Source organism: Eumetopias jubatus, unplaced genomic scaffold (genome assembly GCF_037043125.1).
Source record: "Eumetopias jubatus isolate StellerSeaLion01/CBP00866 unplaced genomic scaffold, mEumJub1_p1.0 scaffold_7, whole genome shotgun sequence".
NCBI lineage: Eukaryota > Metazoa > Chordata > Mammalia > Carnivora > Otariidae > Eumetopias > Eumetopias jubatus.
Window position 1 is genome coordinate 82,510,980 of NW_028274813.1, and position 68,051 is coordinate 82,579,030.

Below are 68,051 nucleotides of genomic sequence, written 5' to 3' on the forward strand. Positions count from 1 at the left end.
TTTTTTTTCTTTTTAAAGATTTTATTTATTTATTTTGACAGAGGGAGAGAGAGAGAGAGACAGTGAGAGAGGGAGCACCAGCAGGGGGAGTGGGAGAGGGAGAAGCAGGCTTCCCGCGGAGCAGGGAGCCCGATGCGGGGCTCGATCCTGGGACCCCGGGACCATGACCTGAGCCAAAGGCAGCTGCTCAACGACTGAGCCACCCAGGCACTCCTCCTTTTGAGATTCTGATCTGCCCTCTCCTCCCTCGTGTCCCCTATAACATCATGACAAGGCATAATGGCAAGAAGGGAAGATCATACAAAATGGTGCCCACCTTCTGCCCTCTCAGCCATCTGCTGCCACGGGCCTCTTCTCTGGGTCTGTCTACCCCCTGGCCATGCCCTGTCACCCTCTCTTCTTGCTCCCCCTGGTTGGCCCAGAGGCAGGGGCACTGTGGGGATGGAGGCATGGGGGGCTGCTAAGCCAGTTTCTCAAGGAATAATCCCTGTCTTCCCTCAAACTGCACTATGATCCCTTGACCTCCTCCCGGCTTCCCGTGCCCATTGGTATCCAGACAGGTTCTGCGACCGAGACTGGGCCCCTGGAAGGCCTTGGCATTCCCTCCTCCCTTTCGGGCAGCACTGGGCCTTCTGATCAAGGCCAGAGGGTCAGTGGCCAGGCAGCAAGCCTGCTAGCCAGCAGTAGTAGCTCCCTCTGGGCTTTTCCAATTTGCGTTCTTTGAGGAGAAATCCCTTAATCGGCAGCCCACAGGCATGCCTACGCCCATGGAGTCCCGGCAGAGAAAATTCCCTGCCACCAGCTGTCTTCCACGTGCCTTGCCCAGCCCCCAGGGCACCTCACTACCTGGGCTACCTGCCCCTACCCCCAGGATGGACGGAGGAGCAGGGCCAGAGAGAGGGCACCAAAGGGACCGAGCGCATCCCTATCTGACAGGGCCCTTAAGCTGCCTTCCCACTGAGGACTCCCCCAGGACTTGACCTTTACTTGACCACCTTCCCCTTTACTACCAACACCTTGGAGGGCGGGCAGAGATCCTGGAAACCTCTGCTTCCCGGACAGCCCACCTGCCATGAAGAAAGCCATTTGGGAAAATCTCTTGAAGGTGGGCCTCTGCCTCTGGTCTGGTTCTCCTGGAGGCCCAAGGTTCAGGGGCGCCTCTGAGGTGAGGCTGCCCCGGAGTGCAGGACACACGCGCTCATTAATCCAAGCCCTTCCTTTCCCGGTAGGGGATGAAGGTAGGATGGATCTGTCCCTCCCTTCCTGGCCCTGCAGTAGTGTGGTTGACAAGTGTAGGCAGGTGGAGACAGGCCCACACAGCCATTAGGAAGGTCTTCGTAAGGCTTCCTAGGTACACACGGCACAAGGGCAAGTGTGGGGAAGAACCTAAATATCTGGAAAAAATCGTCTGGTAAAAGGAATTCTTGCCACGGACTAGAACCCTCGATTTTGTTTCTGAAAGTTTTCATCCTCTGGGAAAACCTGGGAAGAATTCGTTTATCAAATGTTCGGACGTCACTGCTACGTGGCCTTTCTGAGCACGTCCCCACTGGTTTCCTTAAACCATGCAGCGGGACACTGTTGATGTCAGCAGTCATCCCATCTGCACCTGACTGAACCAAAATGAGGCACGTTACCTTTGAGGTTGTAAGTACATCTCCATTGTCAAGAACAAAAGAATAAAGTGGAAAACTGCTATGAAGAGATCGTAACGCCACCGTCTTGGCAGATTCGCCATGACTGGCACTCCCAGGGAGCCGAGACTGAAAGGCAGAAAGGCCTCCGGTGTGACACCACCACCTCTGCCTTTCACTGAATGACAGAGACATCACACACTCAGGGCCGGGCCAGAGTGGGCCTGTGTGGGCAGCAAAGGGAACCATCCGAGCCTGCGAGGAGGGAAAGAGAGTTCCAGTCATGACTCTGCCTCTCATTTCCTCTGCAGCTTTGCTGAGTCACTTAATCTCTCGGGGCTGCAGTTTTCACACCTGTAGAACTGGGGGGCGGGGGGGGGGGTGATTCTAGAGTCCCTTTCAACTCCGTGATTCACCCGTATTCTAAGTAAGGCTGGCCAGAGCACAGAACCTCTTCAGATGTTCATTCATTCCACTACATTTCCAGGAGCGTTTACTATGTGCCAAGCCCCATGCTGGCTTTCCTGCCCTGGGGAGCTCAGAGCCTGCTGGAACTAGCAGAAACATGACTCACCTGGGATAAAGGAGGGCAACAGGGCGCAGCCACTGGCCCAGGAACATCTGGGCATCTGCCCACCCGTCCCTGCCACAGGCAGTCAAGCTTGGTAGGGGGTCTTCCAATGGCTGGCAGGTCCTTCTGCCCTTTGTACAACCTCTGAAAGAAATGGATCTCGGTGGGCAGGTATTCTCACCAAATCAGTAAGTCACGCCACATGATGGAGCAGAGGAGTAGGTCTCCGTTTGGGCAGGCCATCAGTTGTCAGAAGCTCAGGAAATTAGGAAGAAAAGAATCAGCAATTACTGATTATCACGCTCAGGAATTGAAAATGAATAGAAAAAAAGAGCAAAGAGGCGCCTGGGTGGCTCAGTCATTAAGCGTCTGCCTTCGGCTCAGGTCACAATCCCGGGGTCCTGGGATCGAGCCCCGCATTGGGCTCCCTGCTTCTCGGGGAGTCTGCTTCCCCCTTTGCCTGCCACTGCCCCTGCTCTTATGCACACTCGTGCGCATGCTCTCTCTCTCTCTCTCTCTGGCAAATAAATAAATAAAATCTTTTTAAAAAAATAGCAAAGATGCTGTTTTGAGCATCAGCTGGTTTTTGGCCCCCAGCACCCGTTCCCCTCTCCTTCAATAACAGCACCCTACTTTTCTTCCCCACCTAATGTGTGGGAACAGGAGCACTGTGCCCAGGGTGCCCCCCACCCCGCATGTGACCTGAGCCTCTGCACGTGACCACTCCCTTGCTCTTGCAGTAGATGCAGATGTGCCCTTGGTGGGGCACGTGGTAGGGGCACCTTCCAGCCAGGTGCTGTCAATCCTGATGCCTGGAGCACTGGCTTCTCCCTTGGACTTACTTGATTCTCTAGGCTTCTCATCAGTGCTAGGATGTAGTTACCTGACAGCCATCAAAAAATTCCTTTCCTGCTCAGGATGGAGCTGGAATAGGTTTCCACGGCTGGTAGTTGGGGAACTTTGACTCTTCGAAATTTTTATGCTTAATGCCATGAAGTCCAGTATTGTGCAGTTCAGTCAAAGTGTCTATGTGTACAGCTTGAGATCTTAGCTCAGGAGGTGACTGAGGGGGTCATGGTTTTGGAAGGTGAAACTGCTGCCATTCGGTGGGTGGCTAAGGATGAGCAACACTCATCATAAGATTAATGTTTATTGAGCTCTCAGGATGAGCGGTCCATGTGCCAGGAGCTTTGTTCACTTAATTCCCACAGCCCACTGAGGCAGGTGAAATTATCCCCATTTTGTGGATGAGGAAATTGAGTTCAGCTGGTTAAATCACAGGCCAAAGGTCACTCGGCTGAGGACCAGCAGAGCTGGGATGTGGACTCCGGACTGGGAAAACTCAGAACCTGGGCTTTTAACCAGATGCCACAGTGCTTCACTATGGAAGATTTATGAGAGTTCTCAAAAATAATACGAGCAGCCCAGTGCCACCTTGGATATAGGGCCTAGGGCTGGGAAGAGCCCAGGAGGACAGTGGCCTCCATCCGGCTGTCAGCAACAGTGGGCGCTCGGAGCTGGGGCTGCCTCATCGGGGGTGGTGTCTGCTGCGGGGCAGCCAGACACAGGTTCTGTGGGAGCCTGTCCAGGTTGACGGTCAAAGCCACGGGGAAGATGGGGTCTCGGCGAGTGTGGTGAGAGAGGAGCAGGGCCCCAACACCGGGGGCCCCACACTTGGACGCTGGCAGGAGGAAAGGAGCTAGGGAAGGAGCCTGAGGGGCTCAGAAACCAGGAGGGCATTTTGGAAGGCCAGGCTCCACCTGGTGTATTCAGGGGGGCTGGCCTGTGGGCACCCAGAGGGGCTCAGGCCGCCGACCCACACATGCCCCTAGTTCTGAAGGGTCCGGCTGAGTGGCTGGCTTCTGGCCCCTGCCAACCCAGGAAGCTGGAGCCCATGCTGCCTAGCACCCACCGTGTGCCGCCCTCCCCGTGCCCTTCACGGCAACACCAGCTGAGACCCTGCAAGGGGAGTTTGGCCCAGCTGCGGCCAGGGCCAGCCAGTTCTGTGGTGTGGGGAGCCTGGGGGCTCGGGGGGGTGGGTCTGGCTTCTGCGGGCTGGGGGAGGCTTCCACTGAGCCTGGCAGGCAGCCCTTCCTTTCCCTCCCCCTCAGTCAAGGAAGGCAGGGAAAAACGTGTTTTTATAAATAGCTCCAGCCCCAGCTGATTTGTAAATTCAGTGGGTTTTTTGTGTCAATGACATCACCCTCCTCCCCATAGCAACCCCCGACGATATCAAAATTGCCAAGCAACGTTGGAGCAGCTCAGCGCCCCAAACGAGCAGGTCGTTGCCTGAGGATTTAATGGAGAAATCCCAAAGTGAGCCTGGGTGCGTGGTGGAGGAGGGGCACGCTGCGGCTGGGAAGGAAGCCCGAGGAGCTTGAGGAGCTCACGGTCCAGCCTGCCAGGCAGCCCCGGGCCAGCTGGCGCTCCCCGGCCAAGGCCACGCTCCCTTTGACAGCCCTGCTGTCGACAGCAGATGGGGGAGGGCACTGGCCTGATGTGCCAGGAGCTGGGAGCAGCCATCCAGGTGACTAAGCCGGCCCCCTGGCACTGACTCACCTGCTGGCCCTGAGATTTCTTCCTTCCCTTTCGCATCTGATTATTTTGGGAGCTGGAAACTCCGAGCTGCACCTGGGTCCCACCCCTTCTAGTTCTCCCCTCTCTACCTTGGGCTCCGAGGAAGATGGGACCTATCAGGAATCGGCTGCCACCCCCTAAGGATATGGAGGATGCTGTGGGGGCCCGAGGTTCCAGGAGAGAGATGCTGGCCGGCCAAGTGCAATAGCAGATATGGTGATCGGGCTGCCGTGTCCTCTGGACGTGTCAGGAGAGAAGGGGAGAGCGATCTGTGCTAACTGGAGTCCTCCCGGGCTGGCTTTGAACTCCCCTCCCGCAGGATACTGCTGCACATGAGTGGCTTCTAGGGTCAGAGTGGCATTCGGAGAGCAAGGCTGGATTGGCTTAGGCTGGCCTGGGCAGGTAGGTGGCTCCGTGCTGGGTGTGGCCCCACGTGTGTGTGTGTGTGTGTGTGTGTGTGTGTGTGTGTGAGCATGCCCCCCCCCCCCCCGAGGACAGAGGGCTGGGGACTGGGGACTTGGCAGCAGTTCATCCTAACTGATGCTGGGCCCACCCAGGCTCTGAGCTGGGCGCTGCAGAGAAGGGACACCAGGCACCCCGCCTCAACGGGGTGAGGAGCAGCTCCAGCTCAGACAGGCCCAGGCCCTCTCTGAGCCCACAGGACAGAGAGACGGGAGGAATTCGAAGTAGGGAATGGTCCAGAGGGGTAGGCCAAGGATGGAAGCCAACCTTGGGGTGGGGGGGCCAGACAGGGCCTCAGCTGTTCCCTCTTCTGACAGCCCCAGGGAACTAAGGAGACAGCCTCCTACCTAGAAATTGTGTCATTCGACCGTGTCGTGTCCTCTGCCCAGCCCACAGGACGCACTCCCCCGAGCGGGGTGCGGGTCGGGACATGGCTTTCCCATACTCAGGCCCCAGCTGGGGGCCACTGCCCGGCCCGGGGCCCAGGCCAGACCCCGCAGCCCCCCAGTGCCCACGGAGCATGCTCCAGTGTGTCAGGCAGAGGGGCGTGGGCCGCCTCCCCCGTGTAGCTGGCAGCCTCCCGGGCACAACGGTGAGTAAGCTGCCGGGGGGAGGAAGGCTGTGTGCCCACAGAGGCAGGACACCAACCAGGAGCCTTCAGGAGAAGCGGTTCCACGAGCGAAGCACTGAGGTTGTCTTCTTTTCCTTTTTCTCTTTTTCTGCCTGAAGGGAGTGCCTCTTCCTGGGCTAGAGACAAGCACCGGCCTGCAGTGAGGAGCTCAAGGCCCTACGGCCCCCTGAGGAGTGGCCGCGGTAAGGTCCCTGCAGCCCGAGGTGGATTCAGGCTCCCCAGGCGGGGCTGTGGGTGGGGGGCAAGCGTCAAGACTGCCCACCGCCCAGGACAGTGGCAGAGGCTGCGGGTTTCTAGGAGAAGGAGCCCCCACACCCCACCTGACCTGCCGCTGCTTTTCCAGGTTGATTTTGAAACAGCCCCGTGCAAGCTGGCTTCTGGCTTCCTGGCCGGAGGAAGAAATGCTTGTTTCTGCTCTTCCTGCCTTTACCTCCCCCTCCTGCCGGGCCAAGCTGGTGTGGTGCCACCGGGACGCCCCTCAGGGAGGCCCCTCTCACCCCACCACCTCTGGGACATTCCGCTCAACTACTCATCCCACAAATATTTATGGAGCAGTACTGGGACCCGGCTCCCAGTCACGCCCTGATGCAGAGTTTGACCTGGCAGAGATTCTGACTCTGAAACTTGGCATCAGGTCAGGTTTGGGGGGGAGGGGGCTTCCTGGCTAGGCACCATCCCTTCTCACAGGACTCAGCCTCCCCACTTCTGCTGTAGGGTTAAGGACCTGGTTGGTTCCAGGGGGTCACACCCACTGAGCTTGGGGTTTAAAGTGCTTGGGGACGCTTGCCCCCCACCCACAGCCCCCGCCGAGAAGCCAGACAAATCAGGGTACAGTTTGTTCTTTCCCTGGTGTCACAGAGCAAGGTTGGAGGATCCTGCTTGGGGGTCTTTCCCTGAGCTGGTTTTGGTGGGAACAGGGTTCCAGGAGTAGAGGATGGACTTGGGGCTGCCCGAGAGCCCCACAGAAGCTCATCTAGCTAGGAATAAGGCCTTTGGGCCAAGCAAGTGGTCCCCTCTGCAGCTTAGGAGTGCCAAACCTGGGAACCGTACTGACAGGCATGCCTAACCAGGAGGGGCTTGGCACTAGGAGCAAGGCTTCTGGAAACACCTGACTAGGGTGAAAAGCTCTGCACACCTGAGAATGGGCACAAGGTGGAGTGTGGGGGCCACACAGGCCTTTCAGTCCCTTCCAAAGACAGACTGATTCTTTGTGAGCTGAGCTCTCTGGGATGTACCAGGCACAGGGAAAGGGCAGGCCGGTCTGGGGTCTCTAGCCACAGCAAAGCTCACTCAGCACAATTCCCAAGGATGACCAAGAATGCCCTCAGTCCTGGAGGAGCACATGGGACTGGAGTCCAGATGAACTATATGTCTCCCATGCAATTAATCTCTATACCTGGCTCCAGTATGAGGAAAATGACCCAGCTGTGGGGACATTTGCCTCCTTGCAAAAGGTGACTCCAAGCCTAGGGGTCTCCCACGGGTGCAGAGCTGAGCAGCCGTTGGTACCCACCTGGGGGCAGAGTGGCAGAGGTTATGGAGTGCCGGACAAAGAGCAGACCAGCTGCCTAGGTGAGGAGGAAGCGGAGGATAGAGGGCAGGGCATAGGGGGCATAAGGGGCAGGCAGGAGGAGAAAAGTTTGCCGGGCTTTTAAGAGGGCTCAGGGAGGGCTCTGGATGGCTGGCTTTCTTATATCTGCCCACCTCTGTGGGAGGGGGGGCTGGGCAGGAAAGAGGTGGAGACACTAGGACACTGTGCTCCTTACCCAAACAGTCCCAGAGATGCCTCTTTTTTTTTTTAGATTTTATTTGAGAGAGAGAGAGAGAGAGCACACACAAGCCCGGGGAGGGGCTGAGGGAGAGGGAGAAGCAAATTCTCGCAGAGCAGGGACCCCGATGCGGGACTCCATCCCAGGACCCTGGGATCATGACCTGAGCTGAAGGCAGACGCTTAACGACTGAGCCACCCAGGCGCCCCCAGAGTTGCTTCTAACACACTGTGTCCTGGGTGCACTGTCCTGTGGCCTGAAGCAGAGCCCTTCCCGTAGGATACCCTCCACACAGGATTCAGGACTGACTTGGGCAGTAGGAAGGTTGCTAGCAAACCTCATAAACAGGCATAGCCAACAGGTTGGAATGGAGCATGGAAAATGGAAGCTTTGGAGGTGGAAAGAGCTCTCCACTTCCTGAAGCTGAGCTGGCCCTGCTGCCCCAGGGGAGCACGCTGACTGGATGCTGCCCCCTTCCGAGCTCTGCCTGAGGGCCCACTCAGGGCTAAGGTGAGACGCGAGATGTGAGATAAAGGGGGAGCTTGACTTGTCTGTTCTTGGCAAGACGTGGGTTCAAGGCAGGACGTGGAGATGGCAATTGGCACCTGGTCCTGGCTCACTGGCTTGCAGGGAACAGAGCTGCCTGACTACTAAGTACAAAACACAGGTGGCGGGGACAGGGAGGGAGGGAAAGTGCTGATAAAGGAAGGACCAAGCCCTTCTCCTGGGGAGCTAATAGCTCTTCAACAGAGGAGTGGAAAGGGAAGCTGAGCTTGGAGCCCACCCCACCAGAAACCAGCTGAGCTACAGAGCCTTGATTGGCCACAGGGTGGTGGCATTCTTTTGCCCACCCTGGGCCCCAGACTCGTGGCTGAAGCTGTCAGGCATGACCCATCCAGCCCAGATAATTTCTAAATTTCGACCAACACTGGGAGATGGATCTTAACATAGAACTTAACAAAGATGGGCAAAAACAGATTTGTTGAGAATGGAAGGCAACGGAAGAAGCAGTTTGAACAGCAGTGGGCAGAGGATGCGTGCTCAAGGAGATATACAAATGCAAGAGGGAGAACGCTGGGAAGCAATGTGGTACCAACTCCAGTTTTTCCTGAATAGCAAATTGTCTGTCACTGAGTTTCTCTAAGGAATGACTTGAGTCTGTGGAGAGTTTCCTTCTCCATATGGGGTCTAGTTTCAGGTCCTGAGGACTTAAAACAGGCATTAGACAGTGAAGGAATCAAGAGGCCTGGTCCCCTCTTTGAGTCTAGAATTTTGTCACATGGGGGCCCTGACTCGTTGAGGAACTATGTACTCATGAGCCCCATCTGAAGCACAAACTTGGAGGGGCTGCACGCAAGGGGCCAGACTGGAGACCAGAGGGGACTTCTTGATCACTCTGACAAGTGACTTAGAAATGCCCAGGAACCGTAAGGTGCAGATTCAGAGACTTTATGCTTTTTCTGCCAAAGTTATCTGTTCTATGGATTTGGGAAAGGTAATCCCAGGTTCTATTCACCTAAAAGAACAAGAACAAAGTATGTCCCAGAACATGACATACTTTCATATGCTGGGGGGAATTCGCATGCAAAAAATGGGTTCTGCGTCCCCCAAAACTGCATGGAGCACCATTAGCCCCAGCAAAGGAACATCCATGCTGGCCAGCGTTTTCTATAAAACCTCATTATAAGGCAGTACAGAGACCCAGGTCTTTACAGAGGGAAGACAATGATGGGGTTTTTTTTGGAACATCGGTGGGTTTTTCTGTGGCAACCTTTTCCCCTCGAAGTGCTGCCTCTGTCAGGAAATGCAGACGTTGTTCTGCTTGGCTCTGGTTTGCCCAAGTGTTAAAGCACTCAGGCCCGGGGCCACTGGCTAAGTGGGTGGAGGCAGATCTGTGTTCTCTTGCACACTCAGGCTGATCAGGACGTGGAGAGGGGGACCTCTGGGTGGTGGGGGAAGCAGGTCCCAAAAGCTCAGGTCAGGTAGTGAGTTGTTCTGCTCTCTGATTCCAGTGCAGGGACCCAGCCCAGTCTGCTACACACACACACACACACACACACACACACACACACACACACACACACACACACCACACACACACACACACCCAGGTCAGGTAGTGAGTTGTTCTGCTCTCTGATTCCAGTGCAGGGACCCAGCCCAGTCTGCTACACACACACACACACACACACACACACACACACACACACACACACACACACACACACACCACACACACACACACACACCCGCCCCGCGGCAAATAGCAACCAGCTATTTTTTTTTTTACTTTACTCAAGGTAAGTAAAGGTGCTGCTTGCCGGCCTGCCCCAGCTCCTATAGGCTGCAGGAGCAGCAGCAGGGTTAAAACTGGGAGGACTGGTTCTCTGCTTCAGCTTCCTGGCCTGGAGCCTCCAGCCTCCATTTTCTTTCTTTTAACTTCAGATGAGGAATTGCACAGGAAGGCATGGCGGGGGGGGGGGGGGGGACCATTTATTCCACAGCCTCACGGGCATCCAGAGTGCAGTCCGGGGTCAGTGAGGTGCGGTGCAGAGGAGGAAAGGACTGCCCCCGAAAGAAGCTCACCATCTTGGACGGCTGTAGCACATTCAAGCCAAAAGGAGTCCCTAAGAATGTTTAATCAAGCCCTATAATTGTATGGAGGGAAGCAGAGGCCCAGAGAAGGAAAGTGGGTCCTGAGATCACACAGCTAACTGGTGGCAAAGCCTTGGTTTCAGGCCTTGGGGGTCCCTACCTCCCAGTGCTGTACTCCCTCACTACCCAGGCTGCCTTTCTGTCGGCAGCAGCATCAAAGGTGACCCCCAAGCAGGGGCAAGCAAAACCTGATGGCTTGAGGACACAGCCTGGCCCAATACACTAAGAACCAGACAGGCCCTGATGCTCATCTGTCCCTCCTGCCTTAATAGGGGGCTGGCCCTGCCACACCCACCACCCCAGTCCCTCCCCACCCCTGCATCTTGCTCAGCATGCAGCCCCAGCTCAGCCCAAGTTCATTCCCCAGTGCCCCCCAAGGAGAGGCTTTGCCCCGCCCCGCCCCCGCCTTGGGATACTCTCTGATAAACAGATCCGGCTAATTCGTAAATGGATTGATTTAAGTTTTGTAAATGGATTGATTTAAGTTTCGTAAATGGATTGATTTAAGTTCTCCTTGTCCCGGAAAGCATTTTACCTTTTAACCATAAGGCTGGCGGCGTCTGAAGCCAGAGAAGAAAGTAATGATGAAGCTATCTAGGAATGAAAGAGTGATTCTGGGGCAGAAGTGAGAGGAGGCACACAGGAGACCCTTTATTTCTGGTGGTTTTTTCACCGGTATATACTCTGAGCCCAGGCAGGAAATTAAATGTCCAACGGCTACCACCAGAGTTTAGGTCCCAGAAGCAGGAGGCCTGCCGCCTGTCATCTGTCAGCCTGTCACCAGGCCCAAGCTGGACAAGAAGACTTTTATGTTCCACTATAGTGGGTCTTGCTGGAAGATGGTATGTTTGGGATTCAGATATGTGGGGTCCCATACACTGGGGAGGGACGAAGCCAGGCCCAGAGGCAAGAAGGCAAGGCCAGGAGTGAGCATGCATGCAGAGCTCCCGTGGAGGACAGGACGATCAGACAGGAAGAGCTGGCCCCACACGGTCCATCATCCCGGCAAAGGCCATTGTGCCAGCCACTGGAGAGGACCCCTGCCATGTCCGTGTTCACATAAAGTTCCCACAGGCACCATCCCTGGGGTAGTCAAGGCGTGGGCCAGAGGCTAAGGAAGGAAAGCCCCCACGATCGGATGGCAGTAGCTGCCTGGGCCCCTGCAGACCCCTCTAAAGAGGAGCCAGCCCAGCCAAGTGGCAGTTAGACAGGCCATGCCTTCCAACACCGACCCGGGGCAGATGCAGAAGGCAGAGTTCGGGGAGTACTATAGCCAGAATCAATGCTCCCAAGAGGCCACAGCCCAGAGTGTGTGAACTTTGTGCATTTAGAGCTAAGGTTTTGCCCCCCAGAGGGTTGTGGACCAGGCTTGGGCAACCAACAGCATGTTTCCTCAGACTCCTCCCTTCCCTGGGGCTCTGGTGTGGACCCTCACTGGGTCAGGCACAAGCCTTCTGCTCCCCCCACTCACCTGTCCTTCCCGAAAGCCAGGCCCTGACCCAGCCTTAGACCAGGGACAACTGCGAGAGGCTCAGAAGAGAGAGGAAAGGACAGTGAAGGGTTTCCATTCAAGCAGCTTCCAGCTGTTAGTTCTGCCAGCAAAAATGCCAGCCAGAGAGCGAAACTGCCAGCAACAGACGTTTGGATGGAACTTTGGAGCCCATTAAGAGCCAGGGCTGCAAAACGATCACAGTGAGAAGATGTTAAGTGAACTCATCATGTCTCTAAAATGAGTGTCCTTGGCACGTAGGTGGCCCTTTCTGTTTCCAGTCCTCCCCAGGGTAGCTCCTACCCCCATGAAACTGGGAAGGGTACCACAGCCAGCTCCATCCCTGCTTCGGTCCCTTGAGGCGGGTGGACAGTGGCCCCTCCATCTGAGAGCTTATCCACATCACCAGGTCAGGCAAGCTCAGCCTCCAGTGTCAGTTTGCATTTGGGGAGGACAGGCTTCTGTATTCCCAGTGGCATAGAAAATCTAGTACAGATGCAGAACTTGAGAAAAAGGCAGGCAGAGAGAGGCTGGAGGCTTCTGGGTATGGTTCACCTCCGCTAAGGTTCAGGATGGCACAAGGACACATCTGTCCAGCCGCTGGGCAGGTGAGTCCCATAGGCTTTTCCCAAACACCTAACTGGGCCCAGGCAGGGCTGCCACCTGGGGGTAGGGTTCTCTCTCTCTCTCTGTAGTGGATAGAGCGATTGGGTTGACCTAGTAGCAAGTTCTCCTGGAAGAACCTTGGAATTCTGCCCCTGCAGCACCACACTGGGCTCTATGGCTCCCTGTAGCAGCTGTGTGCATGCATGGCAAGGGGGAGGGGAGATTCCGCCTGGCTTCAGCAGCTATGAGGGTGAAGGTCAAGAACCCCTCTCACCCTGTCTGGGGGTGCAGGTCCTCGGGACTCCAGTACCCCCATGCTTTAGCCTTGTCATTCCATCCCCTTCCTAAGAGAGAGGGATGCTGTTTCCCCTGTTATACACATCAAGAAACTGAGACTAAGACATGTTGGAAGCCTAAAGAGACACAGGGCTCCAATCCTGCAAGAACCCATGGTCTCTGCAGCAAGACCCTCTACCTCTCTCCTGCCTAAGGGCCCCTCCATTCATACTCCCAGACCATCAGAGGTTTGCTCCTGCCTCTCAGGCCCATCAGCAGAAACAGATGGGTGGTCCTATCAGGTGAGGGGCACTGGCCCAGGCTGCCCCACGAGCAGGAAGGGACAGGTATTGGGCACCCCAGAGGAGACGGAGAGGAAGGGGTCTTTTCCCAAGTGTGCTTCTCTCTTGGGGCTGAGGGCTGCAGGGTGAGTGTGCAGCTACCCTTCCTGGGGCCCGGGCTCCAGGCTCCAGGAGCTCCTCCAGCCAAGTAGCAAGCAGGTATGCCAGTGCCCACTGGCCCAGCCAGTGCTGCATGTGGGCCCAAGAACACCAGGCCTAGTCTGGGTCTGTGAGGGACAGAGGGCTTGATGCAGGGACTTCAAGCAGGGTGCTGGTTCATGACAGGAAATCTAGCACCTGGCTCCTAGCCAGGGGACTCAGTGACAGGGTGGAAGAAACTGAGGCCCCCTCTGCCCCACATACCTACCGCCACGTGGGGGTCCTCATGCCCTTCTCAGAAATGGGGGAGGGATATTCCCCACATACACTCTGTGTCACGTGACTCACCCTTCCCAGGTGGTGGTCAGAGTTGGCAAGGAGGCCAATGTTCCCCCCAAACTGTTCCCTGGGACTTGACCCCACATGGTCAGGTCATACTCAACAGTCTTTGGAACCAGGGACCTCTAAGCAGCCCAGATAAGAGAACAAACCGGGGGCAGATACACTTGGGTTGAAATTCTGGCTCCGCCGCTCAGTGACTACAAGACCTTGAGCTAGTTCCTTAACCACTCGGCCTGTTTCCTCTCGCCTGTGAAGTGAGAATATAATAGTACAGTGCTTCTGTGCTGGGGCTGTTGTGAAGACTTGAGTGAGACAGGTGTAAATCTTCACCACCTGGCAGGCATTGCTATTTCTATTACTAGAGGAGGGCAGAGGCACCCAGAGGAAGGAGCCCTGGAAGGAGTAAGTGAGCCTGTCAGCAGTTTTCTTGATCCCCAGGAAGCTTCTCGAGTCACGGAGCAGAAAGGTACAGGGAAAGGATAATGTGTTTTTGTTTCTAAACCACAAGCAGATCTGTATCTTTCTTCTTTGGCCCTAACCTGGGCTCTCAGCCCTGGCTGTAGGTGCAGATGTTCCAACAGGCCCCAAGAGCCAAAGGCTAAGAGAGAGCTTGCTGGGCAGCACCCGCCCTGCTCCATGGGGCTGCCCCGCTGCCCTCTCAGACAGCTCTGCTGGCCAGTGCCCCGGAACTGGAGGAGCTCCAACGGCATTGCCCACGGTGAAATGTCAGTTGTCAGTGTCCCTGTACAGAGCTCCTGTCCGCTCCGTAGAATGGCAGTGCACGGACAAGCAGGAAGCCTGGGCCAGCCACCAGGGCTCTTCAAATAAGGCTGTGCCTGGTCCCTTTCCCCATGCTCAGCACTGCAACCTGGGAACAGGGCCAGAGGGAGGCACATGGCTGCTGGAGGAGACACTGTCCCCCAGACTATTCCTGCCACTGCCTGGGAAAGGCTGAGTCAGGCGTCGATCAGAGGAGGATGGGGGGTGTGGGGGGTGGGGGAGTTAATCACTCAGGACCCATTCTGCACATCCCAATTGTCCCATTTTGCAGAGGGTCATCCAACCCAGTGCAGCAGACCCACCTGTAGACGGGACTGGAAGTGCAGAAAGTTGAGGTTGGGATAGGCCCAAGAGGTCCCCTAGTCTTGTCTAGTATCCAGGATGGGAACTTTTTCTCTAGCATATCCACTGATAGTTATCTGGGTTCTTGAATACCTCCAGAGATGGGGGATTCATTACCTTCCAGGTCAGTTATATTGGGGAGTCTCTGCCACTCTTGAGGCCCCAAACCCCATCTCTGCTCCCAAAGGACCCCAGGGTTTCCTAGACTCACTCCTACAGGGTGAGGATGGGACTTGACTAGTAGCCTTTCTGGGACACCCAAGCCTGGATTCAAACCAAATTAAATACCAGTTCAACTGTGATAATATTAATGATCAGTCATGCTTTATCATAGTTCAACAGTTCAAAAGCACTGCTTGGAGCTCTGGTTTTGGTATATAAGTTATTTGTATTTTTTGTAAGTTATTTGTATTAAAAGAAAATAATTCATGTGTGCATTTGTTGAGTCAGTAAAAAATAATTTAGGGTGTTGATTCTAGGTTCAACAACGTCATGCCATTCCTTCTAGCTTAGTTCCTGGTTCATCTCAAATCCTCAACAACCAGTTTCCCGAACCCTCCCACCCAGCACAACCTGCTTCCGGTAGCCAGTTTTCAGCCAGTGTTCCCACATGGCTAGGTACCTACTCTGTGGGGAAAGCTGCCCCCTCCCTGCCACATGGCCCCCCTCAGCCTAGGCTCAGCAGGCAGCTTCCTGAGGGGCCACAGGAGGTCAGGGGTTGGCTCATGGGGTCAGGCCTCAGTGTTGCCCTGTCAGAGGAAAGAGAAGGAATCTTCTTGGGAAAGACACAAAGAGGAGGAGGGGAGGAAAGGAGCAGAGACTAAATGTAAGTATGAGTGCACGGAGGAGGGCGGCGGGGGTCCTGCAGTTAGCTGCCCAGCTTCCACACACTAACCCAGGGCTCACCAGGGACAGCATCTCCACCACATACCTTCCGTAGGGGTGGGGGGGCTGTGGTGTAGCCAGACAGGCTGCAGGTGTTCGGGGCTGGCGAATTCCCACTAGCCACCTTAGCTGGGCTTGGCAGGTGCCTACAGTAAATCATGCATAAGCAATAGAGCACATATGCAAATGCTTTATCTAGAAATTGCATTGATAGATCTAAAGAATCAGTGAATAAAGATGAGACATGGCAATAGCGAACTCAATAAGGAAAGTCTGAGGCACCCAACAGTGACAAAAATTCCAGCATTGTCCTCAGTCCCCTCTGTGACATTGGCAGCCATCCAGCCACTGCTTGGGGCAGCCACTCCAGGTCTAGATATACTGAATTTCCAAGCCAGAATCCCCCCAGCACTCCGTAGGATACAGCCCTCTCTGGGGGCCCAAGCCCAGGACAGCAAGGGTCTGCTCACTTCCTTGTTTAGGGAAGAGACAGACTGGTAGCCCTGCCTCTCCCCTACAACATAGCTACCCTCTAATTCAAAAGAAGCAGGGTAAAGGGCAGCCAGGAGGGAGCCACCACTCTGAATGGCCATCCCGCTCCTAGGCCAGGGCACTGCTGGGGACAACCAGGAGATGCCAGCTCTGGAACCAGGCCCATTCACTGGGAGTGCAGGCGCCCGGAAGGTCCCCCGGGGGCGGGGGGGGGAATCTTGAGGCAGAAGTTCTCAGAACTGGGCCGGGTCTGACAAGGGAATTGGAATCTCTTTAAATCTTGGCTTTCCTGCCGGCGTATGGGAACTACCTCAAAACAGTCTTAGGGCCTTGTCCAGATGGGACAGACAGGCCAAGATGCCAGGTTTGGGGACTGCGGCTGAGACTCCGCAGCGTATGTGGGTGGGTGCACTCGCCCCGCTGCACCTCTGGTATCCGGGAGGAGTCGGCCCGCGGCCTCCAGATGTGCATCTGCAATGCAAATTAATGAGTTAATTACACCGCGAGGCGCTCAGCCGATAATCCAGGTCAGGCCCCTGCGCGGCCGTCCAGGGGCCACGGGGCCACCGGCAGGTCGCAGGGGGCCCGCCCCGGATCAGGGCCCCAAAGCGAAGGGCCGACCAGAGCTGGAGCCGAGTGATTAGAGGAAAAGGGTTGAGCAGGGGGGACGCCCCTAGGGCGAAGAGCCTCCCGGCCGCGGCCCCGGCACCCCTCGGCGACTTTTCCCGGGCTTTGTGTTCGCCCTGTCCTACCTGAGGCCACACCCTGAAATCAAACTCGCGGCCAGGTGAAGCCTGCGCTGCGCAAACAAGTACGCGCGGCCTCTCTTCGCCGTTCCCGGCGCTGAGGTCCCTCCCGCGGAGGGCGGGCCCCGCTCCCGCGGCCTCCCAGAGCTCTCCAGGGACTTCCCGCTGGGCAGGTGGGTGCCCCGGCCACCCCGGGGGGCCGGCGACCCCTCCCCGGGCGGGGGCCGGGACGCGGGAACAGGACTCCCGCCCGCGCGGCCCCCTTTCCCCGGGTTTTCCGTCCCCAAAGTTCGGGGCTGGCCGGCGGCCCGTGCACCCAGGAGTGGCCGTGGGGAGGGCGCGGGGCGGAGGGGCCCCGAGCGCCGCGGGGACCGACAGCCGGCGCAGCCGGGAGCGGACCGACCTCCGCGTGTGCGCCGCCGCTTCCGGCCGGGCGGCTGGGGCGCCTGGGGCGCCTGAGGCGCGGGGTCGGGGGATTCGCGTCCCAGGGGGCGCCCCACTCGGGCCTGCGAGGTGGGGCCGGTGGCCGCGCTGAGTCGGAGCGCGGTGGGGTGGGGGGGACAGGGGCCCGAAGCGGTGCTGAGCCCACCGCCCCTCCTCCCCGTGCGCCGTGCGGGGAGCCCGCCACCTCCCCTCGTACCTGAGATGGTGGCTCTGTCGAGAGGCAGGCCTGGGGCGGTTCCGAATGCTCTGGATTCCGGCCAGTCGCAAAATCCACAGAGACACATGCTACATTTGTCACAACGAATTTCTGATCTGTTTCCACCCAGGCCTCGGAGGACTGGCCGGGGAAGGTCCTCAGTCTTCCCTCTCCTCGGTGCCTGAGAGCGCTGCCCACGAAAGGGTGAGGAGTCCGGAGGAAGAGGAGGCGAGGAAGGCGGCCAGGAGGTGAGTGAGGAACCTTCAGCCCCGTAAGGTATCCAGGAGCCTTCTCAAGACCTCCTTGAGGGACAGGCTGGAAGGGGCAGTGGGCAGGCAGGTGGCCCTCCTGGGATGTTCTTGGTACTGTTAGGCAGGGGCAGTGGTCCCTTCTAGGTGCCATTTCTCCAAACTTAGTGGATGTGCCTTGTAACTTCCACCAGCCCAGCCCCAGGCAGATGCCCTGCCTGCCCCTGGCCCAGCCTCCGCTGTCATCATGTGTGATGCCTGTCTGGGGCGAGACAGTGTCACCAAGGCTGGTGCACTGAATTCTTGCTTGGGAAAGAAGCTCCCAAACAGGAAGGTCAGTAGCCGGCCCAGTGTCTGTGCTGAGCAGGCCAGGAGGCAGCCCCAGGCAGAGGTGCTGTTCGGCCCATCCCAGCCTGCTAGCTCATTCCCCAGATCTCCAACCTGCTAAAATGGATCCAGCTTTTCCCACACCCGTGGATGATGAGTGGCATCCCATCTGGGATATAGATGCTGCTAGGAACACCAAGGGCTAAGACATGAAGAGCTCCTGGGGTGTGGGCTGAGTTTTCTGTATCTTGTCCTATTCTGGTGTGTTTTAGCCTCCCCTGACTTGTTTTTCTAGGTCGGAAAAAGAGGAGGGTCAAGTCTATGTCTGTGCTTGGGCCTTTTGGAACTGTTGCAGCATATACTGTAATACTGCGAGTTCTCCTCGGGCCGTGCATAGGACAGTAGCTGAGAACACATTTGGAATCAGAAAGAGCTGGGTTCAAATTCTGACTTTGCCTTCTATTCCTTAAGCAAGTTGTTTTACTTCTCTTCAAACTCAAATATCCTCACCTATAAAACGGGGCAATCAAGCCTGCCTCAGAGGATAGTTGTGAGAAGTCCCGGTGATAAATAATAAATGTCGAACAGCCCCTGTTGTGAGCCATCTCCCCAAGCCTCTAATTATTACTTAGGAAAGGTTAAACTACCCGAGCCCTGAGTTCTCCTGGAGAACTTTGAGAATGGTCTGGCTCTGTGGTAGGAGATTGTGGAGGGGTTAGAGCAAGCCATGGGAATAAAGGCAGAGGGTCCCTGGAGGGCAGGTAGTGAGGTGGCCCGGGGGAAGGGCTATTTCTGGAAGAGGGTCCAGCTTTGGAGGCAGAGACAGAAGCATGTTCTGTATGTGTCACATGGACTCACATGTCCATGGGATACCCTGGACACACTGTGGCCACAGGGCTGCCTCAGGCAGAAGGAGCCTCTGGCTTGAGGCTTCTAGTCCTAGCTCGGCCCTCAGCAGCTGTGTGATCCGGGGCAGGTCGTTTGACTTCTCTGGGCGCCAGGCATGTTAGAGAAGCTTAGAGACACTGGGTTTGAATACACTGGGTTCCACATTTACCATCTTAGACAGTCTTTCTCTCTGAGCCTCAGTTTCTTCACCTATAAAGCAGAGCTCATAATACCTAGCTTGTAGGGTTGTGGCTATTAAATGCACTCCAAAGAAGCACCTAGCACAGTGTCTGACACATGCTACGCACTTTATACCCGTATGTGTGCGTATTCCCTTTCTGGTCCCTTCCGTCCTCTCCCCAGCCACCTGTCATCTTTAAGATGCACCCAGTAAAGCAGGTTTGACCCATTTCGCAGTATTGTGAGCATAAAGCGAAGAGGGGAACAACACAGAGACATAGAAAATTAAGAGCTATTAAACATAATCTTTTTTTTTTTAAGATTTATTTGTTTATTTGACAGAGAGAGACAGCGAGAGAGGGAACACAAGCAGGGGGTGTGGGAGAGGGAGAAGCAGGCCTCCTGCTGAGCAGAGAGCTGATGCAGGGCTTGATCCCAGGACCCATGACCCTGGGATTATGACCTGAGCCGAAGGCAGACGCTTAACCATCTGAGCCACCCAGGCACCCCAAACATAATCTTTTTGTGTGATTAGGGGCCTTAAGCCTGTGACTAGGGACTCTAGCAGTTCTTTCCCACCAGCCTCTAAGTATTCTGTGATGGGGATTCAGACCTCTGCTGAAAATCGGGGAGAGTGACGAGTACTCGGCCTACAGCCCTTCCAGGAAGGCCTTTTTTACTCTTGCTTTGGCGATAACTCCGAACCCGGGAAAGCCCAACGCTGTGGCTTCTAAGCACAGTGAACAGTGGTCAGAGGGCTGCTCTGGCTTGAGCTGTTGCTGGACCACAGCACTGCATTAGTAGGCCGAGGCGGGCCTGAGTCAATATTGACCTTCCTGGCTGGCCAGCCTGGCTCTTTGGCCTCTCATTCAGCTGGAGTGTTGACACAAGAGATTGAACGAGCTTTATTATCATATTCTTTTCAACAACAGCCCCATTATCTCTCCCCTGGGGATTCGCTGGGACCTGTACTGTGGGAATGATGACAAGTGCATGGAACCCAGGCATTTGGGCTTATGTGCATAATGCCCTCTGCCCTGCACACTCAGCTTCTCTCTGGGCCTCTCCAGTGCGACAGCAAAACCTCAAGGTCTTGCTCAGCATCCTGGGGACCCTGCATGCTTTAGCACGGAGACCCTGGGCAGATCCTACGAAGCCCTCGAGCAATGGTGGGGAGGGGCCCAGCCTGGCTCTAGGACCCAGCCACCCTGCAGGTGACCGTTGGGTAGAAAAGCCCATGAAATTCTCTTCAGGCCCTCCCCCTTGATGAGACTTGGGGGTTAGGAAATGAGTCTCCTGACTCATGTCACATATGTGAAGAGAGGTAGACGGCAGACCCAGACCCCTGCTAGAGGCTGAGGGAGGACAGAGGGCAGGGGCCTCAGGAAGTGGGGGGAGCTCCCCATCACTGAATGTATTCTAGCAGGCCACAGACACGTCCCTGTCAGGATTGCCACTGAATGACTGAAAGCTGGCCAGGGACAGAGGAGAGGCCAGACCCCATGAGCAAGTCCCCAAGCATGTGCACCACCATCTCTTCTGGAAGGTGGTGCAGATCGGGGGCGGCGGGGGGGGGGGCATCTAGCAACATCTATTCGGAAAAGCAAGCCCAACTGCATGAGACCAAGAATTTTGTGTTATTCACCACAGTCCCTAGAACCCGGAGCAGAGTTGATGTACAATAATTGAATTTATCGAACCAATGAATGAATAACATACTTTTATATTTAAACAAACTCCAGAACGTAACATTTGAGAAAAATATTCCTGGCCAATAAGAACACTTCAGTGAAAGGCTAGCTTCTGTCCACGATATTCTCAACCGGGGCCAGGGAGGCCCATCCTTTTTCACAGCAGCCTGTGTTGGATGACAGTTCCCAAAGTGGGTTACCAAGAGGTCAGGCGACCCAGCTACAGATCTCTGGATGGAAGGGCCCAGCCCTGGAGATGACATGATCCTTTCTAGGCCACTCTGTGCCCAGATGGTGGCAGTCGTGGAGGTAACTTTCTAAGTGCTACAGAACTCTGGGGCTTGGCCGGGGGTGGGGGGTGCTGGGTGGCACAGTCGGCTAAGCATCCGCCTCTTGTTCTCGGCTCAGGTCTTGATCTCAGGGTTGTAAGTTCAAGCCCCACATTGGGCTCCATGCCATGGAGCCCACTTAAAAAAAAAAAGAACTGGGGGGCTTACCTACCTCAGCATCATGAGTCTAGAATAGTTCCTTTCCCAAGGCATCATGAATGGGTCTGAGAATGAGACGGGGTGGGGGTGGCGGCGGGTGACATCTGCCGGCAGCAGCATTCACATCAGGTCAGATGGATGCAGGTCTTCCTCTTCTTTGCTGCTTTACTTAGGCAAATGACTCGATCTCTGTGAACGTGGGTTTCCTCATGCATAATGGGTACAGTAGTAGTCCTTCCTTATAGGCTTGTGGGGAGGAGATCCTGTATGTGACATGATCAGCCCAGAGCACAGTGCCTACACTAAGAGAGTGATGATTGACTGAGTGGGTATTTACTACAAATGCCTAAAATTGCCCCCTGTTCTAGCTCCTCGTGTACCTGGGGAAGCTGGCAGAGGTGAATGGGTCCATTCCCTCATTGCCACTGGAAGTGCTACAGCCTACAAAGGAGGAAAGTAGGCCGAGGTCACAAGCAGAAACTCAGGAACCCCATTCTCTGGGGCCACCCCAAGCCAGCGCTCAGTTGAGATAAGCAGGTGCCGAGCCTCCCTCAGAGAAAGCCCATGTGTCCCTCCACTCTGACTTACTAGCACTTGGAGTGGGGCCCATGGTGCCTCTTTCCCAGTCACCCAGACAGGAGGGGAATCCCACCAGCTCATTCCTAAGAATTTACCAAGATCTCAGGACTGACACAACCAACCAAATCCTGCCACCCCCCCACCCCCCAGATTAGCGGCAAACTCCTCTGGACTCATTTTATGGAAGCCACCTCCCCAGCCAGCAGCCCTTTCTTGTGGATCCCTTCAGTGGGCTACACATCCTTCCTTTGAAAGGGATTTGATGTGGGGCAATAGCCAAACCCCACTCGAAGCTGGGCGTGGAAGGTAAGGTAGGTGACTCCGTTGGACACCACAACTGCTGGGGAAATAGCTTGGTGGCTCTGGCACTCCAGGCCCAGGCAGGTGGATGTCTCCTCCCCGCCAGGGGAGCAGTTTAAGAGGGTGATGCACCCACTGCGGTTCTTCTGCTTATTCCCACTGTGGACCCTAGACCAGACTCACCACAGAACCCTGCTCCAGGGGGCCGACACCCAGACCCCTTGGAGTCATGGAACAGTAGCGTCAGCCACAGAGCACTGCCCACCATTCCTTGAGCCAAGCCTGCAGGTTGCCTTCAGGCTGAGACCCCACCGAGGGGCCGTGGATCTGTGCTGGAGAGAATATACTCCTGCTGCTCCTACAGCTTTTCTCATATATGCCGGGCCCTGATGCCACAGCCATTAACATGAGCACTTTGGAACATTTTACCCACCCCTTGCAGGGCAAAAGCAAAACCTGATGCCAAACAAAGTAAGGGTCAGCCTATAAGTCAGGACAACCCTGATCTCCTCTGGCCTCTGACTCACAGATGAGCCCAGGAAAAAAAAACATGCAATCTTGATTGAGAGAGCTGGCCCTGGCCACCCCCTTCTGTTCACTCCCATGGGTCCACCCCGGCTGCTCAGCCCCACGGCTGTTCATGGAGACCCCCAGGAAAGAGATGAAGAACAGTCCAACTCCGTCAGAACGAGCATGGGGGACAGAGCAGGGGCTTAGGAACCACATGTAGGTTCAGACCCCCAACTCAGTCGTTTCCTGATTCTGTCCCTTTGGGCAAGTGTTTTAGGCTCTCTGAGCCTCATCTAGAATTGTGGGTAATGATAGTAATTCCTATCCCCCCCGGGGTTGGTGGGAAAATGAAATGAATTGATCCTTGGAAAGAGCCGAGCACATTCCCTTTGTGGCTTCTGCTTCTCGGACATGACAGCCATACCCATCAGTGACGCCAGGCCTGTGGCTCCCTGAACTCTCCCACCAGCTCCACCCTCGGGAGCTGGGCATGGCAGGATTTCCTCCAGAAAGCCTCTGCCAGGAACTGACAGGCTCCCCATCTGCCAGCCTCTGGCTCAAGGAAGCAGCCTGGGCAGGAGCTGTGCCTGGGGAGCTTCCTTCCCAAACTGGTTTGGGCAGGGCTCTCCCCCTCCCGGTCCTGAGCATCCCCCTCTGGTCCAGGCTGGGGCCAGATGACATCTGGCAGGTGACATCTGCGGCCATTCAGAAGAGGGAAGTTCAAAGCATTCCTCAATCACAAGGATGGATCCCAGCCTAAGAACCGGCATCTCCCTCCCCTGTGTTGGGACAGGAGGGGCTGGGGCAGTGGAGGGCACCCTGAGCCTGAGCTGGTGCTCTGCTTCTGGCTGTTTCTACTTCAGAGTGTCAGGTCCAGGTGATTTCTATCAGGCCAGGCAGAAGGAAAGGCAGGGACTGGCTCTCCGAGGGAAGATCATCTTCCTTCCTCCTTCCTCCTCCCTCCTCAGGGTATCTTCTTTGAGGAAAGCGCCTCTACTAGGTGAATTGAGTGTGCATGCAAAGAGATGGAGATACTGGGATGGCAACTTTAAGGGCTGGCACGGGCTGGTTTACCACTATGGCCTCATGGCTGATGCAGCAACCACCTTCCCTCGGCCCCTGAGCCCTTGGGCTTGGGTCAGAAGGTAGGAAATTGGGCTGGAAAATGGAGACCTAGAAATGGCAAATCGAGGCCTCTGTCTGGGCGGGTGGTGTGCTCCAAGGACACAGGCCCCGTTGCTGGAGAGATGCAGGATGTCTGCATCTCAGGGGTTTCACACCTAATGACTGGGCAACATTGGATACCTGAGCGGGTGAGTGTGTCTCTTAGAAACTCAGACCTCATGATCACTCTTTATTCTAAAATGTTTTGTATTCTTTATTTTTTTTTTTTAATTTTTAAAAGGATTTATTTATTTATTTATTTATTTATTTATTTATCTGACAGAGAGAGAGAGAGAGAGAGAGTGGAGAGAGAGTGAGTGCAAGCAAAAGCAGGTGGAGTGGCAGGCAGAGGGAGAGGGAGAAGCGGGCTCCCGCTGAACAGAGGGCCTGACATGGGGCTCGATCCCAGGACCCCAAGATCATGACCTGAGCTGAAGGCAGACACTTAGAAAGAAATTCTAGAGGGGCACCAGGGTGGCTTGGTCGGTTAAGCATCCAACTCTTGGTTTTAGCTCAGGTTCTGATCTCAGGGTCCTGAGATCAAGCCCCGTGTCGGGCTCTACACTCAGTGTGGAGCCTGCTTGTCCCTCTCACTCTGCTCCCCCCACCCCCCACCTCTAAAATAAATAAAATCTTGGAAGAAAGGAAGGAAGGAAGGAATCCTAGAAAGAATCCCCTACTCCTAACCTTTGCCATTGAGCATTCTGCTTTGGACAAAGAAAACCTTAGTAGTTTAATTTATCCCTGGGACCCATGGGTGTGGTGGTTTTGGCCCCAGCATGTGAAGGGTTCCAGGAGAGCCCACCAAACTTGGGCCCCCATGTAGTCACCCACACTGGACCTGGGGCAGGTGATGGCCAGACTGTGGGTTTCCCCCTCTCCCATCCCCCCATCACTGCCTCCAGCGTATTATTTTACCTTTCACATTTAGATCTGATTAATTAATTGGGGTATGGCATGAATTCATTTTTCAGGGTTCTTTTTTTTTCCATATGGATATCTAATTGTTTCAGCTACATTTTTTGAAAAGATCATCTGTTCCCTACAGTATTGCAATGTCAGCTTTGTCATAAATTAAGTGACCTTCTATGAATGGATCTATTTCTGGATTCTCTCTTCTGTTCCATTGGGCGATTTGTCAATCCTATGCCAGTTCCACACTATATCAATTATTGTACTGTTCTCATAAATTTTGATATCTAGTAGTGTCATCCTTCGACCTTGTTCTTCAAGATGGTCTCTAGTATTCCTGATTCTTTATGTTTCTCTGTACCTTTTGGAGTCAGTTTGTCAATTTCTACCAAAAGAAATATGCTGGGGTTTTGACTGAGATTGAAACAAATCTGTAGGTTAACTTGGAAATAATTGGTATCTTTGTATCATTGAGTCTTCCAATCTATGAACATTCTTTAATTTCTTTAATTATGTCTTCTACTTCTCAATGTAGGGACCTTGCACATCTTTGATTAGGTTTATTTCCAGGTATTTGACATTTTTATTTATTTTTTTTTAAATATTTTATTTATTTATTTGAGAGAGGGTGAGAGAGAGAGAGAACGAGAGGGGGGAGGGTCAGAGGGAGAAGCAGACTCTCTGCTGAGCAGGGAGCCCAACGTGGGACTCGATCCCAGGACCCTGGGATCATGACCTGAGCTGAAGGCAGGTGCTTGACCAACTGAGCCACCCAGGCATCCCTCCCTGGTAACACTTCTGACAGCAAATAAGAAGGGTTTCTTTCCTCCTGCTGCCAGTTCTCCAACTTTCAGACACCAGTTGGCTCTTCAACAATTCTGTTCAATTCTGGCACTACCTGGAGTCAGCACAGACCCCACAGGCTCATTGCATAGGCATGACTGATTAAAGCATTGGCCATTGATGATTAACTCAATCTCCAGCCCCACTCCCTCCCCAGAGGTGGGGCAGGGCCGAAAGTTGGAACATTCTTTCCATCTGGGATTGCAAGGGTGTTAGGAGTTGTATGCTAGGAACAGGAAACTAAGACCAGACATCTATTTCCCATTGTACCACAGAATATTTAAAAAAAAAAATTTTTTTTCCTATTTGTTTGTTGTTGGTATGAAGAAATACAACTGATTTTTTTCTGTATATTGACCTTGAATCAGGGACCTTCTAAATTCACTTATCTAATTCCAATAGTTTGTATGTAGATCTCTCTCGATTTTCTATGTACACAATCATGTTGTCCCAGGCAGTGTTAGTCTCACCACATTTTGGATGAGTCTTAGCAGCCAGCCTCTGTTTAGGTGGGGATTTCCCATTAGCTCTGATTTCTGGCCCTACTCCCCCCCTCCTCCAAAACCTGAGCTCAGTTCATTCCTTCCAGCAGCTCCCCACCCTCACTACCACAACCTAGGGTCCTAGGACTCTGTGGCGTCCTTCTTTTTCCTCAGACTTTTCCTACTGCCTCTGGGAAAAACTTGTTTTCAGGAGGGGGAATCCTAGAGCCATTTACCATTGGCTAACGATGCTGTGATGCTGTCCCCACACATTCCTGCAGAAAAAGCTGGGCACTCACTTGGGGCTGGGGAAGTCGGGGAGAGGGATGTTTGGGGATAAAAGTATTAGCCCACTCTTCTTCAGCTCTCAGGTACATCCCTACACCTGCAAAAGAGTTTGAGTTCACAGAACAAGTCAGGGAGGGTGAAACCATCAGTGAAGCTAATCTAGGGACAGAGGGTCTATCTGCGAGGCTATAAGCACAGGACTGCAGAATGAGGACTTTGGGAGCCAAAGGCTGAGAGGGAGGAGGGTGTTTTACCAAACCACAAAGCGTCTACATAATGGAGAGGTGGTGAGGTGCCCAGGTCCCCCAAATGAGGCATGGCCCCTTGAGCAGCAAATCTTGGAGGAAAGGTATTGGGCATCTCTCCTGGATTTGTATCTGCTCACGTCCCAATGAGCTTGGAAACAGGTGCACAGAGAGGTAACATGAAAAGAGAATCAGCCCCCATTCACTGGGGCTCTACTCACTTAAACCTCCCGAAGCCTTGTGAGGCAGCCTTTACTAACCCTGTTTTATAAATGAAGAGCCCTGAGGCACAAAATATTTAGGTAGCTTGCACAGAGCCTCCCCAAAATAGTGGGAGACTGCCCACAATTTGCCTGCAACTCAGCAGGTATATTTCATTCCAAAGGCCTTGGTCCTTGGGGCTCCTGCACATGTGGATTTGCCCACAGGGAGCATTTGGTAGACTGCCAGCGTCAAGGCCTCATAAGCGGCTGACATTCCAAGAGGTGTGATGTGGCTTCAGATTGATTCACACGTGCTGAATTCCTCGTGGGAAAGCTGTGGCCGTTCAAGGATCCCTGCCTTTCTGAGTGGGCACCAGCTGCCGCCCACATCTGTGACCTCCTCCAGAACCTGCTAAAGTGACCAGGAAAATGCTCTTTCCAGAACAGGAACCAAAGGAGAATGCCATGGCTCTGTCTGTATTCCAAATCTTTTGTTTTGTTTTGTTTTGGTTGTTTGTTTTATGTACAAGAACTTGTATTTATTACAAACAAGAACAAAACAACAAAAAAGAGAACAGTCAGAACCACACCACCAAATCTTTGGATAGATGAATGATCCAAGCATTCAATTCAAGAAAGAAACATGTCTGTTTCTTGAAACCTAGAAGTGATCTTTCCAGGTGACATTAGAGCCCATTGAGTATATTTACCATGATAAAGAAAAAATTAAAAACAAAAAAAACCATTGAGCTACTTTGAGCTGCTTCCGATACAAAAGCATTCAAGTGAGCACTCCCAACCAGTCTTCCATCCACATGCGGTCCTGGCGCGGGACTCCCTGAAGGCAAGCTGGAGTCCTCACTTTACCCTGGGTTTCCAGCCTCCGCATCTCAAATCTGCATGCCCATGTCACTAGTAGTTGTTGACGGTGCTCATAGGGCTTTAGGCAAAGCACAGATTAGCAAGGGATAGAGGTTTGGCTGCAAGTCATGTTTTGCACAGAGTTCTGAGACTCAAGGGAAAAGGGCCCAAAGTGGGGAGACTTAACCCTAGACAGCTGCCCTCACACAGCTGCCCTCACCAGATGTGCCCTTGACTCAGGACCCTTCTGGAACTAGCCAAACACTTGGTGACCAAGAGGGCCCTTTTGGGGGTTCCTGGTCCTATGATATGTGGTCCCAGACTGAACAACATGTTGGCTTTTTATGAATATGGCTTATCACATAAATAGGTTTTCTGTCGTTGAACCATCCTGGGACGGACGTGAGTTAAACAAAAAAACTGTAACATGCTGTTGGATTCAATTTATTAGTTTTGCTTAGGATCTTCACTTTTGTTCATAAGTGAGATTGGTTCAAATTTTCTTTTTCTTGTACTGTTCTTACCTGGTTTGAGAATCAAAGTTGTACTTCATAAAATGAATTTGCCAGCTTTCTTCCCTCTTTCCCTTTTTTCAATTATTTGACAATGGAATGATATTTGTAATGGGCTTTGGATCTTATAAAAACACACCCCCAGAGTCTGCCTGCTCGGCAGGAGATTTGGCACAGACAAGAAGACAGACACCTCTTTTCCTTGTTTATAGTCTGTGTTGGCTTATTTCTGGCACTTTTATTGTTTCTGGGACTGCTTTGCTGGGAGCTAGCCATATCCCTGAGGAAGTAGGGATGAGAGGTGAGGGGAAGCCCTGGGCTGGGGGGAGGGAGCCCTGAGTAGGGGGGGGGGGGCAGCACCCACTGCAGCCACCTCTGCTTGCTGGGGCCAGGCGCCCATGAAGTCCCTCACTGGAGCTCAGCCCGACTCTCCCCACGCAGGCACCATGTTCCGAAAGAAAAAGAAGAAACGCCCTGAGATCTCGGCCCCACAGAACTTCCAGCACCGTGTCCACACCTCCTTTGACCCCAAAGAAGGCAAGTTTGTGGGCCTCCCGCCACAATGGCAGAACATCCTGGACACACTGCGGCGACCCAAGCCTGTGGTGGACCCTTCTCGCATTACGAGGGTGCAGCTCCAGCCCATGAAGGTAAGGTGGGCGGCGAGGATGGTCGGGCTGAGTTTAGCCCTTCCCACTCCACAGATGACCATGCCTGGCAAGACCACAAAGGCACCTGGTAGGACCACCTCATTACCAGCTATCAATCAGCTGGCTGTTTTCATTGCCCACTCACGAGCCTCACCCAGGGTGAAGACTCCATTTCCAGGGAGGAGGAGCCTGGGGAGCCCCTCTCTGCAGGCTGGTAGGGTTGCCAGATTTAGCAAATAAAATTACAGGATGCCCAGTAAAATTTGAATTTCAGGTAACAACATGTAATCTTTTGGTATTAAGTGTGTCCCATGCAGTATTTGGACCCGCAGCCCCTGTGGGGCTGGGGCTCCCAGACCAGGGGGATTTTGTTGTGTGGGTCAAGAAGGGCAGGAGGGGTTGGAGTCAGGGGCCCATCAGAATATGCGGAAGAGAGCCCTGCACTGGTTGCTGCCTCCTCGGGGCGCTCTGTACATGTCCCATAAGGCCACAGATAGAGCTAGAGAATGACCCCACCCCCTGCCCCCTCAACTCCCCAAGCTCAGCTGCCCATACCATTTGAGGGGCTTACCCCCTGTCTGCCCTTGCTGGACTGCGAGCCCCATGACAATAGGCTTTCTCCTTGTATCTCTGCCCCCCGCATGGGCCTGACCTGCTGTGGGCCCCAGTGAGTGGCTGAAAAATTAAGATGACACAGCAAGCGAGGTCCTTAGGGGTGCCTCCCCATGACCCCCGTGGAGGCTCCCTGCCGTGAACAACAGGTTGCTCGCTCACACTCTTCTCCCTCCTCTACAGACCGTGGTGCGGGGCAGCTCGGTGCCCATGGATGGCTACATCTCAGGGCTGCTCAACGATATCCAGAAGTTGTCGGTCATCAGCTCCAACACCCTGCGTGGCCGCAGCCCCACCAGCCGGCGGCGGGCACAGTCCCTGGGGCTGCTGGGGGACGAGCACTGGGCCACGGACCCAGACATGTACCTGCAGAGCCCCCAGTCTGAGCGCACTGACCCCCATGGCCTCTACCTCAGCTGCAATGGGGGCACACCAGCAGGCCGCAGGCCGATGCCGTGGCCAGAGCCACAGAGCCCAAGGGTCCTCCCCAATGGGCTGGCCACCAAGGCACAGTCGCTAGGCCCCACGGAGTTCCAGGGCGCCACGCAGCGCTGCCTGCAGCTGGGCACCTGCCTGCAGAGCTCCCCACCCGGCTCCTCGCCCCCCGCAGCCTCCAGGAGGCGCGGGACCAAGGCTGCCAGGCACGGTTCCGAGGAGGCCCGGCCACAGTCCTGCCTGGTGGGCTCGGCGACAGGCAGGCCGGGCGGGGAGGGCAGCCCCAGCCCTAAGACCCAGGAGAACAGCCTCAAGCGCAGGCTGTTCCGAAGCATGTTCCTGTCTACTCCTGCCACAGCCCCTGCAAGTGGCAGCAAGCCGGGCCCTCCCTCCCAGAGCAAGGTAGGTGGGGCTGGGTCCACCCTCTGGGCCACTCTCAGCAGGGCAGGGAGCCGGGCCTTCCCCACTTACAGGGTCAGGCTAGGGAGAGCATAAGGGAACAGAATGATTGAGAGCCTCTGCTGAGGATTCTACCCTGAACCAGATGAGCTCTGCTCTTCCAGAGGCTTAGCACGGGTGAGTCAGAGGTTGCCGGCCAGCTCATTTTCTGGGGGGCCTCAGAGGGGCTTTCGGTATACCCCAAGTTACATTCCTGCCCTCTGCAGTGTGTCTAGGTGGACCACACTGGGAGGCAGTCACCTTTAACCATAAGCGCAGACCTTCCCCTACCCCTGGAGCCCAGCGACCCCCAGCCAGGCCCCAGCAGAGATAGGTGCTCCAGTGCTGGGCAGGGGCAAGGGCTCGGTCTCCCTCTTCTAAGAGCTTCTTTCCACCTCCGCCCCTCACTTGCCCCAGTGCTCTCCTGAAGTCGAGCACAGGCTCCCTGGACTGCTTCTCCCTCAGGAGTCAGAGATGTTCATGTGAACCCCTTCTCCAGTGAGGAGGATTCTTCCCTTCCTACCCTGACCCCGCCTTTTTTTCTTTTTTAAGATTTATTTATTTATTTTAGAGAGAGAGTGCGGAGGGAGAGAGAAATTTTAGCAGACTCCTAGCTGAGCTTAGAGACCGATGTAGGGCTCGATCCCATGACCCTGAGATGATGACCTGAGCCAAAACCAAGAGTCCGACGCTTAACCGACTGAACCCCCAGGCGCCCTCCTCCCCTTTTCTTGAGTGGTTGTTTGGTTTACCATTTCTGTAATGATTTGTTCTGCAGTTTGTGTGCCATGTGAAAAGCTGGAGGATTGAGTTAGCCTAGGCCCGGGAGCAGCAGGAAAGCCAACTTTTGGCATGCGCCACAGCCTCAAATGCACAGATTTTTCTTGGGAAATAGGAAATAGCGAAGGGACATTTCTTGGCAGGCAGAGGAGAATGTTCTTGCTTCTTCCATGCCCTATGATGTCCTGTCCCTGGTGACAGCACCATCCTTTCTCATTTGGCAGATGAGAAGGTGGGCTCAGAGAGGGTCGGACGAGCCCCAGGTGTGGAGACTGAGTCAAGGAAGGCAGCAGTGAGAGGGCCTCTGGGCTTGCGCCTCTTACTCACCAAGGCTTTCTGATCATGGCATCTCTAGCTCCTTCATGAGGGGCAGGCAGAAATGAGCTTACCCGCTGCAGCGCAAGGGTGGGAAGTCAGACCTAAGAAACAACTGGTGACAGTGACCCGAATGACAGAGCTCCCCTCCCCCGGAAGGCTTTCAGAGCAAGCCTGGCGCCTCCCTGGCGGCAGCGGCACATGAGCATGCTCCAGCCAGAACTTGGGTGGACAGTTTGGGGAGCGGCCTGGACCCTCAACCTTTCTAAGTCACTGCCAGCCCAAGGCACCCAGGGAAGGTTCTGGGCTTTGTGCACTTGCTGGGATGAAGGATGCAGGTTGGGCTCCCTCGTGGAGTGGGGGGGGGGGGGGTAGAGGGCCAAACAAGTGAGATGTGGTGTGGTGTGTCTGTGAGCTAGGAGGTCTCTGGAAGGCCATGCTCCCGGAGAGACACTTCCTTGAAAAGGCAGGTGGGAGCATGTGCACACTGCCCAGGAGGTGAGAACTGGAACTTGATTGCTTGCTGGCCTCTTGGGAATCCTGTGGCAGGGCTTCAGGGGGGAAAGGGGGTGTCAACATGACCTGCATGTTTCTGAGCTCCTGACAGCTCCCCACAGTGGGGAACAGGCTGTCCAGCCAGCCTCGGTCAGCCTGCCCATCCTCCATGTTACCAAGGATCTACCATAGACCACTGCAGCTGGGTGTGCCGTGGAAGCACGGGGTCGTCATCTGGGGCTGGGAGACACCACAGTTCCAAACCCAGGGCAGTGGCTTCCTTCCCGGCACTTGGGGCATACGTTTCTAGAGAAATATTTCCAAGCCAGGCCTCTAAAAGGCAGGGCTGAGACTTCCTCCGAGCTGCTCTGGGCCAGGGCTCCTCAACCCCTGCCCTATTGACATTTGGATCCTATAATCCTTGGTCGTAGGGGCTGTCCTGTGCATTGTAGGATATTTAAGAGCATCTCTGGCCTCTACCCACTAGATGCTGGTATCCCCTCTCAGCTGGGACAACCAGAAGTCCCCCCAGACATTGTCAAGTGTCCTTTGGGGGGATAAAATCAGCCCCAGCTGAGAACCACTGTCCAGCTTCCTACTCCTACCCCCTACAGCCCCAGGAACCCCAAACTAAAGCAGCAGTCCACCTCTGCCCCTCAGCACGCCCCAGGGCTTGGCTCAGGACCCTCACAGCAGCAACTGCAGCAGCTGTCCGTGCACTGGGGCCCTAGAAGGTCAAGCCACCAGCTGCCACAGCGGGCCAGCAGAGGCTACAGAACGGTGTGTGGCTCTGGGGCTTTGTACTCAGCCCCAGGAAGCTTGGCCTGTAGTCACTCACTTTGGCTAAACAGCAAAAGACCTCGAGCCCTGACTGGGGGCAGGGAGGCCAAAGCGCTGTAAGACCGGAACTGGGGGCATTTAGAAGTGGTTCCACTTAGAGGCAGAAAGGCTAAATCAGAAGACGTCAACAATCAGCAAACCTTGGTTAAACACCTACTGTATACCCTGTACTCTTGTTATACGCCAAGGACCTCTAACAGGACCACAGCTTAGGGGTGAGGGTTCCGGCGGACCAGCCTTGCGCCTTACTACTTAGTGCCTCTGGGCAAATTACTTAACCTCTCTGAGCCTGTTTCCTTTTCGACAAATACAGACAATAATAGCACCCATGGAATGATAAAACAACCCAAAGGTCATGAGAATTAGATGAGATTATGCATTTAAGGCCCTTGTCAAAGTGGTACACCCTCAATAAATGGCTTTATTATTTTTAGAACATTAGAACATGGCCTTTGCCTCTGAGGCACTTAGATTACAGCCCCCCCAAGAGCCCACGGCTGGAGAGCCTGGCCCTGTCGCCAAGGCCCAGGAAGGGGAGATGAGGCATCATTGTAACTGCATGCCTGGCTCTTCCGGTGGCTTCCCGCCCACGAAGATGTCTCAGTTTCACAAGGAACTCCAGAGCCTGTAACAACTAATTCCATCTTTTGTCCCCCTTTCTCTTTCTTGGTATGGCTTAAGAGGTTTCCTCTGGCCTTTTCTTGTGGTGACATTCAGTAAAAGCTCCCTTCTTGTGGAGACCGGCAGCAAGGCCAACAAAGGGACGCCGGAGACCAGAACCTGCTGAGGTGAAGACGGGGCCCAGCCCGACTACCTCGCATCCCATGTCCTAGGCCACACTGGAGCTGGGCTCTCGGCTGGATCCCTGCCCTTTGCCGCTTCCATCCATCCACCCACCCACCCACCCACCGCACCCTTGGCCCTTGAGTTCAGCAAGCACCTGTAGCAGTGTCTCCACAGGGCCTTGACAGTGGAGGGGGAGCGAATCCCCTCCTTGGCCCCTCGGCATGGCCTGTGCTCACCTGCCCCACCTCCACCGCCCAAGCCAACTCAACCAGAGAGCAGAGACAGCCTGTGTAGGGGGACCGAGAGGCCAGCAGGTGAAGGGAATCATTTCACAGCCTGCCTTCGACATCCAGGTGGAGAGAGGTCAAGGACTGATTAGAGCAACCTCAAGAGCAGCTCTAGATGCTTCTAGGTCCCCACATTCTGTCCAGCCCGACCCAGATGCTCAGAGAGCATGTTTTCTGTGAGCCGCGCCTTGCAGGCCAGCAGGCAACCTCTTTTAAGGGCCTTGGGGACTGCCTCGGTGACCGCATGAGGAAGTGAGCTGTGTAGGGTGCTGCCCTATGAAGCCTCTGCTCCCAGGACGTGGCCTTCCAGCCTCAGGAGTGGCCGTGCTCTCTGCACCCCCAGTCCCCAGGCCTCCCACAACCTTCCTGAGGCCATGGAATCACAGAGCCCATTTGTCCAAAGCTGCTCCCAGTGTGGTCCACGGTCCAACAGCATCAGAGCCCAGGGGCCTCGTTAAAATGCAGAGTCACTGTTCTAGGGACTTACTGAAGCAGGAATCTGTATGTTATCCAGCTTCTCAGATCACTGTGCATTGATAGGCGAGACGGGCTCAGAGAGGGTGAGCGGCCTGAGCTTCATCGCTGGTCAGAGCCTGAGCACTACTGGAATCTAGGTCGTGACCCCCACTCCAGAGGTCCCACTGCTCCACTACACAGAGTGGGGTCTATGGGTGAGGGGCAGGTGCTGGTGAAGACGTGGGCAGGTCTCTTTACTGTCCAGATGTGCTCACCGGGCAGGATAGAGTCGTCCCGGCAGTGCTGGGAGGCTCTCCTGGCTTCTTCACTGTGAAGGCTGAGCCCGAGCCAGGCAGTATGCCAGAGGCTGGTGCACACTTTGGGGTGTGCAGGCGGGGTGGGGGTGGCAGAGTCTGCCACAGCTCAGCTCTCTTCTGGCAGGGGCACTCGCATACATGTTCCCCTCTAGGCAAGATCAGGCACTGCGTAAGGTGGGGTGGGCACCCTGAAGCCTGGGGAGAGGGTGCTGAAGACGTTGACAAGGTTCTAGGGTGTCCTTGGGGTGTCCTCTGCTGAAGCCTGGTAGGGTCCAAGGCCCAGACTTGGGGTCCCTCAGCCCAAGCTGAGCGCTTGAGGAGAGTTCTTGGAGGTCGATGCAGTTCTGGGGATCTGGACCAGGACCCACTGGGCAACTAGACAAGTGCCATATGATGGGTTCTGAGATGTTCTGGAAAGTTCTCTGCAGCCCCTGAAGTGTCCCTTGTTAGGTTATTTATGGCCCTTTCCAGGTGCCCCTTTTAAAATCATATAATCCCTGGGAAGAGTCATGTTGCACATTGCCAGCTCTTGGAGAGAACCCAAGGAGGGGACCCTTTCCTGCCAGGGTGGCAGGAGGGCTTGGGCCCTGAAAGGCAAGGAGCCTCAGACGCTTCAGGGCTGGGCCTTGGGCTCACTGAGGCCCAGTCTGCCACTCAGTTTCACCTTCCCTCCCTCTCCATCAGAGGCCATAAAGATAGCCCTCCTCCCTACCTTCCCTTCCATGTGAGGGTCATCAGCCAGGGGTCATGCTCGGGAGCAAGTACAGAGGCTACTCCGGGGAGCCCCTAGGAAACCTCCCTACCCCTGGCCCCGGGGCTTGAGTTAGGCTGGACCTACTCTCCTAATTCCAGATGTCTCTGGCACCAGATCCCTAGCCCAGGAGACATACCTGCGAACGCCCCAGAGGGTAACACGGTCTCTGGTCCTCTGCTGGGGACATGCTCTCACAGCATAGACATGTAGACTCCCTGCTGTCAGGCACGAGTGGGGCTATCAGATAGGGGGATAGGTCCAGCCTAACCCAAGCCCTGTGCTGGGAAGCAGTCCCAGCTGCCTTGCTGTCCACCCCCCGCCACCCCACTGCCCAGGGCCTCTTCTGCCCACATGGGCCCTTGGGTGCGAGCGCCCCAGGAATGAAGAATGCCTCTGACCCAGATTCCCCAGCCACAGCCCGGCAGTACAGAGGGAAGACGGCCTCTCGGTGGCCTCCCTGGGGTCTGGCTGTCAATTACCCAGGAAGAAATACCCAGCAGAGGACACCCCAGGGACTCTGCTTTCTTCAGCTTCCCAGGCACGGCAGAGCGGATGTAAAGAGCTGCCGTTCGGACTGCTCACCTGGGAAAACGCTGGGGGCTGGGTTCCCGAGCAGGAACTTTGGCTTCAGCTCCATTTGACAGTCCTTGCCCACAGCACCTCCCCTATCTGGTCCGAAGCCCTGTGTCAGACCTGCCCCTGTCCAGAGGTCACCCCCTGCTGCTGGGAAGGTCTCTGCAAACACTGCCACAGCCAAACCCTTCTCTGTTTCTCTTTCCCTCCCTGCAGCCTAACTCCTCTTTCCGACCACTGCAGAAAGACCCCCCACCAAGCCTGGTGTCCAAGGCCCAGTCCTTGCCCTCGGACCAGCCCATGGGGACCTTCAGCCCTCTGACCACCTCAGATACCAGCAGCCCCCAGAGGTCCCTCCGCACAGCGCCCGCTGCCGGCCCACCCCCAGGCCGGTCCTCCCCCGCAGGCTCCCCACGCACCAGGCAAGCCCAGATCAGCACCAGCAACCTGTACCTGCCCCAGGACCCCGCGGTGGCCAAGGGCGCCCTGGCTGGCGAGGACACAGGTGTTGTGACACATGAGCAATTCAAGGCTGCACTCAGGATGGTGGTGGACCAGGGTGACCCCCGGATGCTGCTGGACAGCTACGTAAAGATCGGCGAGGGCTCCACGGGCATCGTCTGTCTGGCCCGGGAGAAGCACTCAGGCCGCCAGGTGGCCGTCAAGATGATGGACCTCAGGAAGCAGCAGCGCAGGGAGCTGCTCTTTAATGAGGTGGGAGGAGAGGGCGGGACGTGGTGGGGCGCTTAGGGTGAACATCTGGGAGCAGGGCCGTGGGGACTGGGCCTGGCACTCAGGCACCCCCGTCTGCCCCCCAGGTGGTGATCATGCGAGACTACCAGCACCTCAACGTGGTGGAGATGTACAAGAGCTACCTGGTGGGCGAGGAGCTGTGGGTGCTTATGGAGTTCCTACAGGGCGGGGCTCTCACGGACATCGTCTCCCAAGTCAGGTGGGCAACGGGGGGCCTGGGCTCTGAGAGCTGGCTGCCCCCACCATTGTCCCGGCAGGGGGATTGGGCAGCCTCAGGCCAGGAAAACTTGGGGTGCCTGTCACATCACTGTGAGCCACCCCCTGTCCATCTGGGTTAACAGACCCAGGAGGGTTCAGGGCAGTGGGGTGGGGTCTCCAGCCTAGGTCCAGGCCCATTTCCACCAAGGCTCTGGCGTGACTGGACCCCTACATGTATTGCCCAGGAGCTGTGGGGCCCGGTCCCAGGGGCACCTAATCTGCCCAGTCCGGCTGCCCTGCAGCCCTGCCAAACTCACATTTTCTTCTGTCTGCGGCCTGGCCTTCCCTGTCCAGGCTGAACGAGGAGCAGATCGCCACTGTGTGCGAGGCCGTGCTGCAGGCCCTGGCTTACCTGCATGCCCAGGGTGTCATCCACCGGGACATCAAGAGTGACTCCATCCTCCTGACCCTCGATGGCAGGGTAGGGCCCTCCCCAGCCTGGCGCACCTGTGCCCCTCCCCCTGCGTCTGTGCTCCCAGCTCAGCTCCTGCCCTAGCTCACCACTCCCTGTCCCCCCACCCCCATCTCAACCACAGGTGAAACTCTCGGACTTCGGATTCTGTGCTCAGATCAGCAAAGATGTCCCTAAGAGGAAGTCCCTGGTAGGAACCCCCTACTGGATGGCTCCCGAAGTGATCTCTAGGTCTCTGTATGCGACTGAGGTAACCGGCCCTTCCATGCCTCCCCCGTCCTCCCAGAAGTTCCTATTGGGAACAAACAGCTCATGTGACCCCTGTAGAGACACCCCTCCCCCAAATAGCCCTGGTTTTCAGATTCCCACTTAGTCAATACCCTATCCCCCTTCCCTTTGCCCGCCCCCCCACCGCCTGCTCCCGCCCGCTCTTGGATGGGTCTGCCCTCGCTTGTGCCTTTGCTGCCACAAACTCTTCCCTGAAATGCTCCTCGTGCGGCTCGTGGGCAGGGTGGGGTATGGCCAGGCTTCCCCACATCTGATGGCCATTCTCCTAGGATGGCTGACGGCTCTGTCCCTACAGTCATTGGGCACTCCTGCAGGAAGTAACTGGCCATAGGGCAGGTGGCCAGGAAGGCCAACTCACCAACGACAGCTGGGACCAGCTGCTCCTGTCCCCTTGCCATACCCTGCTACCAAGGGGCCCTACTCTGGCCAGTGGTGTCAAGGACATTCTCTTCCTACAGGTGGATATCTGGTCCCTGGGCATCATGGTGATTGAGATGGTGGACGGGGAGCCACCCTACTTCAGTGACTCCCCAGTGCAGGCCATGAAGAGGCTCCGGGACAGCCCCCCACCCAGGCTGAAAAACTCTCACAAGGTCAGTCAGTGCTCAGGGTGGACCCTGATGATCACATTCTTCCTGAGGCTGAGGGGACCAGAGCCTGGGCTCCCAGACCCACAATCTCCCTTCCACAGAAGCCAGAGTCTCCCAGAAAAGGCTCCGCCTTCTCCACACAAAACCTGCAGCAAACTCCTGTGGCCACTCGGACAAGTTTCCACCTGCAGGCAATTGACAGGAGCCTGAGAGAAGGGAAAGCAAGGCTGCCAGGAAACCCTGATGTCCTGGGGAGGAATCTAGAGAAGCTAACTGAGCAGGAGCCCCTCCACTCCCTCTGTCCGGGGAGCCGTACCATGGCACGGTGTTCCAGTCTAGCTCAGCAAATTGGCTTGTCCTCCATCCTGACCACATCTGAGCCACGGGTTTTCCCTTAAAACCAGTGTGTGTGTGCACATTTAACCCTTTTCTGCCAAATCCACCCAAACCCACAGGTCTTACCAGTGGACAGCCCCTGCTGGTGGCCTGGTAGAACAGGGCGGCTAATGGCACTGCCATCTGGTGGCCAGAGTGAGAAATGTCCCAGAGGGTTGAAACGCAGTCCCTAAATGATAAAATACTTCTGGGGCCCCAACACAGCCGGATAGGACGACAGTCAGGAAGCACCTTCCCAGACAACTGGTCCTTGGAGCCTGCACTGCCAACCCCAGGACCAACACATAGGGGAGATTTCCAATTGGCTAATTCCCCAGAGGAGGTAGCCTTCTGCAACAGCCCAAGACTTAGACTTATCCCAAGATACTGGCTCAGAATGAACCAAGATAAGCCCTTGACTTAGACTCCAAGGCTTAGAGCATTAAAGAAATCTCCCTTGTCAGGTCTCACTTTGCTCTTTTCTATTTTTCAAGACACTTCATCCCTGGCCTCTTTTTTGATCTTCACTAAAGACAGGGCAAGCACATTTTATCATTAGCCCATTGGGCAGATAAGAAAACTGAGGTCTAGAGAAAATTGCAACTTGTCAAAGATCAGGGATAGACCTAGGACTGGATTGCTAATACCAATCCCATGCCCCTTCCACAGAGCCACAGAGCCTGAAGGCTGAGAGCCTCTGGCAGCAGGGTGGGGAATGGGCTGTGTATTTGCAGCCGGGCTCTCCAGCAGCAGCCCCTAGAGGTGAGCTAGCCACTTTTCCTGGACTGATGCCAAGTTTCTTTACTTACCTGATAATCTGAAAAGTCCTGAGCCTGGGAGCTGCCAGGAAGTAAGAAACAAGAGAATTCAAGACCTTCAAAAGATGGTGGGGCCTGGCAGAAGAGTCACCCCAAAGTGACTGCATGCGGTGGCTTCCACTCAGTGTTGCCCTGTCTCCACAGGTCTCCCCAGTGCTTCGAGATTTCCTGGAACGGATGCTGGTGCGGGACCCGCAGGAGAGAGCCACGGCTCAGGAGCTCCTGGACCACCCTTTCCTGCTGCAGACGGGGCTGCCCGAGTGCCTGGTGCCCCTGATCCAGCTCTACCGCAAGCAGACCTCCACCTGCTGAGCCCACCCCCAGAGCGCACCTACCACCTCTGCCCGCAGGCAGGGGACACTGGGCAGCCAGCCTGCCGGCAGGGCCTGCCTGCCTCATTCTCTCAGTATTCTCTCCAAAGATTGAATGTGAAACCCCACCCACACCCTCCTGCCCTTCAGCCCACTGGGCCAGGCCGGACCTGCCCCTTGGTCTCTCTCCCTCCCAAGAGAGTCCCCAGTTGCCTTTGGGATGATGGAGACCCTTCTACAGGATGACCCTTTGTTATTTGCACAGGGATATTTCTAAGAAACATGGAGACCAGCACTCCTGGCCACTGTGGCCAACCCAGCAGAAAAAGCTGCTGTTTTTTAAAGGTAGTTGTGCACTAGCATCCCAGGCCACCCAAGAGGGCAGACTGCCTGTCTTCACCAGGATACTTGCTGTTCTCAGCTCCAGCTCTAAACCCTGGGGTCTCAAGAGGGCCACAGGGAAGGTTTCTACTGCCTGAAGCTGTCTTCCTCCCTCGTGTCTGACTTCCCGAAGGTACAGTCCGACCTGCACCTGCTTCCCAACCCACCTGCGCTGACATCACTCTCCCTGCACAGCCTGCCCTGAAGTGTGAACAGCCTGCTCACAGGCCAGGGAAGGAGGAGGAGCATTTTTTCTGGGAGAAAGAGAAAGAACGGAGTTAGTGGTAAACGTGGTCTTACTTTACAGGATGGAGAGAACATCTCGTGTGTGTGTGTGTGTGTGTGTGTGTGTGTGTGTGTGTGTGTGTGTGTAAGTGGCAGACAGTCACCCTGACAGCCTGGCTCCCTTCAGGTCACCCACGGCCAGCAATAAGGCTTCTCCATCCTTTCTGCCACTAAGTTCTACTCTGAAGGGACCTGCTTTCTTGGCCTGGCTTCCCACCTCCCAAATGTCTCTTGTTTCTACCTGACCAGCGAAGAGATCTGCATTGAGTCTAGTGCATCCAAGGGGCTTGGCAGATTTCTGAGTTTCACCTATACTGTGGAGTCTCAGAGCCAGAGACAGGAATGGTGAGGGAACAGACTTTGTTTTACCTGTGAGCTTCATCTCAATAACCAGGTCATCAAGGACCCGTTCTTTCAAAATCTTGGTCTGGGGCGGGGGAGTGAACCATCTCCTGGGGTCCCATCCTGTCAAGAAAATGGGCACCCCCTTTGTGCAAACCTATCGGCCCTAGCTGCCTCTTCAGACACCTGTCTCCTTGTCCCCCTTCCCTCCGCACCTTCAGGGATGTTGTGAGTCAGGGAATCCAGGGAAGAACTCCAGGTGTCAGGACCCTATCTAGATAATATTTTTAGATTCCTCTGCTCCCTAGTGGCCTGCTTTGGGGCCAAAAATAAATTGCAAGGACTTTTTTAAGGGTCAGAGTTTTAAAAACAAAAGCATCTTCCCTAGAAACTTTTGTGAATTGTTTGCACTTGTGCCTGTTTTAAATTAAACTAAGTGTTCAAAACCTCTGGGCTCTTGTGTCTGAGAATGGAGCCAGGCTGTCTTCAAGCCGGACACCCTGCAGTGGGTGTCTGGTGTGTCCCCCCCCGCAACATGAACTCCCCAGCAGTCACTCAAGCCCACAGAAAACCCAGCTCCCTGGTGGCACGTGGGCCCCTGAGGGCAGATAAGGAGGGAAACAGGAAGTGAAAGGCCCTCGGGGCTGAAAGAGCTGAGAAAGAGACAGAGCTCTCCTTCCCAGGGGAGCAGAACCCAGCCAGGAAAGCCCGGGCCATGTGCTGTGCTTGCTGGCACACAGGAGCTCTGGGGGCAGCCACCGGGGCTGATGACCACTTTCTGCATCAGTGTCTCGTATCCCTTTTGCTTCACACTCCAGGGCAAGTCAGAGGCTGCCCTCCCCACTGCTGTCCATAGGAAGTGGCTGGAGGCTGCTTCCAGGGAGAAAGCAGTCTCTGTTTCAGTTCTCAGAACTGAGGGGTTATGAAGGAGCAGTGCAGTGGCTGGAAATCAAGTGACCTTGGTCGTAGTCCTGCGGGGAGGGGAGGTGGATGGAATTCTCTTTCAGCTTCTAGCTCTGACTCTGATTCCAGCACTGCCTTCCCGAGAGCTCATCCTGTCCCCCAGCCCAGGGCTCACGGAACCCTCTCAACCAGCACCCAGGAGTCGTGCAGACTTTCTCCTGCTCCCCGCAGCAGTCCCACCAGGACAGCCGCCCTGGTCGGAGGGTCCTAGTCCCACCAACTCAGTCCAAAGCTGCACCCGAGTCCTGCCTTCAGGACGCAGCCACAGTGCCCAGTGGGAGAGGCAGGGAGGGAGGCTGATGGAAGGCGGAAGCTTTGCGGGAAGCAAGCACGCCCTTCTGAGGCTCCAGAGGGAGCCCAGAATCAGGAGCCGCTGGTAAGGCAAAGAGAGGCCAGTTCTTGCAACTGAATAATACTGGATTTATTAACTATTCTGAGTTCTAATAGTCCTTCCACCACACAGTGTCATTCCAAAAGCATGTGTGTACGTCATTTAGCCTCCCACACAGACTAGTTCTGAGCTTGATGTTAGGGTACCGAGATCCAGTGGCCTGGGTGGTTCTTCACAACGATGAAAGCAACAAGAGTTGGAAAAGAAAACTGTTTAGAAAAGTCTCTTCTAAAGTGGAGTGAGCTTGAGAGGACCCCAGCCTCAAAGCCCTGGGGCTGACAATGACAAGGAAGTGCGAAATATGGGCGACATATGGTGACATACAGAGAAGTTCTGCACAGAGCTGGGGAAATCTGCAAGAACGGCAAGTCAGTCAAACACAATTCAGTGCAGACAGGAAAGATCTGTTGTGGTTTTTAAGAAACAATGCTTTCAACCACCAAGCCCTTGGCAACTCGGTGGAGAGGAGCCCTCACGGTTGTTTACTCAATAAGGAGGGCCCTGGGGTGACAATGAACCAGAAAGCCACAGGTCAGCAACATTTGAAAGATGACAGCACCTTCTGCCATCTGTTCAACCCAGACCTTATGGTGTTCTGAAGAAGCCAAACACTTGTATACTTACACCATTAAAAAACTCTGTGAAAATTAAACACAGAAAGGGACTAAGTGAGCAAGCAGGGGTCAGAAAAAAAGGAATTTGTACTTGGGATGTCCAATTATCCCCCATCCCACCCCAGATCCGCTCCCTCTGGCTTTTCAGGTGCTTCTGTATTGTTCCACCACCCAGACAGTGGGACTGAGGAGAGGCAGGTGTGTGGGGAGAAAGGAGTAGGGGGAGGGCAACCCCCCCAAAAGAAAACAAATCTCATCAGAGGAAAACAGTGCAGGGGCGCCTGGGTGGCTCAGATGGTTAAGTGTCTGTCTTCGGCTCAGGTCACAATCCCAGGGTCCTGGGATTGAGCCCCACATCGGGCTCCCTGCTCAGCGGGGGGCCTGCTTCTTCCCCTCCCTCTGCTTCTCCCCCTGCTCATATTCTCTCTCTCTATCTCTGTGACTCAAATGAATAAAAAAAACCTTAAACAAAAAAAAAAGGGAAAACAGTGCAGCTTCAGAAATTACAAACAAGGAGTTGGAGACTCCTGTTTTTCAGAACAGAGCAGGAGCTCTATGGACATGGGAGCCTTAACTTGGAAGATCTTGGGGTCCTTAGTGAAGAAGGGTCTGGGCTCCTGCTACTCCAAATCCGAGTTGTTGTTGTTTTTTGTTTTTTGTTTTTTTGCTTATTGTCCCTCACTTCACTGCTGGGAAATGACTTCAAGTATCCGGATTTAACATACGACAAGAGGAAGAGGATTCCATGGGTAAATGCACACGGAGAAGTACATTGCGGTGATCCCAAGTAAAACCAGATAAACTCTGAGCCAGGGCGCCGCGAGGAAAGCTCAGCGCTGCCACCAGGGGGCACCAGAGATCACGTCCAGTGCGGGGTTGGGGGGGGAGAGGGCGCGGCCTTGCCGACCTCAGAGGGGTGGAAGGATTGGGGAGGTGTCTGACACCTGCACCAGGCCCGCTCACCTCCAGGACCAGTTTCTCAGCACAGATCATTCTCGCTCTTGGAAGTTCCCTTAGAGTTACTGGTGAGAAACCTTCCGTTCTGCAAAGGCATATAGATCGACGTCTTGAAAAGACCCCACCTCAGACGGGTGAGGCGCCGCACGCTCAACCTTCGGGGTTCACAAAAAGAGACCCCCAAGCGCCAACGATCCCGTGGGCTGGACGCACAGATACCTGTGCTAGCGCTTCCGCAGGGTCCTGGGGCACGCGATCGCTAGACCCGCTAGAACTCTCCCCCCCCCCCGCCCCCACACACTTCTTAGGTCCGCACAAAGAGGAGGGCAGGGAGGGAGGGGAAGAGGAAGGACCAGGCCGGGAAAGGGCATTTAACCACCTCCCCGCGGTGGCCTCTGATTCATTAATCTGCCCAGTAATGAAGCTGGGCGGGACCTGCGTCCCACGCGCGGGGGCAGAGGCAGGGGTCCTTGGTCTCGACCTCCAGCATCCGTCATCCGCCCTGCCCTCCATTAACGGCCCAGCGAGAAGCAGGAGCCCTTTAACAGCCCCCTTCCAGCTCTCGCAGGAGTTTGATGTAATTTAAACCCGGACCTGCGGCTCGTGTGGGCTTCCCGACTCCCGCGCGCGCCGCCGTTTAACGTGGCAAACACTTCAGTCAATTATCCCCCTCGCAGAGCTTCTATTTAAAGAGACATTGTCAGGTTCTTAAGCCTCGGATCAGACCCGCTGCTTTCTGCTTCATATACAAAGACTCAAAACACGAGTTCTTTGAGGATTGGAAGAAATACAATTAAACCAAGCCTTCGCAACCATTCCACCCTGCCGGAGCACCCACGTGCGGGCCGGGGGAGCTGGGAGGTGGTGGGGGCGGGGAAGTGCCAAGTCCTTTCCATTTCAGGCTCTAAGAGTGAGAGGAAATAAGGCTGGGCCCTGAGGGGCGAGACCTCAAAGATAAAACTCAAATGCAGCTGAGCTGAAGCTCGGCTCAGGTGCTGGGAGCTGGGCTCAGTAGCCGTTGCTGTAGGGCAATGACCCCACATCATCAGTGAAGTTGAAAACTGGGTCTGCGGAGCTGGAATTACCCAGAAGCTATTTCAGGGGACAACTAGCCTTCAATACCAGGGCCTCTGCCACCCCTAAATATGCTCTCATTTTCTTGAGGCAGGAGTTTCTCCCCAGAAAAAACTTAACCTCCAGATTCCTTCCTAATCAGCCCTCCTGTCCAGAAGGGCTCAAAGGCTGGTCTCCTTGCTCTCCTTCTCCAACACTTAACAGGAAGGGACACTTTGGTGGCATGCAACATTGCCAGCCACATCACTAGGCAGAGGGGGGAGGCTAGGCCTTTTTTCTACAAGTCAACTCTTCGGCTGTCTGGCTGCCAGGGTGTGGGAAACTGGTAAGGAGGAGGTGACCCAGCAGGAGTCGGCAAGACTCAGAACTGAGCCTTAGGGCTCAGAGTAGGGGGTCCATCTTCCTGGCTGAAAGGCTGTAGCCTACAGAACCAGTCTTCTACTCCTCCCCTCCAGGACAGGAAAGGTAGGCTATAGGGACAGTGAGAGACCTAGGCAGGGAATACCAACAAGCACACACACACAAAAGAAATAAAATAGGGGTTCTTTTCAGAGAAAGGATTGGTAGGGGTCTGGCCTGGGCAGTGGGGACAGGTTCTGGGGTCACAGGCCAGGAAACTGCCAGGAAAGTGAGGGACCTGGAAAAAAGAAATCCCAGGGGAGGCGAGACATAAGAGGAGGGGACACAGGGCTCAACCTCGACGCTATTTACCGCTGAGCGTGCAGCACCACGGCCTCCGTGCCCACCTGCCAAGGCTGAGGCCCAGGCACCGAGGGGGGCAGAGCGTTGGCCTCTAACTCCGCGCCGCTCTCGGGCCCTGATGCCTCCCCGACCAGGCTGGGGATGTCTGGAGCGGTGGAGCGTCGACGCAAACCCAAACGGCCAGAGCCGGGGCCGCCCTCCGGGTGGGGGCTAAGGCCAATGGGGGCTTGCACTAAGGTCGGAGGCGCTCCCTCCAGGACCTCCTGCGAACGCCACCGCCCGGTCCCTGAAGACTGGGGCGAGTGTGGTCGAGCCATCAGGGCTCCCGCCCGCAGCCGGGCCGCTTCCTCCTCGGTTACAGCACCCAGCGCCAGGCTCATGCTTCGGCCCAGCTCGGGCCTCTCGCTGCCCTGTGCTCGGTGCCGGCCCGAGCTCTTGCCCCCTGACCCAGCCTCGTCGCCGTGACCGTGGCCGCCGGCCGCTCGCGCAAAGCGCGCCAGGAGAGGCCGAGGTAAGCGGCGGGGGCTGGGTCGTCGGCGCTCCGGGCTGGGCGCGGGAGCCGGACGGCCAGGGGGGCTGTCGGAGTTGGAGCCCCGGGCCGCGGCGGCTGCGGCCGCGCGGCCCCAGGGCCCGGTGAGGGCTTGCACGCAGGTCCCGTGGCCGCGGGCGGCTGCCAGCTGCAACGCCGTGAGACCCGCTCGGTTGGTGCGGTCGAGGCGCAGGCCGAGGCGGCGGAAAGAGCGCACCAGGAACTCGAGCACCGCCCCATGGCCGCACGCCGCCGCCCACATCACTGGGCTGTTGCCCGCCGAGTCGGCCGCCTCGGGGTCGCCGCTGAACTGCACCAACAGCTGCACCGCGTCCAGGTGGCCGCGCTCGCACGCCAGGCTGAGTGCCGTGCGGCCGCGCTCGTCCCGCAGGTTCACGGCCGCACCCTGCTCCAGCAGTAGCCGCACGAAGCGCGCGCGCAGCGCGGGGTCCGGCAGCCCCACCGCCACCATGAGCGGCGTGCGACCCTGCTCCGCGCGGCAGTCGATGATGCTGCGGTCCAGCGCATCCAGTACAAAGCGGGCCAGGTGCACTTTGCCCGCCTGCATGGCTTCCAGAAAGGTGCGCGTACCCGCTCGGGGGCACAGGTCCTTGGGCTTGAGCATGGCCCCAGCCGCCGCTCCCAGGCGGCCCAGCAGCTCCGCACGGGGGCGCCCCTGTTCCCGCGCCCCGCCGGGCTCTGGGCCCCGCTGGTGCTCTGGTGTGGCTCCCTCCGCGCGTGGGCAGCTGCAGCCGAGGGTCCTGTCGTTCCCACTCTTGTGCCCCAGCGGCTCCCGTTTCCCCGCCGCTCCTGAGCCGCACGCCTGGTGTCTCGCAGCTCCTTCCCTGGGCTTCCCGCCTGGAGGTGTAGGTTGCTCGCTACTCTGGGCTCTGCGCCTGGCCCGCCACGAGACTACGGGAACCAAAGCTCGGCCCCCTCCTGTTTGTCCCGCTGTTTCCCGCGTGTCCGGTGCCCCTCCGTCCCTTGTGGCTTGGTGCCGCGCCACTCACCCGCACCCGGGGCAGCCCCCGCTCCCCTGATGAGACGGTGGCGCCCGCCGAGCGCGCCTGCCTCCAGCCCTGGCGGGGCGCGCCGCTCCTCAAGCTGCTGGCGCCGCTCCTCCGCCTCCTCCCCGCTCGCGGGGGCCGGGCCACACCGGGGCGCCTGCTCCTTACTTGGGGGGCTCAGCGGCGCGGGAGCCGCCGCCCGCCTGCGTATCTGGCTTTATAGCCTCGGGGGTCTCCATGGCAATGGCTGCCCTGGAAGCAGGCTGAGCCTTACCGGCAGGAACGCGCCAGGCGGGAGAGACCGCCCCTGACCCCCACCCCTTCGTGGGCCACGAAGTCGGGGAGCGGCTCCTCCTCCGCGCTCCCCTGGGGCTGCCGCGGCGGTTGCGGGGCGGGGGCGGCGGCTGCTCGCTGGGGGCCGCATGCACCAGGCCAGGCCAAGCCCAAAGTCACAGTCGTCTCTTCTCGTCTCCCCGCCCTCCGCCCCTACCGGAGTCGGTGCCCTCGGCTCATGAGAAACTTAGGACCTCGGGCCCGTCGGGGAAGACGGAGGCCCGCCTCCAGCGGTCCAGGTGGAAGGAAACGGGACCCCACGAGGGCAGAACTGGACCATAAGCGAGCTGGAAGGCGGCGGCGAAAAGCGAAAGGGGAGTAATTGGCGGGGGCGGGGGGGGGGGTACCTGCGCTGCGCGCGGGGTGGGGGGCGCTTATTCTGGCTGAGAACTGCCACTCGAAGTGTAGCGAATCACGCACTCACACACAATTGTTCCTCCCGCACACGCTCACTCGGAGCGGGGGTGTGGGGGGGTAGACTGCGCCCTCCAATCTCCGACGTCTCCAGCCCCGACCACGCGCCGGAGCTCCAGCTCCCGGCGGCTGACAGGCAGGCGGAGCGGAGACGCGGCGGCCAGGACGGGCGCCTGGGGATTCGGGAGCGCTGCAGCCACGTTAACAGCGCCCCCGCGCCGCCTCCCCGCCGCTTCGGGGCCGGCCGCCACCCCGGAAAATGTGAGAGAGCTACGCAAGGCTCCCCTACGGTTCTCGTCTCCCTCCGAAGCACAAACCCACCCCCGGACCCCCGGGCTCTGATTCTGACTGCTAGCTGACCCCTTTGGAAGGGAAGGAGAAGAGAGCGGGAGTCACTAGGGTGTGGAAAACCTGCGGCATCCCCTATCCCTCCTGAGGTGGGGGGCGGTGGTGCTCAGGCCTCGGTTGAGGGGAGTCAGGGCTCCTCAGAGCCGCCGGGGTGGGGGGGAAGGGTAAGTGTCTGGGGTGGAATGAAGATTTGTGAAGTGTAAAGAAGTGAATCAGTTATCAACTCCAGAATTTACTGAGACTTTTCATGAGCCAGGCATTGTGTTCCTAGCTGTAGGAAATACCGAAGCAGAAGCTCAGTTCTGGATAGAAGAGACCTTCCCCCTCAAGCAGGAAGACAAGACCAGGACAAAAAAGTAGAGGCTATCAGCTCAGGGCGGAATACATCTGTGAAATACAAACAAAACCAAGACAGTGCTTAGAGGAAAAGGTAGAGTTGGGTGTGAGGGGCTCCCAGGTAGTCTGAAGCTAGGACTCTGCAGGTGGTCTTCAGGGATGTGGGGGATCTGGCTGCGTGGAAGTAAGGAAGACATTCCAGACAGGGTTACTGAGGCAAGGACATGGAAGCAAGTAAAACACCTCCAGGGGACAGTACTGAGGGCTGCTTTACCAAGTACCTTCCTGCGGAAGATTGGAAATGAGGGGAATAATAAAGCTGCCCTGAGCCTGGGCAGAGCCATGATTAGATGGTTTGCGACAGGAGCCGTCTGGGGAAAGGTTCTGGACAAGAAGAGGATTTGCCTCTGGGAAGGAGACAGTGGGCCCAGATGGGTGAGTGGCAAAGTGCACACAGGGCCCTGCACTCCAGGCTTCTTGCCTTTCTCCAGCTCCTAGACTTCAGGGATGGCCACCTGGCATCCTGGGCCCAGTCACGAGCAGGGGCCCCCACTTCCTCCATTCTGGGGTGGTGGTGCCTGTGATGTATGCCTGTATATACTGTCAAGCCCCCATTCCCTTTATCTTTTTGCATTCTCTAATCCCCCTGCTCTGCCAGTTTTCTCTCATGGTACCACAGAAAGGGCACAGCATTTGACCCCAGAGTTAAGTCCCAGCTTGAAGGCCTTTACCAGAGTGTGGCTCCAGGCCTGCATGGTCTCACCGGCAAAATGAAGCCCACAGTACTAGCTCTGCCTGCTGTAGGCAACGTCAAGCCGGGCAGCGTCCGGGAAAGAGCTGCACAGTTATTCAGAGTGTAGAAAGTCCCATCTCACCCCCAGACGTCGGGGCCCCACCTGGGGTGTCACCTGGGGCTGGGGCACAGACTCTCCAACCCCAGCAAGGATGCAGGGAAGCTCTCCCTCTACTCAGATAGCAGAAGAAAGGCTTTCCTTCCCTTCATGACTCAATCTCCCTTTTCCACAGCATGAGGGAAATTGCGTTCTTCCCTTCTTTCTGCTTCCAGAGGCAGGGAAGGAGGTAACCCTGGAATCTGTGTGTGGCAGGCAGGCCAGCCTGACAAGCCGGTGGTGACACAGCGCAGGTAGAAGAGAGAAGCAGTGTGAGCATGGAATGGGCACCTGCTTGGTCCTAAAGAACCACGGCCCCTCCTCCGTGAGCTTCCCCGAGACAACTCTGCCTCGGGGCGGATGGAGACTGTTCCGGGGAAGCAGGTGAGCGGGAGCAGGTCCCTGTCAGGGCCTCACCCTGGCTTGGCCCAGAGCGCCGTGCTGGCCACTCTTTAGAAGAAGCAGCCAGTGCCTTCGCTCCACCTGCCACCACCAAACCGGCCAGGCCTGTGGCAGGATGGGGGGACGGTGCCAGGTCTCAGGCCCTGGAGCCTTTGCTCTGACTTTTCCGTAGGCTCAGTATGTTCTGAACAGAAAAGAAATAGCAAAACTGAAAAAAAGCTGCGCGTGTGCTGCAGAGCACGGAGGCCCCGACAGCCGGAATTAGAAGCTGTCGCTTAGGGAGCCGAAGGCTGACAGGAGATGGAGCTGAGGCAGGGAGCAGGCAGGCGCTCGGCACTCCCCTTCCCCCCCTCCCCTCCACCTGCTGAGCCTCTCCCCTTGCAGGCCCCAGGCTGGCAAAAGGGCTTCCTCCCAGAGGCGCTAGGCTACGGTCTGCAGTCTTGTCATTCTGTCTGTGGCTGGCCCCCCTCCCGGACCCCTTTCTTTCCTCCTCAAGTGTCACCAGCCCCCTCAGCCTGTCACGTTGCACCAGCTCAGCAGGGTTGGGCCTGGTGGCACACGGCTGGGAGATCCAGAGAGCTGGGGGGGTGGGGGGTGCAGGGGGTGGGGTGAGTCAGCAGGGGACTCTGGTATCTGAGTCAGCAATGGGACTGAGAAGGGGGTAGGGACCCTTCCCTTAATGTAAAAGGGAGGCACAATGACTGGACAGGGGACCTTGTCCCAGCCCCACAGATACACAGCAAGAATTTACCTACCCAGGGCCCTGAGGGAGGGTATCAACTCCTCCCCTGCACATCCCCTGCAGCCAGAGGTGAACTCATCTCCAGGGCCCAAAGACTAGGGCATTTTCCTAGGGGGCACCTCACCCTTTTTCCAGAGGACAGAAAGCAGGGAGGGAGGTATCTGGGCCTGGCCTCCTGGGAAGGCCCCAACCTGCTACGCAGAGGCCTCTCTAGGAGGCAGGACTGCATCTCCTAGCCCATTCCCGGGCTTCCCAGCTCCACGCTGGGGGCCCGGAGACTCTGCCTGGTCTGGCTGAGAGGCTAGGGGAAGGCAGTTTCTCCTTCCCCTCAGCAGTCACTGGCAAAAGCTAGGGACTCCCCAGGGGGCTCTCTTTGATACTGGCTCTGGCTTATGCCCGTGTGCCTGGGTCAGTGAATTCCTCTAGCCTGGACCCTCATCCCTGCATGGCTCTACCCCTGGGTTGGCAGGGAGATGGGGCAGTTGAGTGCCCAGCAGGAGAGCTAAAGACAGGGCACTGCTCTGGGGTACAAGTGTCCCACTGTATCCAGGGTGTATGCAAGCTGGACGTGTCAATGACAGGCCTTACTGCTGTGAATGGGCAGGATCCCTAGTCTCAACCTGCAACCAGGGAGTGCTAGGATCCCAGGGGTCAGGGCCCCAAAGGGATGGAGGGTGGTGGCGGTGGTTCCGTTTATTTTCCGAGGGCACAGGTGCTCAGAGCTAATGGCGCTTGTTAGAACTCTCTGATGAGAAAACAACCTCTTCCCAGAATCAATCCCCCACCTGGCCTCTCCCAAGCCAGTGCCTGTTCTCATTTGGGATTTGGGACCATGCCATAGGTGCAGTGAACAGCTGCCCGCAAACCCCTTTTGAGCAAGTATTTGAGCCAGTATTGGGTTCAACCATAACTACCTGGTAGAATCTGACCACTCTAAGTCTGCCTAAAGGGGCCCAGGTGGCCTGGAGGTTCACAGCTCCCCAAGAGGGAGGGGGCACCTTTGCACTAGGCTCTTGGGCTGCAGCCCTGAGGATGGAGACAAGGAAAGGCCACGTCTGGGTGGGGGCGTGGAGAAGAGGGGTGACCTCATTTTCCACTGGTTGTGGCATCAGGGCCGGCAGAAGGGGAAGTGAATCCCCTTCAGGCCCAGAAGCGGGGCCATTCCACTGGGCTCTTGAAGGGACCTCACCCTGGGGTTCAGCTCCCAAGGGTTTCTCTCCCAGGCCATTTCATTTTAGCAGCATGCTCCCCCCTGCCCCCCATTTCTTAGCTGTAGAACAAAGGCCAGGCTTAGGCAGGAAATATTGGGACAGGGTTCTCTTTAGTAGGAGTGAGGAGAAAAATAAATAAACCTCATAAAGTCAGGAGAGAAAATGATGCTGACCTCGTCAGGCAGCCTGAGTGGGGGTACATACTAGGAAGTAGCCCCCTCAGGCCTAGGTGAGTGCCCCAAAGGCCTTCCTTAGCCCTCCCTCCTAACCACAGGCCCAGCTGTCTCAGCAGACTGTTGAGGCAGCTTTTCCATGTCAGCCTCCCGTCCCCCACAGGCAGGAGGCCAGGGAAGGGACCTCAGCCTGGGATCCTGGAAGCAGCCATCCCCAGGGAGCTTAGAGGCAGTGCCAGGCTCTGTATCAGGGAACCAACTCAGGACAGGTCTGAGAAGGGGCCTCACAGCAGGAGGGTTTGGAGTTCGGTCCTGTTTGACCTGGAGGCGCTAGAGTGGCGGTTCCAGGGAGCTAGACCTAGCCCTCCAGGTAAGGACATGGAGTCGAGAGTGGGGCACCACTAGTTGCACACTAGGGAAGGTGGAGTGGGGCCAGGACCCCATTTCCTGCCTCCCAGTCCATAGCCTTTTGCCCTCAACAATTTTATATATGACACTTATTCAGAGGCAGAGAAGAAGGACGAGGAGTAGGAAGTCAGATTGGAGAGGACCTCTAAACCTCAGATGGGCCCCCGCCCTGATGGTACCTGGTTCCCGCCTCCTCCTCCTCTAGCCTGGCTACTGAGGAGGGAGCTCCAGAGTCCAAAAGAGTCCCCGCTTCCCACAGCCTTAGAATGCCAGGGTCTTTCCTCCTGGGGGGATGGAGCCTCATCCCAGAGAAGAGTGAATGTCCTTACAGAATGTCCCAGTAGGATGAGGGCATCAGAGGCAGCTCTCCTGGGCCCCCGCCTTGGCCGTGAGCGGGTCCTGCTCACACAGCTCCCTGAAGGCCTCACAGGGCCTCTCAGGCTTGTCCTTGGCCTCAGAGGGTAAGCAGTCCCTGAGGCAGGCCTTCACTGACTCCTTCACCTCAGCCTCCAGGCCCTTCATCCTGGCTGCGTACTCGGCCAGCGCATCCTGCTGGAGCTGTGGGGACGACGCCTGGCTCAGGAGGGGGCCAACTGCCCACTCTCCCTCCCCTGGATAGTCAAACAAGGAGATGCCCTGTCTGTTCAGCTCTCCCAGGAGCCTGGGGTAGGAGGTGAGGGGTAGTGGAGACCACCAGGGAGCCTCTCAGAGAAGGGGGTGCCAACCAAGCAAAGAGATCTGTAGAGCTGTCTCATCTTAAAGGGCCCCAGAACCCCGTGGGAACCAGGGCCTCTAGCCCACCAGTGAGGGGTGAGTCCCCTTCCTGCCCGCACCCATCTCCCGACTGGCGGCTCCCTGGGGCAGGCCAACTCGGCGGGCGGCCAGGGTGGTAGTCCCTGTCACCTGCTTTTCCATCTCCCGGATCTGTTCGAGGCAGGCCGCCTGCTTCTCCTCCAGCTTCTCCTGGTGCTTCTCCAGGTTCTCTGTCATCTGGGTGAGAGTGAGAGGCAGGCAATCAGGACAGCACAGACAGGCAACCTGGCTTGAAAGCCAGCTACAGTCCCAGTTAACCAGCTGTAAGACTTGGGACAAATTTGTCAACCCTCAAACAGTTCTTTTAAATGTGGAAAATGAAGATAATCGTCTGTCTTGCTGGGTTGCACAGGAGTACATGAGGCAGTTCATGTAAAGCACCTGGCTTAGAGCCTGCCACAAGGTCGGGATTCGGTAAATGGAGCCCGCAGCCCCCCTCCTGGTGGCCCCAACTCAGCCAGCTGTTATTGTTGCTAATAGTCCCAGGGAAGCCCCCCCTCACTCCCTCATACCCACCCACCGCAATCCCATCTTCCCCTGGCCAGCTAGCCCCTATCATTTCCATCCAGGTCAGCTGGCCAGAGACAGACCCCTTTAGGCTGGTACCCTAACCTCCACACAAAGGCCAGGACCCTGGGATAGCCTGGGGGTTCCTCCTCCCCTTCATTGCCTCCTCCCATCCCCAGCTGCATGGGCCCCCTCTGGACTATGCATCTCCTAAAGACAACATAAAGGCCTGGGGCCTCCCCAGCCCTCCTGTGTAGAGGATGAGTTGTAAGTGAGTGTGTGTGTGTGTGTGTGTGTGTGTGTGTGTGTGTGTGAAGAACACAGCTCTTACACACCTGCTTAATGACCTGCACCACCTCCTGGATGTGAGAGTTGTTAATCTCTCTCTTCAGCCTGTTGGGGTGATCAGAGTTTCAGAGAGGGCAGGAGGCCCCTTGGAAGAGTTGGGTAAGACCAAGTTTCTTCAGGGTGTAGACAAAATGAGGACTCCACCATAGGAGCATAACCAGCCAGTGGGGGTAATTGTGGGGAACCAAAGAGGACGTGAGGGGCCGTTGGGAGCTCCAGGGGCCATCTGAGGAGAGGGCTTCCTCACTAAAATGCACTGTCCTTCATGGCATGCAGGGAGAGAAAGCTGCTGTCCCAAGGTTTCACCCCCCTGTTTGTATGATTAGTTTTCCATGAAATTCTCCTCTGTGCTCAGAGTGATGGCTTCTGTGTTTGGCCTAAGGAGGACCAGAGGTGACAGAAATAGGATTAACCTTCCAGCACCAGGGGACAGGTACATCTCTGGGAAACGAGTCAGGATCCACTTGCAGGGAGGCCCCTTCCCCCCTAGAGTGGTCCCTGCTCAGACTGGCCCTGGAGTTTGAGTCAAGGGCTCACCTTTCCTGAGCCATCTTGTCTGAGGTGACTTTGACCATGGCCTGAATCCGCTCCAGCCTCTTGGCCTCCAGCTTCTTCTTCATCTCTTTGGTGTCACTGCAGAGAGACAGGCATCAGGGAGATGTTCCGTGGGGCCTGAGCCCTCCCCGGGAGGTGAGAGTCAGGTATGGGTGGGAGGCAATCATACGTCTCCAAGGTCTCCTTGAGGGTCTTCAGCTCCGCAGCCTGCTTCTCTCTGGCCAGCTCCATCATCTTGGCGATTTGCTGCGGGGTAGTGCAGGGAGAGGCTTAGCTCGAGAAGCCCTTTGCTGTGCGGAGGTTGGGGGGGGGGTGTTGGTTGGGTTGTGCCTCCCTCCCCTCCCCCCCGCCAGGCACCTCAGCCACGTGCTGCTCCTTGCGCTTCAGGATGCACTCGTACTGCTCCTCACCCTGCTGCAGCAGCTCCAGCTCCAGCCGGTCCTTCAGCTCGCGCGCACGCGCGTCCGCGCCCTCGGGGCCCTCGCGGCCCTCGCGGCCCTCGCGGCCCTCGCGGCCCTCGCGGCCCTCGCGGCCCTCGCTGGGCGCGGCCCCGGCGGCCTGCTCGCTGAGCAGGGTCCTGCGGAGGCCACGTGGGGACAGGCCTTGAGTCCTCGGCCGTCCCCGCCCGCCAGCGCCACCGAGGGCAGAGCCCGCCGACGCCGCCCTTACCTCTTCTTGCGAGAGCCTTTCCCCGGGCCGAGCCTGCGACCCCCGCAGCCCCCCGCGCCCGGCGGCCCCAGCTCGGCCAGCTGCGCCGCGCCCCTCTGCAGCAGCTCCTCCCAGCGCCGCGCGCCCCGCCGCTCCAGGTCCCGCAGCTCCTTCTCGTGCCGCCGCTGCAGCTTCACGACGCCCTTTAGCTCCCGCAGCTCCTCCGGGCTGGCGGTCTGCGGCTCTGGGGGGGCCGGGGTGAGGTGCGCCGCCGCCCGGGGGGACCCCCTCCCCACGCCCCTCCAGGAGTCCCGGACCCTCCCCCAGGCTCGTTCCTAAGATCACTCGGACTCAGCAGGCCTTACCCGCAGCTTTTTTCGTGGTCTCCTCCTTGGCCCTGTACCCGGCAGCTGCAAGAGCCACGGGGGGAGGGAGGGCTGACAGGTGCCTCGGGGGGTGGGCCCCCTGGTTCTGGCCGGCTCCTCCCTGCCCCCTGGCGGGTGGCTGTATGGGCCCCCTGCAGCGCACTTTCCCAGCGCTAAGGCTTCCGACACAGTCGTTCCCATCCCAGGTGAAAGTCTGTTTTGGGGGGCTGTTCCTGTGGGTACCGCTGGAGAGGTCGAGGCCCTTGCAGACTGTGTGAGGACCCTGCCGTGCATACCTGCAGAGCCGTTGCTCGTTGGGGCCAACGCCCCATTGACCCGGCCGACAACTGGACTCCCAAGCGGGAAGGGTTTCTGTGTAGGGAGAGCAAATTAGGAACAAGGCTCCATCAGCTCTCTCTGTCTCTCAGTCTAGGACCCTGCCCCCCTCCCTCATCTTCCCTCCCAGAGGGCAAAGCTCCTGGACCAGGCAACGCAGACCTCAGGCAGACCTCCCATGGCTTCCTTCAGCTTCAAAGACTTCTTGTCATGGGCACTGAAGAACTTGATGGGATTGGCAAGAGCCACGGTGAGATCTGGGTGCATAGGGGCATCATGGGCCTGGTATGGAGATGAACCTGGAAGCCTCCCCCATCCTCCCCTACCCCAGGCTACCTGTCCTGCTCCACTCTGGAGGCTGGCTTGAGGAGGGGGAGGGAGAATGGGTCACCTACCTGCCCAGGTGTCAGGTACATAGTCCTTCATCTCCAGGAAGACAAAAAGTGCAGGCATGGTAAGGGGCATGTTGCTCTCGCTGTGTAGGCACAGATGGTGGTAGCCTGTCGGGCATGATGGGGTGGGCAGTAAGCCATGCCCATTTGCCACCCAGCACGGCTCAGGAGCAGCCCAGTACTCAAGACCTCTAGCTTTAGAGTCAGAGAGGCCAGAGTCTGAGTCTGGTTCTGCACCTTCCTGGTTGTGTGACGTTGGGCAGTTTACTTTAAATCTCTTGAGATTTTCCTTAGCTGTGAAATGGGGTGAATAGGATCTACTTCTTGTGGTTATTGTTTTGTGGGGTTTTTTTAAAGATTTTATTTATTTATTCAACAGAGAGAGACCACAAGCAGGGGGAGTGGGAGAGGGAGAAGCAGGTTCCCCGCTGAGCAGGGAGCCCAATGTGGGATCATGACCTGAGCCGAAGGCAGACGCTTAACAACTGTGCCACCCAGGCGCCCCTCATGTGGTTATTGTTAAGATTAAGTGAGAATATGTTATAAGCCCATAACTCATTTTAAGTGCCCAATAAGTATCAGCTACTTGGGAAATTGCCCCAGTAGTTCCAGAAAATTACAGACATTCTGTTAGGTGGGCAGAGGCCCCACCTCTGTGGGTTTCCTGTTCCTGCCACAGTCCTCAGGGATGATACATGAGAGGGTTAGGTAAGGTCACAGGGCCACCTCCCTGAAGCTGCTGCACCCTCTGGACAGGCTCCTAACGCAGGCCTTGGTCTCAGACCGGGCTAGCAACAGCAAAGAAGGACTCCATCCTTACCAGAATTCAGGGCATTAATGGGGATGATGCGGTGTCCAAGAAATTTGTTGCCTTCCTCCATTACAGCCACCCTGAGGGAGGCCAGCTCAGGCATCAAGATCTAGGGAGAGTTCAGGATAGGACAAGCTGGGGAGGGGAGAGGGTGGCCAAGCCACCCACCTCCCTGGCCTCAGAAGTCTTAGCGTCAGTGTGAGAACATGGCAAGTGTTACCAGAGTTGGTGAGGACAGAGGACACACTCTAGGCCACACACAGAGGCATCCTCTTAGCTCATGCCCTGGCTGGTCCACACAGGGGAGAAGGGCTGGCTCCGTAGCCCAGGACTTGGGGGTCCTAGTGTAGAAAGTCCTGGACAGCCTTGCCAATGAGAATCCAATCAGGGCAAAAGACCCCCCTGGACTGGGACTCTGTACCCTGGACTGGGCGTTCACATTTCTGCCTCTCATCCTAACATAAACACACATGCGTGCGCGCGCGCACACACACACAGATGCCCACATAAAACTTTCTCACCAAGTAAATTTCTGTAAATGTGGATTGGGACTCTTAAAAATTAGGAGGGGACAGGGTGATGGGTAAGGAGAGGCGGACGATCAAGGAAGTCCCTTTATTTAGTTCCTTCTTTCTATGAGTAGAGGCCAAGAAGTAGGGACAGACCCCAGCCCCTGCCCTGCCCTAGCTCCCCACCTTCTCAAAGACAAAAGGCTCCTCCTTCCAGACAGGATTGATGGAGTTGGCGCTGGGTGAGAGCTTGGTGCGATAGCGCCTCTTGGGGTCCCCAGGAAGGCCAAACAGCTCCACTTCCACATAGGTGCGCACACTGCGATCCGACAGGAACTGCCCAGAAATCACCTGGGGATGGGGACCCATGGGAGGCCAGCCTCAGCTCTCCCACCCGAGCTCTTGCCTCGCATCTGGGGCCTCTAGCTCCTGTAGCTGAAGCATCGCTCTTGGCTACTGTAAAGAGCCCCATCCGGGCCCGTGTGGCTCAAGGGTTACAGCTAAGCTCTCCGCAACCAGATGCTTCCAGCATTCAGGGAAGAGGTGTGGCCCTCCCCACCTCCCTCCCCAGGCCAAGAAGGAAAACAGCACCCTCCCCTAGGGCCTGGGGCTCCTGCGGCCCCACTCTGCCTACTCTTCTCCCCTCCCCCACCCCAGCCTCAGCCCTTCCCCTTGGTTTCCATGGGGACCAAGAGGCAGCCTCCAGTGCTGAGGAGGAGGCAGTTTCCAAGGCAACTTGCTACTGCACGAACTGGCTTGGGCTAAAGTTTTCAGGATATCAGGGGAGGGGGTTGGGAGTGGAGGAGGAGAGCTCCTGTATCTCTCTCCTCAAGACCCCAACCCTCCTGGCCACTCGTGCTCCCCAGGGCCTTGCCGTAATAGAAAGGGTGGTGGCTACAACCACATCGATGCGGTCCACCGAGAAGGGGTTGAACTGCTTGTCGGGCCGCCGCATGAACTCATGCTTGAGGAGGTAGCCACTCTGCCCATTGAACTCAAACAGCGCCATGTTCTGCTGCATGGGCAGGTCTGGGGGGACAAGGACACTCAGTGAGGAAGGCCCAGCCCCAGGTCTGCACCCAGTCTCTATTTCCTACATCCCCCAGCCTCTCCTGTCTTGTGGAATGGGGAGCTTGGGTGGACTGGGAGGATGAGGGTCTCTCATGACCCAGCCTGCTTCCTTAGGGTGTCTCATCTCTCAGGAAGGCTCCACAACCTGGAGTTAGTGGGAGCAAGGCCACAGCCGGGCCATGCCTCACAGTGGGAGTTGAGACTGGTGAAGCTGGTGTTCCTATGGGCTCATTCAGGCAGAGCAGCCAGAACTCATGCCAGCACACTGGCATCTTCACGTGCATACTCGTACGTGTGCCATCATCTAGGCATGAGCCGATGCATTTATATCCCTAACTGCTCACATGCCTGCACGTGCAACCAACATCAGGACCCCTGGTCTCTTCTAAAGACAACCCCCCAGGAATGGGATGAAGGTAGGAGAGGCAGGGGGCAGGGGAAGATTCTTAGGGGCCTAGGAGTATCCTCACCCATCGTCTGGAAGTTGAGGGCAACCATCTGGCAACCGGCATTCCAGAACATCTGGGGCATGTAGTTGGAGGAGTCCATGCGGGTGCCCTTAGGGTAAATGCGGCTCATCTGGCGCTTGTTGTAGCTGCCCCAGAGTTTAGGAGCTGGCCCAAGGCTGTCCACACCAGGAGGACCCAACAGCTCCCTCTGCATGCCCTGTCCCCCAGGCCTTCCCCATCCCGCCACCCCAACCAGGGACCCTGGCTATGGAGGCCTCAAGGATACTCCACAAACTGCACTGAGGCCTTGGAAAGCAGGTCATAGGCCTTGAGCTCTGTGAAGGACGAGATGACGTAACTTCGGTTCTTCTCTGTGTGAGAGAGAAAGGGCAAGGGGGCCATGTCAGGCTGGCCCCCCTTCCCTCCTCCCTGCTCTCCCTCTGGGGTAGCTCCCTCCAGCACAGAGATCCCTCCAACCTAGCATTCCCACTGAGGCCCAAGGATCGAAGGGGCCAAGCTGATGTGCAGATCTGTGTGGGTAATGGCACACTGGGGGGTAAAAGGTGTGCTCGGGAGACCTGCACGCGGATGGGGTGTGTCCTGGAGAGTGAGGGGCACATGCCCTGGATGGCACAGAGAAGGGGAGCCCAGGGGGTCAGGAACACGCGATGATGTGCAGAGAGTGAGCACACAAGCTACGGCTGAGGGGTGGGCGCAGGGGTGGGAGGTGTACACCAGGGGGCACACATGGCATGGGTGGGCACGGGGGCGCTGCGAACTGCGGGTCCAGGGATGAGCAGTCAGTGTGGTAGAGGCATATACGGCACGAGTGTGTGCAGAAGGAGGTATTCACGTTGGGGGCACGCACAGCTGAGAAGAGCGGAGAAGCTATGTAGCATGGGTGTGCACAGGGAGGGAAGGGTGCGAGGGCCAGACGTGCCCTGGCCAGTTTCTCTGCCCGTGGCCCTTCCTGGGAGTTCTCATGGCCGGCAGGGCCAGCGCTCCTGGGTGTGGGCCAGCCCGAGGCACCGGTCAGCCCCGGGCACCACAGAACCTGTGGGAGGCTGTAGGAGCCCAGGGCCAATTGAGCTAAGATGGCCTGTCATAAGTGGCTGGCCGGTCACCGACACACTCCAGAGCTTTTGGCTTGGTGCCAAGTTCCTCAGTACAGCACTGGTAAACTGGGAGCCACTGCCACTTAAAGAAGCCCTTTGCCTGGCTCTTTCTATAAATAGGGCCCCCGCGTCCAAGGAAGGGACGCTCCCCCATCCCCTTCCTCCCACCCATCAAGCTGCTCTGCTGTCAGGACATACTTCCTAAGGGTCTTCCCCTGAATCTAGCCTAGCCTCCGGCTTACCATCTTCCTCCTACCGCATGCTTACTTACGGGCAGAGAACTCAAAGGATATGAACTTGGTGGGCTGGATGTAGTTCACTAGGCTGGACATCTCCTCATAAGCTGTCACCTCCAGGCCCGCTGTGCCCTAGGGAGGAGAGGGGAGGGTAGGGAGGGGGAGGGCAGTCCCCAACCCAGGGAGGTGGCCCCACGCCCGTGCCTGGAGGGCTCTGCCATGGAGACAGCAGAAGGGGCTGGGGGCTGCCCCCTACACACCTCATCCGACTGCATCTTCTTGATCTCCTCCTCATCCAGGTTCCCCGACTCCTCCTCCTCCTCCTCCTCCTCCTCCTCCTCCTCCTCCGCCTCTTCCGCCTCCTCCTCCTCCGGCTCGGCCCCTTGCTCACCAGCCCACACTGCCACACACACCGTGCCTCCGTCAGCACTGAGACCAGGATCCCTACGCACCCCCTCCAGGCCCAGCCCCTCTCTCCCCGTCTAGAGGCTCCCCCACCCCGGCCACTCCCCACCCAGGCTGACTCACCGGTGTCCTCACCCACAGAGGCGGTGGGGGAGCAGCTGCCCTCAGTGCTGGGGGCTGCTGGGCCAGAAAACTGGTTCTTTTTGTTCTTGATGAGGATCTTGCCTCGGAGATCCTCAGGGCTGGGCAGGGGGATGCCTGGTTTCAACTGTGGGAGCGGGGAGATGGTCAGCACCATCTCCACGCCTTCAGGGGACAGCCTCAGCTCCTTCATATCAAGCTGCGTTCCATCTGCCCTGCCTGCTTCTCCAGCCTCGCCTCCCGCCATTGCCGCCATCATGTGCCGCGCCCCTGCCGACCCAGCTTATCCAATTCCTCAGACAACACTCTTCTCCCTCACCCGCCTCAACTACCCTTTCCCCCACTGTCACCAAGATAGATCCGGTTTTCCTTTGGATTCCAGCTTGCCATCCCTTCCTCCAGGAAGCCTTCCCTGATGCCCAAGTACTCCCATAGCAGCCACTGGTTGCACTGGTCTGGTTCCTTGTCTGTCTCCCCACTAAACGTAAGCAACCTGAGGGCTGGGACTGGGTCTTTGTCACTAACCTGCCCCCCAAAGCCCGGCACGGCGCCTGACACGTCGTAAATGGTAGGATCTTGGCCCCACAATCCTCCCGGATAAGTCCCAACATCCTCTGGGGACATCTGCCTCCTTAACCTGGCCCCCACACTGCCCCCAGGCCCGGATGCCCCCACAGTGAAGTCGACTCACCGGGAACTTTTCCAGGGGCTCTGTGAGCAGCATATCCCCAAACATCATCCGGCAGTACTCGGCCATCTTGGCTTGTTGGCGGGGTCTGCAGGGAGTGCAGGTGGGGTAGGGTTCAGCAGGTCCACCCTCCCCTTGTCCATCCTTCTGGGCCCCGACCCAGGTCATCAGGGCCACAGGGGGTCAGGGAGGCGGGGACATAGGCAGGAGAGCCTGGGGTCCCAGGGAGCTTGTGTGGAGGCCCAGGAGAGAGCTGGAGGGCATGACTAGAGGTGGGGGGGGCTGGGGGAGGGCAGCTGCCCGCAGGAGTTGAGGATAGGGGAGAGAAGGAGGCTGAAAAGGTCTGATACGCACGAGTCCACGTGGTTTTCAAATGACAGGATGACAGGATAGGGGGAGGTCTTAAAGGCACTTTCTGCAATGGCTTCAATTGCTTCCTGGAGGAGAAGGGGGCCGGGTGAAGAGGAGGTCAGTGGTCCAGCCCCCCGGCAGGCACCCTTCCCCACTTCCCAGTTTCAATACACACAGAACTGGAGAGCCACTGTGGGCCCCGTCTCCTAGGGTCCCCTCTGGTCCCCTCACTGGTCTGAGGCCTCGCAGCCATCCCTCCGCTCTGTTTCACCCGCTCCCCCATCCCTGCCCCCTGGGCCCTTCCTAGTGCCACTGCCACCAGCTTCCACACAGGAGTCTCACCTTGAAGTAGATGTCTGTGGTCATGGTGAAGCCGTGGGTGATAATGGGCTCCTCGTCAGGGGGCTTGCCCTTCCAGCAGTCCAGCTCCACGCAGCGGCAGCCAGCCAGCAGCACCTGGCGGTACATCTCGGCCGACGAAAGGCCAGAGAACTGGCCGGCTGAGCCAGAGGGGGGTGGGGGGAGGCGGGGGCTCGCTCAAGGCTGGTCCCACTTGCCCCAGCTAGCTCCCACACAGTCCGTCCTTTTGCAGCCCGAGGGCCAGCCCCGCAGAGGGATGGATTTGGGGAACAGGAGCCACCCCCCCCCACCCCCAGAAGAGGAGACGTCACGATTGAGGTCACCCTGGGTCACCTGTCAGGTAGGTGTTGTGTGAGGAGTTGATGAAGTAATGGCTGAGTGGCTGTGTCATGTCCTGGTGGAGCAGCAGCTTGTCCTGGGCCAGCACACTGTTCTCGGGCCCGCAGAGAAACCACACCATGCCCTCCGGGGAGAGCTGGCCTGGGGGGCGGAGCAGGACAGAGCTGTCAGGCCTGCAGTCCCTGGGCAGAGCGGGTCAGGCCACGGAGGGGAGGGGCTCCCTGAGTCCTCACCCCTCTGCACGTTGATGCCACTGGGCTCATACTTGTCGATGAGGCCCCGCACCTGGTCAGGCCGTGCCGGTGGAAACAGCAAAGAGTTCAGACGGGGGTCCCTCTGCTTCTGATTGATGAACTTGGTCAGGTGCTCCTTGGTCATGTAGGGTTTGGCCTTGGCGTGGCTGCAGGCCAGAGAGGGTTCAGGTCTGTGCCCCGCCCCCCCCCCCCCCCCCCCCGGCTGGGGAGCACGGACAACCGCCTTCTCCAGAGAAGCCACCTAATTCCCAGCATGGCAAGCAGGATTTTAGCCAGCAGTCCTTCCCCATGCCCAGCCCAGCCGAGGAAGCTCACTAGGAAGTGAAGATCTCGTCTATTTCTGGCCGAGGACAGAGGCTCATGAGGAAACTCTTGTAGACGGATTCTGGGAAGTCCTCAGGATTGATGGCATCGTTCTGGGGGAACAGTCACCCGATCATTCCTGCACCCACCTTCTCCGCGCTAAACACCACAAATGAGGTCCAGGCCCGTGCAAGGGAGCCTGTCCGAGGGAGGGCTCAGGGCGGGCAGAGCAGCATCAAGCAGGCTCCTGAGCACCCACTTTTCAAGGGGCTGGTTGCTAAGTAGAGAGCATGCTTAGCTGGTCTGCCTTGCCCCTGAACTCGGACACTGGCTAGTCCCTTGGCTGGGGCAGGATCGGAACTAGGAATGACCACAGGGGGAAGAAGAAGAGGTTAGAAGTAAGCATGTCTGCTGCCAGAGCAGTGGGCTGTCTTCTTCCTTCTTTTTTTAAAGCAGAGGACACATTTTCTAAAAGAGGCAACTGGAATAGAAACAATGCACCTAACAGCAGAGCCCCCAGATGCATGAGCCAAAACTGACAGAACTGAAGGGAGAAATGGACAATTCAACAATAATAGCTAGAGACACCAAGAAGCACCAGGAACAACAACAACAAAAAAGACAAACTGGACTTCATCTAAATTAAAAAGTTTTATGCTTCGAAGGATAGCATCAAGAAAGTGAAAAGACAGTCCACGGAACAGGGGAAAATATTTGCAAATCAAATATCCAGGAAGGGACAACTCAACAATAAAGAGACAAATAACCCAATGGAAAGGCAGTAGATTTGAATAGACATTTCTTCAAAAAAGATATGCAAATGACCGATAAACACATGAAAAGATGCTCCATCTCATTAGTCATTTGGGAAATGCAAACCAAAACCACAAGGAGATACCACTTCACTCCCACAGGACGAGACCAATTCTAAAAAGACAGTAACAAGTGCCATTGAGGAAACAGGAACCTTTGTACGTTGCCGGTATGATTGTACCGTGGTCAGTCACTTTGGAAAACGGTTTGGCAGTTCTTCAAAATGTTAAATATAAAGTTGCCACGTGACCCAACTATTCTACCTCTAGGTATAGAGAGTGAAAACACATGTCCCGACAAAGTCAGGCACACGAAGGTTCGTAGCGGCATTATTCACAATGGCCAAAGAGCAGCCACAACCCCAAGGTCATCAGCTGATGAACACAGAAGCAAAAGGTGGAACCTCCAAACACAGGGATATCACTCAGTGGTGAAAAGGCATGACGTGCCGCTCCGGGCTACAACATGGAAGAACCCTGAAACTCTTATGCTAACGGACTGAAGCCCGACATCAAAGGTCACATAGTGTATGATGTCCAGGTTGGGCAATGTTACAGAAATAGAAACTGCAAGGAGATTAATGGTCTCTGGGGATTCTGTGCCTTTGCATTTCATCCCAGAAAAACCCATTAAGTGTCTTCCAGGATCCTACTGGAAGGCAAACATCAGACTTAGTTTGGAGCTGGAGCAGAGGGTCTGAACAAGAGAGCCAGACCATGTCTCCCTAAGACTGGATCTTGGATCCATCAGCTCCAAGCAAAGAGGGGTCAGTGACTCCGATTGGGACACAAGGAGAGCTGATAAATAAGGAGGACAGCCAAGGTGGGAGCTCAGGAGGCAGGAGAGAAGGAGGGTGGATGTGTAGCAGCGGTCCTGGTTGCGGGGCCCTCCGCAGGAGCCTGTTCCCACGCCCTGTCCAACCCCATGCTTGGATTCCTGTGACTGATGGCATCAAGGGGGCACCAGCTCTGTTGAGCTGTGACGTGAGGGGGAGTAGTCTTCCCGGCCCCCATGTGGACAGGTGACTGACGAGGTCTTAGTTTTATTTACTTATCACATTGCAAATTCTTATCAGGAGACAAAACCCCCTGGGGTGCAGGGGGTGCCCTATACAAAGGCCCTGGCCGAGGGCACACAGGAGTCTGAAATCCACTCCCCTAGCCAGACACAAACCCTGGGCTCAGGGCTGTATCTGCCCAGAGGGCTCCTTTTTGTAATCCATATAAGGCCCCTCATGGGGTGACCCTGCCTACAACTTGTAATTAAAAATTACTTAATCAGAAGGGGAAAAAATAATGTTTCCCTGTGTTGAGCTAAAGCCTGTGTCCTGGCAGCTTCGACTCTTGGTCTGTTCCCCTCGCCCACACTCTGCAGAACTAACCCCTTCCCCACATTTCAGACCCCTGCAGGTTGCCTCCATCCCTGCTGACCTTATCTTGCTCCTCTAGGTGAGAACATTCCCTCTCAACGTTCATTCCAAGGCTAGAATGGGAATGCAGCCATCCCGGCTGCTTGCCTTAGAGGCAGTCCCCCAACCACTGCCCCCCACAGCCCCCCAGGAGTCGGCAGTATAGACCAAACTGCTCTGGACCCAGGCATCTCCTCCACACTCCCTTGGATCTGTCTCTGTGCCTAGTATCAGAAACCAGGGCTCTAGGGTTAACTGACTTTTCAGGCTATTGGCTAGACTGTGCTATCGTTCCCAACCCCGCCCCCCCCAACTAGGCTTGGCCAAGTTGGCCTCTTGTCAGAGCCAGCTCAGGTGAGGGCTTCAGCTGGGCTGGGAGAACCGCTCACCTTGCCTTTTGGGAGGTGACAGGCACTGAGGGCAGCTTCCACCCGCTTGCGGTCAGCAGGAAACATCTGGAAAAAACTAAAGGAGCAGAGAAAGGCACCAGGCAAAGAGAGGGGTCAGACCTGGAGAGGGAAGGCTTTGAGGAGCAGGGCGGAAGTGTGGGGAGAGAGTCGAGGAAACTCACTTTTTCACAGGAATCTTTCCTTCAGGGTTGAGCTGCATCTTGAGTTTTACCAGGCTGGTGGGGCAGAAAGCAGCTCATCAAGGCCCCAGGGGCTGGGGCACGTAGCCCCGCACACCAAGGCCGGGCAGGCAGGCACTTACATTTTGTCCAAGAAGGTGCTGCGGGAGGCATTGGCCGTCAGGGGGTGCTTAACCAGGGCCAGCACATCTTCGGCCCAGTTCTGCAGGACCCCAAGAGCACAGCTGTCAGACCCTGGCCACACACGGGCGCCCCCAAGCCCCTGCAGCCCAGGCCTATCCCACAGGAAGCCCAGGCTACCCCAGGTGCCCAGCCCCAGGCCTGGGCCTCCCCCTTCTCCCCCGCCCCCCGCCCCCAGCGCACCTTGCCCACATTCTCCTTGTAGGAGACGAAGTTGTGGAAGGTGAGGTCCACCATGTCAGGGCCAGACACCACAGTGAGCGTCTTGAGCAGGAAGTTGTTGTCGGGGAAGTCCATGTTGAAGACATCCCGGAGCTTCTGGCTCTACAGCAATCGGTGACACGGTTAGGATGAGAAGTGTGCCCCCGTCCCCGGCCCACTGTGGCTCTCCCGGTCCCTCCCCACTGAGCTAGAACTGGGGCCGCCCAGGGTAGAATCCCATCTCCCTGGGAGGAGCCACAGGCCTCAGCATCTTGGCCTCCCTGACTCCAGGGGCTGGAGGGGGGGCGGAGGTGGGAGAGCCCACTGGAAGAGATGAACCCAGCAGTGCGGCCTGGGTGTGCTGAGTGTTTTGTTTGCCGTTCTTCGTTTGAAGATGGATTCTTAGCTCTCAGTCTCATGGAATCCTGTTTCCCACCAAACCCTTCCTCCCCTGTTCCTACCGGCATTAGACAAATATAGGCAAACGAGATGGGGAGGGTGGTGGGCATAAGCAATACTCCCAGACAGTCTGGGGTGCTCTGGGGGGCAGGACCTGGCCACACGACATCTCTGTTCAGGGTCCCCTGGTACCAAAGCTCTGGTAAGCTCAGAAGCTTCCTCAACTCAGGGAGGAGGCCCTGCTGCCCAGCCTGGGGACTCTTCCCCTCGTTCCAGAGACCAGGGTTCCCACCCCCACAGGGACCCCTGTCCTCGCCCCACGGAGCTTGTGGCCCTGCCGAGCCTGGGCTGCCACTGGGCCCACCTACCTTGGGTATCTTGGCAAACTTCCCAAAGCGGGTATCCCTGATGCTGGTGATATCCAGAAACTCCATCTCCTGGAGGATGCCCCGGCAGGAGCAAAGAAGGGATGTGGACAAAAAGGTCAGTGAAGACTGAAGAACAGGGAGGAGAGAACTTCCAACCCCCTTCACATCTTGGCCAACTGCCTTCTGTAGATACCAAGACTTTCTGGGGTGGCCTGGACCCCAACCTTCCCTTCCCACCAATCAGGTTCTCCCTATTCACGGTGAGCCTCCTCCCTTCCTCTGTCCGTTCCTTCCCTGGCCACTCACGTGACTCAGGAGCTGAGGTCTGCGGTCTTGCCCACACTCTCCTGGACTCTCCCCAAGTCTCCCCTCCCTTTCCCCACCTCCCAGTGCCGAGACCCTTCTTGATCTCTCTGAGCCCTCAAGTTTCCCAGAACCACAGGTAGAGAAGCAACCTTTTCCCTTTCCCTCTCCCCAAGGGATGCTAAGGCTGGAGCATCTTGGCCCGAGGCAGCCAGGGCTGGAGTGCCTGCACCCTCCCTCCCAGAGCACAAAGCCCCTGCCCACAGGACCAGAGGCTGCCACGGAGCCACCCTGCCACATCAGTCTGTCCTCCCTGGGCATTCACACCTCCACCCCTGCACTATGGAAAGACTGGCTTGGACTTGGTGGATCAGCAGGAGCTCAGGTAGGGGCTGCCTCACCTTACTCTGATATGTCCAATATAAGTAGTACCCCTTGGGATCCACACGGAGGATAACCGGGGAGGCTATTGTAGTTTCCTATAGGCAGAAGTGGTCAAAAGAAAAAGAAACAGAAGCCAAAAAAGACGAATAAACAAACAAACAAAAAAGACAGAAGGGGGTCAGCTCTCTGCTCTGAGACTTCAGGCCAAGCTTCCCTGGCCCAGGCCGGGGGTTTCAGAGCTCACCATCTCCCTGGGAGGTGGCTGCCCAGGGAATCTGCAGGCATATTCTTGGTTCTCCAGACCTAT

At 56.7% G+C, this 68,051-nt stretch overlaps 3 protein-coding genes across 6 annotated transcripts in view; 1 reads left to right on the top strand and 2 right to left on the bottom strand.

The window, feature by feature from the left end:
* Positions 1–4,353: 4,353 nt before the first annotated feature.
* On the top strand, positions 4,354–40,319 carry PAK6 (p21 (RAC1) activated kinase 6). The gene is made up of 11 exons (XM_088024718.1): positions 4,354–5,184; positions 5,974–6,057; positions 17,468–17,585; positions 28,500–28,708; positions 29,504–30,157; positions 36,013–36,510; positions 36,615–36,748; positions 37,102–37,228; positions 37,344–37,469; positions 37,966–38,100; positions 39,435–40,319. Exons 4-11 carry the CDS (start codon positions 28,505–28,507, stop codon positions 39,600–39,602), a joined length of 2,046 nt encoding a protein of 681 aa, XP_087880844.1. The 5' UTR covers positions 4,354–5,184; positions 5,974–6,057; positions 17,468–17,585; positions 28,500–28,504; the 3' UTR covers positions 39,603–40,319.
* Positions 40,320–43,819: 3,500 nt separating this feature from the next.
* Positions 43,820–46,903, bottom strand: ANKRD63 (ankyrin repeat domain 63). The gene has a single exon (XM_028119501.2). The coding sequence runs from the start codon at positions 46,462–46,464 to the stop codon at positions 45,316–45,318; it is 1,149 nt and encodes a 382-aa protein (XP_027975302.1). The 5' UTR covers positions 46,465–46,903; the 3' UTR covers positions 43,820–45,315.
* Positions 46,904–51,938: 5,035 nt separating this feature from the next.
* PLCB2 (phospholipase C beta 2) overlaps positions 51,939–68,051 on the bottom strand; it is a 20,033-nt gene continuing 3,920 nt past the window's right edge. Inside the window, exons 2-33 of one of the 4 annotated variants that reach the window (XM_088024720.1) lie at positions 67,762–67,839; positions 67,058–67,126; positions 66,273–66,413; positions 66,032–66,111; positions 65,892–65,945; positions 65,710–65,785; positions 63,112–63,212; positions 62,776–62,942; positions 62,537–62,683; positions 62,186–62,343; positions 61,847–61,929; positions 61,496–61,580; positions 60,787–60,931; positions 60,519–60,658; positions 60,294–60,390; positions 59,194–59,278; positions 58,929–59,053; positions 58,262–58,416; positions 57,574–57,738; positions 56,888–56,987; positions 56,071–56,175; positions 55,838–55,932; positions 55,636–55,711; positions 55,340–55,384; positions 54,996–55,218; positions 54,839–54,903; positions 54,684–54,802; positions 54,496–54,572; positions 54,309–54,404; positions 53,759–53,816; positions 53,007–53,093; positions 51,939–52,661 (exon numbers count right to left, since the gene is read on the bottom strand). In XM_088024720.1, the coding sequence (XP_087880846.1) occupies positions 52,458–52,661; positions 53,007–53,093; positions 53,759–53,816; positions 54,309–54,404; positions 54,496–54,572; positions 54,684–54,802; positions 54,839–54,903; positions 54,996–55,218; positions 55,340–55,384; positions 55,636–55,711; positions 55,838–55,932; positions 56,071–56,175; positions 56,888–56,987; positions 57,574–57,738; positions 58,262–58,416; positions 58,929–59,053; positions 59,194–59,278; positions 60,294–60,390; positions 60,519–60,658; positions 60,787–60,931; positions 61,496–61,580; positions 61,847–61,929; positions 62,186–62,343; positions 62,537–62,683; positions 62,776–62,942; positions 63,112–63,212; positions 65,710–65,785; positions 65,892–65,945; positions 66,032–66,111; positions 66,273–66,413; positions 67,058–67,126; positions 67,762–67,839 (3,501 nt within the window). In that variant the 3' untranslated portion in view covers positions 51,939–52,457. The other 3 variants (XM_088024719.1, XM_088024721.1, XM_088024723.1) reach the window with 3 other exon arrangements.

What these genes read in the sequence shown, in the direction of transcription:
- PAK6 (XM_088024718.1), top strand. Translation starts at nt 28,505, where the DNA reads ATGTTCCGAAAGAAAAAGAAGAAACGCCCTGAGATCTCGGCCCCACAG. An exon ending in GGTCTCTGTATGCGACTGAG is followed by an intron (nt 37,470 to 37,965) that starts GTAACCGGCCCT and finishes CTCTTCCTACAG; the next exon opens with GTGGATATCTGGTCCCTGGG. An exon ending in GGCTGAAAAACTCTCACAAG is followed by an intron (nt 38,101 to 39,434) that starts GTCAGTCAGTGC and finishes CTGTCTCCACAG; the next exon opens with GTCTCCCCAGTGCTTCGAGA.
- ANKRD63 (XM_028119501.2), bottom strand. Translation starts at nt 46,464, where the DNA reads ATGCTCAAGCCCAAGGACCTGTGCCCCCGAGCGGGTACGCGCACCTTT.